General features: G+C 44.6%; 4 protein-coding genes and 1 long non-coding RNA gene across 5 annotated transcripts; all 5 read left to right on the top strand.

Moving 5' to 3' along the window:
* Positions 1-9421: 9421 nt before the first annotated feature.
* LOC132538731 (cytochrome c, somatic-like) lies at positions 9422-9830 on the top strand. The gene has a single exon (XM_060191903.1). The coding sequence runs from the start codon at positions 9438-9440 to the stop codon at positions 9750-9752; it is 315 nt and encodes a 104-aa protein (XP_060047886.1). The 5' UTR covers positions 9422-9437; the 3' UTR covers positions 9753-9830.
* On the top strand, positions 9438-9752 carry LOC103112915 (cytochrome c, somatic-like). The gene has a single exon (XM_060191873.1). The coding sequence runs from the start codon at positions 9438-9440 to the stop codon at positions 9750-9752; it is 315 nt and encodes a 104-aa protein (XP_060047856.1).
* Positions 9831-17295: 7465 nt separating the features above from the next.
* LOC132538730 (uncharacterized) lies at positions 17296-47980 on the top strand. The gene is made up of 2 exons (XR_009550084.1): positions 17296-17507; positions 47232-47980. It is a non-coding gene; the product is annotated as an uncharacterized LOC132538730 (long non-coding RNA).
* A 2297-nt stretch (positions 47981-50277) lies between these two features.
* LOC103112916 (GS homeobox 1) lies at positions 50278-51557 on the top strand. Its single transcript, XM_007522385.2, has 2 exons — positions 50278-50726; positions 51160-51557. Exons 1-2 carry the CDS (start codon positions 50318-50320, stop codon positions 51546-51548), a joined length of 798 nt encoding a protein of 265 aa, XP_007522447.1. The 5' UTR covers positions 50278-50317; the 3' UTR covers positions 51549-51557.
* Positions 50318-51548, top strand: LOC132538665 (GS homeobox 1). Its single transcript, XM_060191872.1, has 2 exons — positions 50318-50726; positions 51160-51548. Exons 1-2 carry the CDS (start codon positions 50318-50320, stop codon positions 51546-51548), a joined length of 798 nt encoding a protein of 265 aa, XP_060047855.1.
* Positions 51558-71173: the final 19616 nt, after the last annotated feature.

Below are 71173 nucleotides of genomic sequence, written 5' to 3'. Positions count from 1 at the left end.
TGTTGAGTGACATAAGTCAGAAACAGAAAGATGAATATGGGATGATCTCATTCACAGGCAGTTGAAAAACAAGGTGGTCTGGGAGGTGGTGCACTGATAAAGCTTTGGACTCTCAAACATGAGGTCCCAAATTTGATCCCCAGCAGCACATGTGCCAGAGTGATGTCTGGTTCTTTCTCTCTCATTCTTTTTCATAAATAAATAAACAAAATCTTTAAAAAAGGTTGATAAACAAGATCATAAGAGAAAACACTGAGCAGAACCTGGACTGGAGTTGGTGTATTGCACCCAAATAAAAGACTCTGGGGGGCGGGGGGAGTGCAGATGCAGTCACATCTGCCATGTTGTCCCCTCAGGCTACTGCTAGTTCCCGTGAGTTGGGACATTCTCGGAGTGCCTGTTCCGCCATGTTGTGCCCTCAGGACATTGTATATTTCCCCGCGATATTTGGAGTGCTTTGGTTACTCCTCCCCTCTTCCATTCTCACAAGAGTTATTATTCTATCCTGGAGTGCTATGGTTACCCCTCCCCCTTCCCATTCTCACGAAAGCTGCTCCTATAAAAGCCCTTCTTCTTCCGCACCTCGTTCTCTTGGCAGTGCTTCACTTTGCTCTTCAGATGCAGGAAAGGTTACTGCGTGAGGTGGCCATTTTCGCTACCTCCACGTGGCCCAACCTGCTTCTCTAGCACCCAACTCTGAGGTGCCAGTGCAAATAAAGATTTGTGTTCCCTCTTCGCTCCGGATCTCCTATCTCTCTTCTCCGCGGCGCAAAACGACATCTGGTGCCCGACGAGTCCCACACTCACACCCAGCCTGAGGTCCAGAAAAGCCACCCAGACACAGGTAAGTGGCAGCCACCTGACTCTGCGGCCCCGCATTTCCCCCACCATGGGATTTTTTCCGTTTTACGAGGAGGTGTCCCAGACATTATATCCTTCTCTCCTGGGACAGGCTCTCCATCTCAGAGATGCTTTAATTTTTGCTACACCGTGTGTTCTCATAATTATATTTGCTACTTACAAGATATGTACAAGGTGTTCTGCCAAAAGGTTAAGTGACCTTGAGGCTGAGATACAAGAGTTAAGAGGTATGTGCTTACAATCTAAATGCCCTAAGTGATTTGCAGTCAGCACCCAAACTTCTGTCCCTGCAGACACGTGTTCAGTTCCTTCTGCAGCTTCCATGACCCCTTCACCTGCTGTCCCTGCAGACACGTGTTCGGTTCCTTCTGCGGCTTCCATAATCCCTTCCCCCGCTGATACCTCATCATTAAGAGACCTTGTGGCTGAGATACAGGAGTTAAAGGATATGATTTCAGCATTTAGAGACCTTAAACCTTTTGCAGTCCACCCCAACAGCTCCGTCCCCATAGATAGGCGCTCAGTTTCCCCTGTAGCCACTACGGCAGCTTCCACTTCTGTAACTCTTTCCCCCGCGTCATCAGACCAAGTCCACACCTTCCTGGTAAATGTGACCCCCAATAAACAAAACCCTCAGGTGTGGCACCCATACTCCTCCAAAGATTTTAGGGAACTCAGATAAGCCGTGAAGGAGGATGGAATTCACACTCCATGGACCAAGTCCATTTTAAGGAGTTTTTACCAGCACCTTAACATCCCCCAGGACTGGAAAGACCTAGCTTGTGCTGCACTCCCAGACCCCCTCTATCTACAATGGAAGGCATGCTTCCATGATGAATGCTCTAGACAATCGCAGGAAAATAGTAATAAACAGGTAGAATGGAATTTTGATGCTTTATTTGGAGCAGGAGCATTTGAATCTGGAACTCAGCAGGCAGAAGCTAAGTTTCCAACTAGTTATTTTGAACAGGTACATATCTGCGCAACACAAGCATGGGAAAGGGTGACCCCAACCAATGTAGATTCTTCAGTTCCCATTAACTCTCTTCACCAAGGCACTGATGAATCATTAGCGAACTTCATCTCAAGGGTGAGGCAAACCTTAGAGAGAAATGTTTATAATCCTGAAATCCTCTCTTTCCTCCTGTGTTCTATTGTCTGGGATGGCATGATACCACAATTCCATCAGGCATGCCTTACTCTTAAACACCTACACCCAGATAATTGGATTTTAGCGACACAGGAACTTACATCAGGCAATTATGGGGCACCTGCTGAGACACAGGTTTATGCAGCTACCCCATGTAATCAAAACGGGGCCTGCTTTCAGTGCGGTTGCCAAGGGCATTGGCGTAACCAATGTCCTGATAAGCTGCGACCACGCCTCCAGTTAGAGCAACCCTGCCTCCAGTCAGGGCAACCCTGCTTCCAGTTAGAGCTACCACACCTCCAGTCAGGGCAATCCCGCCTCCAGTCAGGGCAACCCTGCCTCCAATCAGGACAACCCCGCCTTCAGCCAGGGAGCCAGAAGCCACATACGGTGTGTCCCAGATGCTGTAGAGGGTTTCATTGGAAGAAAGATTGTTGGTCCAAATTTCATAAAGATGGCATGCCCGGGGCCTGAGATTTTGTGGACCACTCCTGTTTTAGAATGCATACACCCCACTATGACAGTAAGGATTGACAATATTCCTTTTAAATTTTTCATTGACATGGGGCAGAAAAGACGATTTTAAGGCAAGCAGAGGTTCCCCAAAATTGGGAACTCCTCCCGGGACCCCATAAACATGGGGTTGGAGGGGTGACCCAATCCTTTCTCACATGAGATTCGCTCATGTGGGAAGACCCAGAAGGTTCTACTGGACACTTCCACCCATTGGTAGCTGATATTAGCACCAACCTATTGGGCAGGGATCTTCTAGAATGTCTTGATGTTAGGATATCCACAGATACCTCTGCAGAGCATAACACCCGCTCCTGCAAGACCAGATCTAACCAGCACCCCCAATACTAACTGCCACTGTTCGTACACAAACTCCCCGCTTAGACTGGCTTTCTAATGAGCCTGTCTGGGTGGAACAGTGGCCTTTACCTAGGGATAAGCTAGAAATTTTAAAAGAGCTCATCCGAGAGCAGTTGTCCTTGGGACACACTCGTCATTCTTGAAGCCCATGGAATACTCCTGTCTTTGTGATTAAAAAGCGCTCAGGAAAATGGTGCCTCCTCCAAGATCTCTGTGTGATTAATAAAACCATGCAGGTCTGGAGCTCTCCCTAAAGGGATTTGCCTCTTGCTTCTGCAATTCCCATGGGAATTCCAATCACAGCTATTGATATACAAGATTGTTTTTTCTCTATCCCCCTGCATCCGCAAGATTGTAAATGTTTTGCCTTCTCTGTTCCTTCTATTAATAACGCCAGCCCTGCTGATAGATTTGAATGGGTGGTGCTGCCTCAAGGCATAGCCAATAGTCCTACAATTTGTCAAGAGGCTGTTAAATCTGCCCTTTTTCCATATATCCATAAGGGCCTTAATGTTTTTCATTACATGGATGATGTATTAATATGGGGAAAATCAGATACAGATCTCTGTGCCCTATGTGATTTTCTCATTCCTGCATTAAAGAAAAGCGGCCTTAATGTAGCTCCTGAGAAGATACCGCTAATTCCTCCAATATCTTTTTTAGGTTCAGAGATTTCTCTAACGCAAATTCGTCCCTTAAAACCTAGTGTTACTTTTCCTTCTAACCTCACTCTTGCTTCTTTACAAAGTTTTCTTGGAAATTTAAATTGGCTTAGGCAGTATCTTTATCTGCCTACAAGCTGCCTCCAACCACTGTTTGACCTGTTAAAAGGAAACAAACAGCCCTCCTCAAAACGTTGGTTAACTCCCGAGGCCTCCTTGGCACTGGAAAGGGTTAACCAGGCCCTCCAGGACATGCACCTTGTTTGATTCTCCCCCTCCTCTCCGGTAAACCTTCTAATCTTTAACTCCACCCCCACAGTAGTAGGGGCATTGTGGCAGACCCATGGGGTTCTTGAGTGGCTTCACACGCCAGTAGGAGGAAGTCCAAGACTCCTCACTGAGATAGACACATTAGCATTCATGGTTCGCCAAGGAAGAAATAGGTCTGTTCAGGTCTTAGGGAAAGAACCGGATTTAATTATTCTGCCCTTTTCTCTCACAGATACAGAGTGGCTCATACGCCATCATTCCCGCTTTGCCATAAGCTTCGTGGGGTTTCCAGGACAAATAGATAACCATTTTCCTTCTAATAAATTGATAGCTTCTTTACCTCTTTTGCCTCTATTAGCACCTAAACTTTTCTCTTGAGATCCCATTCCTTCTGCTCCTACAGTCTTCACTGATGGTGGAATAAAGGGAGCTGCTGCCCTTATATATTACCCAGATAAACAACCCCCTAAACCTCTCTTTACTGAGCTTCCTGAGAATTCCCCTCAGTACAAAGAACTTTATGCTGTTTTCCTTGCATTAAAAGCTGTACCAGAATCCTTCAACCTTTTTTCTGACAGTGTGTATACTGTTAACTTACTTCCATGGCTTGCTCGTTCCTATGTGAAAATTGATGACAACCCACTTTCCCGTCTCTTGATTCAAATCGCCTCTATGCTCTCTTCTCGAACCCAACCACTATATATTCAGCACCTTCATTCCCACAGCCCTCTTCCTGGTTCCCTGTCCGAAGGGAATGCTGCAGCTGACCGCCTTGCCTCCACAGGAGCTCTCCTAGTCTCTGTCTCTGATCCTGCTGATTTCCATTCTCTAACCCAGGTTAATCTTAAAGGCCTTCGAGCTCAATTTCCTGATGTTCCTTTACCACAGTTAAAACATATCCTAGCTACATGCTCTTCCTGTGCAAGTCTCATAAAAACACCTGCTATTCAGACTCTTGGTGTTAACCCCCGAGGCTGAAAAGCTCATGCTATTTGGTAAATTGATGTCACCCATATACCAAACTTTGGCAAACAAAAATATGTGTTTGTCTCAATTGATACCTTTTCTAAATTTATGTGGGCAACAGCTCAGACAGGAGAAAGCTCTAAAAAGCTTATAAGCCATATGCTCTCCTGTTTTGCTGTGATGGGCTTACCTCTTCAACTGAAAACTGACAATAGACCTGCGTTTACCAGCAAACAATTTAAAGATTTTTGTTCCCTCTGGAACATTACTCATACTACAGGCATTCCCTATAATCCACAGGGACAAGGCATTGTCGAGAGGGCCCATCAAACCCTTAAGGCTCAATTAAATAAAGATAAAGGAGGGATGTACCTCCCAATATCCAGCTAGCAAAAGCCTTAACTACGTTAAATCTCTTTAATATTTACAATAACTCGGACTTACCTCCTATTATTCTTCACTGGCAAACACCATCTAATCTCCCATCTATTAAGGTCAAATGGAAAGACCCACTTGATAAAATTTGGAAAGGGCCTGACCCTCTATTGACCATGGGAAGATGTTTTGCATGAATTTTCCCACATAATTACTCTAAACCTGTCTGGGTTCCTGCCTGCCACATCCAACAATACCCTCATGATGGCACTGTTATCCCTGAAGAACAAGAAATACAAGAGGACTAGTGAAGGATACATCCCAGGATCCATAATATGACATGGCAGAACCTACAAAAGTTGGCTCACAGAGCCCTCTCTCCTACCCCTCCCCTGAATGTCTTATGTTATGACTGGCCAGTTGTGTTTTGTGAGTGAGTGTGTTGAATGACCAAAAATTTTTGTATGACTCATCTGCTCAGAGTACTCTAAATGTTAAAACCATTGTCACTAACATGCGTTAACTCTCTAAGTAACCTGAGTCTGTTTATAGTCCAAAGTAAAAATGGTAAAATAAATAAATAAATAAAATTTTAAAAATCAAAATATTTAAACCAATTATAATCATCGAGGTATCAATTATAGTAAACCTCTAACTTGTTACAAGTTTTTTTTTTCACAAGTAAGTGATTACAGCTATCAAGCCTTCATATGAAGAATCATCTGTTCATATGGTAAGGTATTAAACTGTAAGAAGTTCCTCATATCCAACCTATGTGAATTAACAACATTCACATATTCTTGTACACTTAACTGGTGTATCTTGTCTTGCCACCATAGGCCTGCCTTTGTCAGCCAACAATTTAAAGATGTTTCCCTTTATAACATCACCCATGCCACGGACATCCTTTACTACCACCAAAGACAAATGGCTGTTCCCCTAGACATCACATCCACTGACTGCTTCCCTTAGACTTGAGATATGATCCCACCTCTTCATACCAATGGATACATTCCCCCTTCCTTACCTGTCTACCCTTAGTTGTGGGACCCTAGCTTGTTTTACTTCTCCTGCTCACAATAGGTACTATAATTCTTTTTTTTTAAACATTTTAATTTATTGAGAAAGAGAGGAGGAGAGAGAAAGAACCAGATATCTTTCTGGTACACATGCTGCCAGGGATCAAACTTGGGACCTCACGCTTGTGAGTCTAACGCGTTATCCACTGCGACACCTCCCAGACCATGGTCCTGTAATTTTTAATAAGCACATGGCCTTTTTGCAACAACAGATTGATGCCATAAAGATGCAACCTATATAAGCTCACTATCAAAGGCTGGACATGGCAGAATATTGAGTTGCTGTGGAGGATTTGCCCCCCTCCATCAGAACGTCCACCATGAAGAAGGCTGGCTAGCCAGTGATGGGTAAGGGGAAACTAGCAACTAGCACTATCCAGTCAACCTAAGACAGGGCACCTGGTACTACTGGGCAAAAATGACCAGGTATTCCAATGACGGGTAGGTTGATCCCCAACCTAAGACAGGCACAAAACAAAGTCCGCCAAACATCAAAACATGATATAAGACAGGGGAACATGTGGGGAGCCACATGTGCCCTCAAGGTTGCTATTGGCATGGCCATAGAGTTTATGTTAAAAGATAGTTCCTGGGAATCAGGCGGTGGTGCAGCGGGTTTAGCGCAGGTGGCACTAAGTGCAAGAACCGGCTTGAGGATCCCAGTTTGAGCCCCTAGCTCCTCACCTGCAGGGGAATCGCTTCACAGGCAGTAAAGCAGGTCTGCAGGTGTCTCTTTCTCTCCTCTTCTCTGTATTCCCTTCCTCTCTCCATTTCTCTCTGTTCTATCCAACAACCACAACATCAGTAACAACAACAATATAATTACAACAATAAAACAACTAGGGCAACAAAAGGCAAAAAAAAAAATCCCACTTCCCTACACCTTAGAGTCCTTGTTAAAAGATAAGTTCTTTTTCCCCATGAATCACCCAGGACCTTCTAGATAACGGCTGACTACCATGACAAATAATATAAAATAATAATAATAAATGAATAGGAAAGATACATCCCCCAATACTCAGTTGGCTAAGGCACCAAACCCTTCTATAAAGCATTCAAATCAGATGCCCTGCTAACCACGAGAAGCAGATTGTTTGTGTTTCTTCCACAGGAATCCCGGAAAAAACCATCTGGACCCCTGCACACCCTGACATCACCCACTAGATGGCACGACTACAGTGGCACACCCCCCCCCCGAAACCCTAGATGTCACCTGACGCGATCTGAAGAACCTGATTCACAGACTCCAAGGACAGAACCTTTTTACTGCCTGTCTGCCTTTCCTGCTTTTGCTTTGACCTGTCACGTTTTGACGGTTCCAGCTCACTCTCTACAGAAAAGCGGAATTCCAGAGGTTGACCTTCCTCATGCAGCATTTCATCCCCTGCCATTTCTCCCCCTAGTCACCTACTTTGGACTGAGACTTCTATTGGACTTGCTGGTATACCCTTTGGACACTTTAGACAATTTTACACCAGCTTCCTTCCCTTCACGTTGCTGGTTTTTCATAGACTGACCCTGAGTAGTTCATAGACTTTACACACTGTTGGCCTGGCCATTAGATAAAAGGAAAGGGGGAGATGCTGGGAAATTGTGCAGATGCAGTCACATCTGCCATGTTGTGCCTTCAGGCTACTGCTAGTTCCCGTGAGAGTTGGGACATTCTCGGAGTGCCTGTTCCGTCATGTTGTGCCCTCAGGGCATTGTCTATTTCCCCATGATATTTGGAGTGCTTTGGTTACTCCTCCCCCCTTCCATTCTCGTGAGAGTTATTATCCTATCCTGGAGTGCTATGGTTACCCCTCCCCCTTCCCATTCTCACGAAAGCTGCTCCTATAGAAGCCCTTCTTCTTCCGCACCTCGCTCTCTTGGTAGCACTTTACTTTGCTGTTCAGATGCAGGAAAGGTTACTGCGTGAGGCGGCCATTTTCACTACCTCCACGTGGCCCAACCTGCTTCACTAGCACCCAACTCTGAGGTGCCAGTGCAAATAAAGATTTGTGTTCCCTCTTCGCTCTGGACCTCCTATCTCTCTTCTCCACAGCGCAAAACGACAGGAGAGTACAGGTCCTAGAGAACGCTGACAGAGGACCTAGTGGGTTGTACTGTTATGTGGAAAGCTGAGAAATGTTTTGCATGTACAAACTATTGTATTTACTATTGAATGTAAAACATTAATTACCCAGTAAAGGAAAAAACAAATTAAAAAAGAAAGAAAGGGAGCCAGGCACTGGTGCAGCATGTTAAAAGCACATGGTAGAAAGTACATGGACCAGCATCAGGATCTCAGTTCGAGCCCCCAGCTCCCTACCTGCAGGGGAGTCACTTCACAGGTGGTGAAGCAGGTCTGCAGGTGTCAGTCTTTCTCTCCCCTTCTCTGTCTTCTCCTATCTCCATTTCTCTCTTTCCTATCCAACAACAATGACAGCAATAACAACACCAATAATAACAACAACAATAAACAACAAGGGCAAAGGGCAACAAAAGGGAAAAAATTTTTTAAAAAGAAGAAAAAAAGAAACTACCCCTTAGTAATTTAAGATGTTGAACTATGTAAAACTTCAAAGCTGATGTCGTAAATTTGTTCAAATAACTAATTGAGATCATCTTTAAAGAATTAAACAAAAACATGATGACAATGACTCGTTAAAATAAGAATACCAATATAGATCCAGGAAGCAAGTAGAAAACCTAAAGCTGAAATATAAAAAGTGAAATGAGGGAATGAAAGTCTCAATAGGAAACCTGAGATGGCAAAGAAGGGATACAGTGAACTGGAAGATAAAGCAATTTAAAAAAATTTATCCAATATAAAAGACAGAAACAATAAAGAAAAATGAACAAAACCTCAGACACCTGAGGGATATCAACAAGTGTAATAACACTTACCATATTCTAGAAGAAGAGAGAGAAAGAGGTTAAATGTTTTAAAATGTCCTAAATTTTATGAAAAACATTGATCTAACCATCTGAAAAGCTTAATAAAAATTACAGAGCTAGGGCTTGAAGATAGTATAATGGTTATGCAAAGACACTCTCATGCCAGGCTCCGAAGTCCTAAATTCAATCCCCTGCACCACCATAAACCAGAGATGAGCAGTCCTCTAGTTAAAAAAAAAAATTACAACGAGAAAGAGTAAGACCGGTCCGGCTGGTGAAGGGTAGCGTTTGGCTATCACGCAAGGAAAGAGTGATTTAAAAATGGGTGATGTTGAGAAGGGCAAGAAGATTTTTGCCCAGAAATGTGCCCAGTGCCATACCGTGGAAAAGGGAGGCAAACATAAGACCGGACCAAATCTCTACGGTCTCTTTGGACGAAAGACAGGTCAGGCTGCTGGATTCTCTTACACGGATGCCAACAAAAACAAAGGCATCACTTGGGGAGAGGAGACACTCATGGAGTACTTGGAGAATCCCAAGAAGTACATCCCTGGAACAAAAATCATCTTCGCTGGCATCAAGAAGTCAGAAAGAGCAGAGTTGATAGCTTATCTCAAAAAAGTGACTAATGAGTAATAGTTGGCACTGCCTTATTTATTACAGAATAGAAATGTCTCTGACTTGTTTATGTGTACCATATTTAAATTGATCTCATACACCAGAATTCAGATTACTGATGGCAGATAGAATGCTTTACGTCAGACGATCCTTATTTAAATAAGATTGGCTTGTGGTTAAATGAATATGATCAGCGTTTTGGATTTTGATAACTTCAGTTCAGCAACTGCAATCACCCTTTTCTTTGTAAAAATATAATTGGATTTGTGTTCAAATTAAAAAAAAAATTATAATGACACAGAAGCTCTAACCCAAATCCTATAGTAAATTATAATTAGTCTTACTTTTGCACAACTCTAGGATTTCCTGATATCAATAATTTTTTTAATTTGCCTAGGGTATTCCATTACCTTTTTAAAATTTTGTTACTTGTAATAAATAGGAGGCTGCAAAATTACAGGATTAGCTTGCCTTTTTATTAATTTAAGCTCAAATTCTTCATTCCTTGTTTAAATATTTTCTCAATATTTAAGTTGCCTAGGTGATTGAGAAATTTCATCTTCCTAAAAAACTGTTAGGACAAGGGCCAGGCAGTGGTGCACCTGGTTAAGCATAAACACTACAGTGCGTAAGGACCTGGGTTCAAAACCTCTGTTCCCCACTTGCAGGGGGAAAGCTTCACGAATGATGAAGCAGATCTGAAGGTGTCTGTCTCTCCTTTATCCCTCCTTCCCTCTCAATTTATCTATGCTTATAGCCAATAAAAAATAAATAATTGGGAGTCTGGCGGTAGTGCAGCAGGTTAAGTGCACATGGTGCAAAGCGCAGGGACCAGATAAGGATCCCGGTTTGAGCCCCCAGCTCCCCACCTGCAGTGGAATCGCTTCATAGGCGGTGAAGCAGGTCTGCGGGTGTCGGTCTTTCTCTCCCCCTCTCTGTCTTCCCCTCCTCTCTCCATTTCTCTCTGTCCTATCCAACAATGACAACATCAATAACAACAGCAACAATAAAAACAACAAGGGCAACAAAAGGGAAAATAAATAAATATAATAAAGAAAAAAATTAAAAAATAAAAATAATAAATAATTAAATCATTATTTTTAAAAAACTGGGGTTGTATTGTTATATGGAAAACTGGAAAATGTTATGCATGTATAAACTATTGTATTTACTGTCAAATGTAAAATACTAATTCCCCAATAAAGAAATTAAAAACAAAAAAAGAAATAACTGCAGGGAGTCTGGCAGTAGTGCAGTGGGTTAAGTGCACATGGAGTGAAGTGCAAGGATTGGCAGTAAGAATCCCAATTTGAGCCCTGTGTCCCTACCTGCAGGGAGGTCGCTTCACAGGTGGTGAAGCAGGTCTGCAGGTGTCTCTTTCTCTCCCCCCTCTCTGTCTTCCCCTCCTCTCTCCATTTTTCCTCTGTCCTATCCAACAACGACGACATCATCAACAACAAAAATAATGACTACAACAAGGGCAACAAAAGGGAAAATAAATAATAATAATAATAAACTTCAGTAGCATGAAACAGCTTCTCCCAGTACCTACCTGTAGGAGGGAGGGTTTTGAGCTGTGAAACAATGCCACAAGTGTCTGTCTCTCGCCCTCTCTATTCCTTCTTTCTTCTCAATTTCTCTCTGTCTCTGTAAAAAAAGAAAGGAAGGAAGGAAGGAAGAAAGAAAGAAAGAAAGAAAGAAAGAAAGAAAAGAAGAAAAAGGCCCACCAGGGATCAATGGATTTGTTGTGCAGGCAAAAAGCCCCAGCAAAAATCCTGGTGCCAGTAATGTTTTTAAAAGTAAAACTAAAAAATATATTCTTACTTATATTAAATTTATGTTAAGTTTGTTATTTAATTTTGATAGAGATAGATAGAAAGGCAGAGAGAGAGAGAGAGAGATCACAGCACCCAATCTTCCTTCAATGTGGTAGTAGCTGGGCTTGAGCCTGGGTCATGCACATGGCAAAGCAGCTCACTAACCAAGTGAGCTATTTTGCCAGACTATCTTTGATATACTTTTAAAATAACGTTTTCAGGTATTGGGAATAAAGTGTGTGTTTGACCAGTCTTCTTTAGAGTCTAAATGAGAACCCCTCAAACTGCCATGCAGTGAGAAACTCAGCTGTGTAAAACACAGGTGTCCTCTGCTAAAATCTACCATGACGTCAGGTGAACAGTGCCTATCTTTGGGGCTTTCAGGTTACATAGCTCATAAGAAAGGCAGGAAACATGAAAGATACCGAATGAAATTTTGAAGAATTACAGTGTATTGAAACAAAACTAAAACAAATATAATTATTTATCCATTTTATGTTTATATTTGATTAAAATAAAAGTATCAAAGGAGAACATAAAAGACAGTCTTTAGTTTTTTTATAAAGGTGAGGCTGTAAGGATAGATAAAAAATGTGAAAATGTGACACTGACTTGCTTAGAATGCCACTGGAATTTTCTGTGCTTAATTTTCAGCATCGCTGAAATGAGAGTTTCTTCTTGTTATGAAAGTGCAATGAGAAAATGCATTTCAAGGAGCTGCCACAAAAATTGTCGCCAGGGTCCCAAAGGCTCCAATCCTAACCCTGTAAACAGTTTTTAAGGTAACATGAAGAATTAGGTGGGGTAGTGAAATGTCCTTTTCAGCCTGCCAAGTCAATCAAGCAGTGTCTTTCCATCATAATTTGACTTTCCCCTTTGCTTGTGGACTATGAAACACATAACTTTAATTATATGAACTAAAGCATAACACTTAAAAATATTTTTATTTTTTTGTCAGTGAGAGAGAGAGAAGAACCAGAATCTCACTCTAGCACGGAGTGGGGGTATAAACTCAGCATCTCATGCTTGAGAGTCCAACACTTCATCCACTGCTCCTCCTCCTTGGCCCCAAGACTTACTATTTTAAGGCACCATTCAGGAACATAGCTAAATTTTGAATTCAGAATTTATCTATTTTAAAATTTTATTTTCACAAGAATAGTGGAGAATTTTTCTTCTATGGATACCAGAGCCTCACTCAAACATGTCAAAAAAAAACTTAAGTAAAATGCAATAACACTTGTCTAAGAATGCTACAGCTTTGTTCTGAATCTTCGGTGGGATGTGAGATTTGCTCCTTCAATAAGTCCCCAAAGAGAAATAAAGGGCCAGCAGGACTAAAAAGAAAATGCTGAGTTATTGACAGTCATTGTTTAAACTTGTGTTGGGGGAGCTGGGTGGTGGCTCACCTGGTTGAGCGCACATGTTATAATGTGCAAGGACCAGGGTTTGAGCCCCCAGGCCCCACCTGCAGGGGGAAAGCTTTCCGAGTGGTGAAGCAGTGCTGCAGGTGTCTCTCTGGTTCTCTCCCTCTCTATCACCCCCCCTTTTTGATTTCTGGCTGTCTCTATCCAATAAATAAGTTATTTATAATTAATTATAATAAATTATAAATTAATAATAAAATTATTTTAATTAAAAATTTTTTAAAGTCTTGGGCCAAATAGTTAAAATATAAATAAATAAATAAATTAAATAAACATGTTCTGAAAATGATGCCATCTCCAAGTGAAGGATAAACTGGAAATTACGTTTGATAAATGGGTATTAAGGGATATTGGAACTGCTATTCTGGTGCCTTTAAATAATACAATGTAGTTCATAGTAGAGGTGGTTGATTGGGAACCTTTCTCCCCTCTCTCTTTAGGTTCTTAACCTGTTAATAACCCCTATTATCACAATAGATTGAAAAGAGCAGCACCTTTAGAGTCAGACAGAGTTGAGTTCAAATTGCAGCTCTGCCATTTATGAACTAGGGAACCCAGGAAAAGTAATTTAATCCTCACAGGTCAGTTAAATGCTAGCATGATTACTATCTCCGGGCACCATTTTTAAAAACAGATTTCTGAGAATGAAACGACATGTTTTAAATGTGTAACACGTTTAACTTTGATGCGTGCATTCACTGGTGAGGTCCATCACCACAGTCAGGATAGTGAGCACATGTCCACGTCATCCCTAGAAGCTTCTGTGTGTCCTCTGAGTCCCTCCCTCTCCATCCCCACCTCTAAGCAATCACTGCTTTACTTTATTTCTACTAATCAATTCATTTTCTATTTTTTTACAATTGTTTTTTTAATCTTTATTTATTTATTGGATAGACACAGCCAGAAATTGAGAGGGAAGGGGGTGATAGACAGGGAGACAGATAGAGAGACACCTGCAGCACTGCTTCACCACTTGTAAAGCTTTTCCCCTGCAGGTGGGAACCAGGGACTCGAACCTGGGTCCTTGCTCACTGTAACATGTGTACTCAACCAGGTGCCACCACTACCCAGCCCCTAATTCACTGTGTCTAAAGTTGATATGCCATACTTGAAAAAGCAGTCATATATTATGCTCTGGTTTGGGTGGGTTTTTAATTTTTTTAAATATTTATTTATTTATTTTCTCTTTTTGTTGCTCTTGTTTTTTATTGTTGTTATTGTTATTGTTATAGATGTCATTGTTGTTAGATAGGACAGAGAGAAATGGAGAGAGGAGTGGAAGACAGAGAGGGGGAGAGAAAGATAGACACCTGCAGACCTGCTTCACCACCTGTGAAATGACCCCTCAGCAAGGGGGGGGGGGGTTCGAACCAGTATCCTTACACCAGGCGCCTGCGCTTTGCGCCACGTGTGCTTAACCCGCTGCGCTACTGCCCAACTCCCGTTTTTTTGTTTTTTGGTTTTTTTTTGCAGGGGCGGAGGGTGGTGGTGTTATTACTTTCACTCAGCATAGTTACTTCAAAATTCACTCCGAGTTGTTAGGTGAATCGGCAGTGGTTTCCTTTTGCATGCTGAGTTTGCTATTGGTTTTCCACTGTATGAATATACCAGATTGTTCATCTATTTGCCTGTTTGTGGACCTGTGAGTGATTTCCATTTGGGGTGCTTTACTAACAAAGCTGCTAAGAGCACTTAGATATGTGTTTGTATGTTTCTTTTGGTTAAGTATTTGAGAAAGGCGGAATTATTTGGTTTAGTCTTTTAAGAAATCACCAATTTGTCCTCATAGTAACTTTACTGTTTTGTATTTCTACCAGAGTATATGACAGGGTCATAGACGTCTGGGTTTCCTGTCTTGTTGAGTGAGCTTTTGGCACTTTGTTTCTTTCCAGGATTTGGACACTATTCGATTTTTTTGGTTTCTTTTTTCTTTTCTTTCTTTCTTTTTTTTTTTTTTTTTTTTGTCACCAAGGTTATTGCAAGGACTTGGTGCCTGCATGGTGACTCCACCACTCCTAGTGGGCAGCCATGTCTTTCTCTTTTTTCTTTTCTTTCTTTCTTTCTTTCTTGCTTTCTTGCTTTCTTTCCTTCCTTCCTTCTTTCCTTCCTTCCTTCCTTCTTTCCTTCCTTCCCTCCTTCCCTCCTTCCTTCCTGCCTTCCTTTTTTCCTTCCTCCCTTCCTCTCTTTCTTCCTCCCTTCTTTTCTCTCTCTCTTCCTTCCTTCCTTTCCTTAATTTTTTTTGGATGGGGGAGAAATAAGAATTAGGGGGTGAAGAGAGAAGAGACAGAGAGAGAAAAAGAGAGGGAGGCAGAGTGTGTTTGTGTGTGTCCTGGAGCACTGCTCCACTGATTATGAAGGATTCCCCTTGAAGGCGGGCAACAGGGACTTGAACCTGGGTTCTTGTGCATAGTCACATGCATTCTATCAAGTAAGCCCTCACCTATCTCCTTGCACTTTGAGCCCTGTGTGCTTAACCTGTTGTGCTACTGCCTGGTCCCCTATCTGCTTTTTTATACTGGAAATTTCTGTGTGTTCTTTCCCTTATATCAATCTGACAAAGTTTTATCCATTGTATTGATTTTTATTTATTTTTTTTTATTTATTTACTTTCCCTTTTGTTGCCCTTGTTGTTTATTGTTGTTGTTGTTATCATTGTTGTTGGATAGGACAGAGAGAAATGGAGAGAGGAGGGGAAGACAGAGAGGGGCAGAGAAAGACAGACACCTGCAGACCTGCTTCACCACCTGTGAAGCAACTCCCCTGCAGGTGGGGAGCCGGGGGCTTGAACCGGGATCCTTATGCTGATCTTTGTGCTTTGCGCCACCTGCGCTTAACCCACTGAGCTATGCCCGACTCCCCATTGTATTGATTTTAACAACTCCCAAAAGACTCCTCCACAAAACCAATTTGTTGGTTTCGTTGATTTTTTTTTCTCTATTGTGTTTCTGTTGTATATCATGAGTTCCATTCTTATCTACATTACTCCCTTTTTCCCCCTCCGCTTACTTTAGATTTATTTTACTTAAATTTTCTTAAAGTGAAAGTTGAAACTTCTTTTCCACTGTAGATATCTTATGTTATTAATATATTCTGATAAAATCCATTGAACTTGAATTTACCAAAGAGCTCCTACTACAGTTTGAGCAATGTAAGCTTGGGGTGCCAGTTTTTTCTAGCCCACAGCCACTGCCCTGAGCTCACAGCTCTCTCCAGAGGAAAAGCAGACTGGCAGGACAGAAGAGAAGGCAAGTCAGATGCTTCCTTTCATTGCAAAGGTCCTGCCTACCCCAGACTGCATCTGGCTTCAGTCCTCCTAATTCTCAAGCCCAAGGTCATCTAAGATATGATGGAGACAGAGGAAGGTAAGACTGACCCCTCTAGGCTAGAGGAGGGTGGACCGGATGGAGTTTGCCCCAAGGTGAGGGGGCAGCCTTCGGTTATCTGAATGCTTCTGTATAGGCTACTTGCTGGCTGGTTCCTAGAAGACAGGAGGCTTCATGGGTCACGGAATCACTGCAGGGCCTCAGCACTGCCTGCACTCAGAGGAACAAGGCTGCTATCCTAGACATCAGATGGAAAAGCATCCTCAGTAGAGTGGATAAATGTTATCAACACTACTCTTGGGACTCCCATCCTGCCCCCTCTGAGCTAGGAGCAGCTGGACTTGATGAGAAGACTTAACTAAGGACTTGTACCCCCCCCACTCCTTTGATCTTTCCTGCCCACCAAATCGGGGGTTAGGGAGGAGGGAAATGACCATGGGTGAATATAGCTGGATTCCTCAGCTGGATCACTTTAAAACTTTAAACAAGCCATCAGATAGAGCATATACTGTGGCATGTGAGAGGCACTGGGCTCAAACCACTGCCGCTTGGGAGTACCATGCATGTAGGGAACTTCATGGATGATGAAATGATAGTGTCTCTCCCTTTGCTATCTGTCTCTCCCCACCCCAGGATGCCCCCAGCCCCAGAATACCTGTCCCTGCCTTTTTTTGTGAGTTATTAGCTTGGAATGTCTTGCTCCAACCCCTTATATTCAATTTCCGTTTGTCTTTTCTTTGCATGTGTGTTTCCTAAAGACATATAATGGATAGATCCTATCCTTTAATCCATTTAGCTACTTTGGATCTTTTGACAGGTAATTTTAGGCCATTCATATTTAGGGTGATGATTGATATATGTAGTTTACTTATGTCCATTCTGATTTTTGTTTTGAGTTTATTTTAAATTGTTGATTCTTTGCCTATTTGTTTCTGTCCTTTTGTGTGGATACGTTTCTGTGGTGAATTCCTTGCTAACTTTTTAAAAAATATTTATTTATTTATTTTCCCTTTTGTTGCCCTTGCTGTTTTTTTATTGTTGTTGTAGTTATTATTGTTGTTGTAGTTATTGTTGTTGTTGCTATTGATTTTATCATTATTCAATAGGACAGAGAGAAATGGAGAGGGGAGCAGAAGACAGAGGGGGAAGAGGAAGATAGACACCTGCAGACCTGCTTCACCACCTGTGAAGTGACCCCCACTGCAGGTAGGGAGCCAGGGACTCGAACCAGGATCCTTATGCAAGTCCTTGTGCTTTGTGCCACGTGTGCTTAACCCACTGTGCTACCACCTGACCCCCTCATTGCTGACTTTTCTCGTGCTTTCTGTAAATATTTGTTCCCTGTTTTGTCTTGTGGTTAGCATAAGTGTATCTAGAAAAGTTTTTTTTAAGTTGATCTTGATTAAAAAACATTTGATAGAGCTACTTTGTCTTTTAGTTCCCTCCCCTACTTGCTTGTTGTTCTTTGCTATTTTTATTGTGTTCTTATGTATAGTCTGTTGCTGTTCACCTTGCTTAAAACATGTATTCCATTGCTTTCTCCTCTTTTATAGGACTCCATTCAGTATTTCTTGCTAGGTGGGGTTGATTGTGGCAAATTCCTTTAGTTTTAGAATATTTGAGAAAACCTTTATTTCTTCCTCATATTTAGAGGATAATTTTGCAGGATACATAATTTGTGGCTGGAAGTCCCTCTCCTTTAGTACTTTGAATATGTTATTCCACTCTCTACCTCTAGGGTTTATGAAGAAAAGTCTGATGAAAGCCTGATAGCTCTGACTTTGTATGTAGCTTCTTTCCTTTCCCAAGCAGCCTGCAAAAGTTTTCCTTGTCATTGAGTTTTGATAGTTTTACAATACTGTGCCCCTTGGCATTGGTTGTTTTGAATTTATGAACCTGGGTGGTCAGTCTGCCTCTGGAATAAGTATGTTCCGAGGATTGCCTAGGTGAGGGAAATTCTTAGCTAAAATTTCTCTGAAAATTATCTCTGGTCCTTTGATCCTCAGATATTCCTATCACTCTTACATTTGACCTTTTGGTGGAGACTGCAATTTCACTGAGAGTTGCTTCATTCTTTCTGAACCTTTCATCTCCCTCATCTTTGAATGAAAGAGTGGACTTATTATATCTTCTAGATTGAAATTCTTCTGCATGCGTGAGTCTACTTCATAAGCCTTCTACCTGAGTTTGAACAGCACTCAAAGTGTCTTTCACTCCCTGCAGTTCTTTTTGAAGTGTTTCTTTCATGCTTCCTGTTTAATGAATTCTGCTTAACGTTCTTCTTTCAAGCTTTGTAGTTTCTTAGAAAATTCTGCTCTGAGTTCCTCCTTTGTGTGTAATATACTCTTTTTTTTAAGTCTTTATTTTATTTTATTTTATTTATTTATTCCCTTTTGTTGCCCTTGTTGTTTTACTGTTGTAGTTATTATTGTTGTTGTCGTCGTTGTTGGATAGGACAGAGAGAAATGGAGAGAGGAGGGGAAGATAGACAGGAGGAGAGAAAGATAGACACCTGCAGACCTGCTTCACCGCCTGTGAAGCGACTCCCCTGCAGATGGGGAGCCGGGGTTCGAACCGGGATCCTTACGCCGGTCCTTGTGCTTTGCACCACCTGCGCTTAACCTGCTGTGCTACAGCCCGACTCCCTGTCTGTAATATACTCTTTCAGTTCTTGCTTAGATTCTTGGAGAGTCCTCATAATGAGCTTTCTATAGTCTGTCTCTGATAGTCTCTCTGTATCTGGAATTTATTGGAGTTCCTCTGTTTTGTTTCTATCTGTCTGAAGTGGCATACTTTGTTGCTTGTTCCTATGTCTTTGCTTATGCATTTATTGTGCTGGTTATTGTTGGCCAGCAGTTGGTGCTATTGTTGTGATCTCTAGCCTTCTCTTTGTTTATATATTGAGCAGGGTAAGGCTGAGGGCTGGGCTTGAGGGCTTTTTATTTATTTATTTTTTAATCTACTGTTTTGTGTGTGTGTGTGTTTCATGTATATAGTTACTCTAGATAATTTTGGTCTGTAATCACAGCTCAGGGAGTTGCTGCTGGGCTTTAGCTGTGTTTATATAATCAGGACAAACTGCCCTTTAGCAGTTTGGCTATTGTTGCCACCAGCTGCCATAAATTAACTTTAAGTTTGGACAACAGATTGCACTTCATATGGTGGTGGATGATCCCTGCTTTTTTTTTTTTTTTTGTCGTGCCCTTGCCTGAAATTCAGAAGGCTATTACCCCAGAGTCAAGGATTATAATGTAGCAAGTTGTTTTCCTTGTCACAGGCTTGCAGTTGCTAATAGAAGGAAAAATGGGTGGAAAATTTCCATGGTTACCTACAAATCCACACCCCTTCTCATCTCAGCCACACATGCGAGCACCCACCTATGGAGGCAGATGTCTCAGTTGTAGTTGCTTATGAGGTTTGTCATCATAGATGTTTGTTGTTTTGGGGAGGGATCCTTTCTGTTTCCTACTACTACATGGCCATATCTCCGGGAAGTCCTGTTCTTTTAAACGATTTGTTTATCTTTATGAGGGTGGGGGAAGAGAGAGAGAGACCAGAGCACTAGTAAGTCAGCTCTGGCATATAATGGGGCTGGTAACTGAACCTAGGGCCCCTAGACCTTAGGCATGCAAGTCCTGTGCTTTGACATTGAACTATCTCCCCGACCCCCCAGATTGGAATGTTACAAGCATCATTTCATCAGCTAACAAATACTGGGTGGGAATCTGTTCATGCCACAGGGCAAAACAAGAAATGAAAGTGATTATCCCCCCAAGGTGGACAAGGAGGAAGTTCAGTGCTTTGCACAATGTCCCACTGCCAGCAGGTGGCAGAGCTGGGATCCAAAGCCAGGCTTGTAACCACTTACCAACTTCAGAAATCCATGACACAGTGCAGGAGTGGAAATATGCACTCATTATGGACCAGGGAGAGATTCTATAGTCCTGTCCCCAGAGCAGGCTGTTGGGTGAGTCTTAGCAGGCAGGGGATGTTCATGAGTCACATCAAAGCTCACTGAAAGCTACTTGTTGAGTAGTTTTTCAAAACACACCAGAGAGCGTTCACTCGTGATGTTAGCAACAGTCTATGTTTGCTGACGCCTGTTCTTCAAGTTTCTACTAATCTTCAAAACATCATTTTTATATATTTTTAAAAGTTTTTTTATATTTATTTATTTTCCCTTTTGTTGCACTTGTTTTTATTGTTGCTGTTGTTACTGATGTCGTTGTTGTTGGATAGGACAGAGAGAAATGGAGAGAGGAGGGGAAGACAGAGAGGGGGAGAGAAAGAGAGACACCTGCAGACCTGCTTCACCATTTATGAAGCGATTCCCTTGCAGGTGGGGAGCCGGGGGCTCGAACTGGGATACTTACGCTGGTCCCTGTGTTTTGCGCCACGAGCGCTTAACCCTCTGTGCTACCGCCCGACTCCCCATTTTTATATTTTTATGCCAAATAAAGGGACCAGAGCACCAATCTATGGCAATGCAGGAAATACAAGCTAGGCCACTGAGTATGCAAGTCTTACACTTTACCTCTGAGCTGTCTGTCCAGCCCTTTTCTTGGTGCCTCCTGGCTGAGGGTTTCAGGCTCTTGCAAGTCTAGGCTGGGGACACCTGTGCTGGTCCAGCACCAACCCAAACACCCAGCATCCCATGGCAGCTGGCATTGACTTTGCTGCACTCTTGGTGTCTGTTGAGCCCAGAGGGCAAGTGGGAAAAAGTGAGGCCCATCCTACGTAGCTATGAAAAACAATGGACCCACCTTCTCTGACCCATCTTGGATGGAGCTAGAGGGAATTATGTTAAGTGAGCTTAAGTTAGAAAGACAAAAACAAGTATGGGATGATCCCACTCATAAACAGAAATTGAGAAAGAAGAGCAGAAAGGTAAACTCAAAAAGCAGGATTTAACTGAATTTAGGGTATGCCGGGATAGCCTGAGGGTACTTCTTCCCGAGCCGGTGCTCTCTGGGTTGGAGAGAACTCAACTGGAGCTGATCTAGGCTGCTGTGTGGGAGAGGGATCAGGAACGCGTGCTGCACCAACTTCCGCAGGAGATACACTCTGGAACTCTCGGAGCCGGAAAGCAATTTCCAAGTGTCTTTAATCAGAAGAGCAGCTGTTTTTATACTCTCCAAGTAGGGTGGAAACAGGATGTGATATAGAGAGGGTGGAGAGAAAAGTGACTGGTGAAAATCAGAGTGTGACAAGGAGGGGGCGGAACAGGCGAGAATCCTATAACTGAACCACCAATGCCCTGGAGTGCTTTATGTAAAAGTGATTTATGTAAATAGACCAAACCTTTGGATCAGTAAATCCCTATATAGCCATATGGATAAGAAGAAGCCAGGGGGAGATGGCAACTACCCAACATCTCCCCCTTTCTTTTTAACTTTTTGCCATAGTATCAGGAGTGTGGGGCACTTTGTGAGGCAGGGAGACTGATAAGAGGCACACCTTTTTTGGGGTTCTACTGTCCCTCCTTGCTCAACCTCTCCGTGGAGAGAGAGACTAACAGGATTGACACACCCCTCAGGCTCAAGCCCTTCCAAGCTCAACCATATCCTCACAATTCCCCAACATCTTCCTCTTACTTAATGGCCATATATAACTGGGTCAATGTCTGTAAAAGGCTTCATCTCTGTCAGGGGAATAGCAGTGTAGGGGTGAACGGAAACCTGTTGGGAAGAAAGCAGAATGATAGTGTGTAAGTGTCTTCAAAAATAACTAGCACAAGACAAGGAGGGATAAGTAAGAGTAGCAAGAGACAGAGTGAGCCTGATGGGTGGAGGAGTGGGGGCCTGATAAGCCGAGGGGCTAGAGGGGTGATCTGGCATTGCAAAATCCCGAGTCAGCCTGCTACAGTCATTCTTCAAGAAGTCCAGGAGTATAAAAGGAGTGTCCAGCAAGTTCTATAGAAGCATCAGTCCAATGTCAACGGCCAGGAAATAAATGCCACGCGTCTATCTTGATGGAGGAGGACGGCCACCGGAACTTTTCTTCTCTGTAGAGAGTGACCTGGAACCGCCAAAACATGATGGGCGAAACAGAAGCAGGAAGAGCAGACACCGATGATTGAGAGAAAGTCTTGTCCTTCGGAGTCTGTGAATCAGGTTCTCTAGATCGTGTCAGGTCACATCATGGGTTTCGGGGGATGGCTGTAATTGTGGGTGATGTCAGAGGTCAGGGGTCCAAGATGGATTTCTGGGGATTCTATATGAGCAGATGCTTCTTTATGCGAAGGCTTGTCATAGCTGTAGTCAATTACTTATGAAAAAACTTTGTAACAAATTAGAAGTTTACTACAATTGATAACTCAATGATTATAACTGGTTTAGGTATCTTTATAATTTTGTGTAAAGGTCATCTTACGTGACCTCATGTAGCAGTCTTTATATAGCAAAGTTTTCATACCGAGTTTAAGTTACATATATTGATTCTTGACTATTTTTACTAGACTATTTGACTATTGTTACTAGAGTTAACACATTTTAGTGACAATTTTTTTTTTTTTGGTACATTTACAATATCAGATTGATGCCAAATTTGTTGTGGATTAATTTCCACAAGATAGCTTACAGGACATTTTTGGGGGCCCTCCAAAAATGTCCTGTATAGAGAATCTGTATTTTAACTTAGGAGATGAAGAATTGTCACATTGAATATTTAGAGTTTTACCTTAAACACTCAGTTACTTAAATGAATTGATTTTACCTCTTCTCGTAAAAATGTAACTTCGAAGTTACAATTTAACTGTTAAGTTAATGTTTACCAAACTTGAAACACGCATATTAAACATATAGTTTATAACACACAGGAGGAGAAAAACTTGTAAATAAGATATATCATTTCAAATGTGAATTTAGAACTACTGTCATAGTTGAACCATCTTTACTCACACAGTTTAAGACTAAACATTTCATATTGGTATCAAGACTTAAAAAAGAAATCAAAAGGGGGAATGAATAATTTATGGACTGTTTCTGGACGTCTCCAGAAACCATGGCTGCGTCCAGCCGTTTGATATAAAGTCAGTTAACTTTCAGAGTACTCTGAGCACAATGGGTCATACAAAAATTTTGGTCACTCAATTTTTTTTTTTTTTTCACTCACTCACTCACTCACTCACAAAACACAACTGGCCAGTCATAGCATAAGACATTCATTCGGGGGGGGGAAGTTCTGTGAATCAGATTTTTTTTTTTTTTCGATTCTGCCATGCTGTATTATGGATCCTGGGGTGCATCCTGTAGCCAGTCCTCTTGCAGCCAGTCTTCTTGCAGTGTTTCTTGTTCTTCAGGGATATCAGCGCCATCATGTTGGTATTGCCGGACATGGCGGGCAGGAACCCAAACAGGCTTGGAGTAATTTTGTGGAAAAATACATGCGAAACCCCTCCCCATAGTCAACAGGGGGTCAGGTCCTTTCCAAATTTTATCAAGTGGGTCTTTCCATTTGACTTTAATAGCTGGGAGGGTGGGTGGTGTTTGCCAATGAAGAATTATAGGAGGTTGGTTGGAGTTTTTGTAAATATTAAAGAGATTTAATGTAGTTAAGGCTTTTGCCAGCTGGATATTAGGGGGGTACATTTCCCCTTTTTCTTTATTTAATTGAGCCTTAAGAGTTTGATGGGCCCTCTCAACAATGCCTTGTCCCTGTGGATTATACGGAATGCCTGTAGTATGAGTAATGTTCCAGAGGGAACAAAAATCTTTAAATTGTTTGCTGGTAAAAGCAGGTCCATTATCCGTTTTAAGTTGAAGAGGTAAGCCCATTACAACAAAACAGGAAAGCATATGGCTTATAAGCTTTTTTGAGTTTTCTCCAGTCTGAGCTGTAGCCCACATAAACTTAGAGAAGGTATCAATTGAGACGAACACATATTTTTGTTTGCCAAAGTTAGGTATGTGGGTAACATCAATTTGCCAAAGAGCGTTGGCTTTTAAACCTCGAGGATTAACCCCTAGAGTCTGAATAGCAGGTGTTTTGATTAGACCTGCACAGGAGGAACATGTAGCAAGAATACGTTTTAACTGTGGCAGAGGAATATCAGGAAATCGAGCTCGAAGACCTTTAAGATTAACATGGGTTAGGGAATGAAAGTCAGCAGGATTAGAGACAGAGGCTAGGAGAATTCCTGTGGAGGCAAGGCGGTCAGCTGCAGCATTCCCTTCGGACAGGGGACCAGGAAGAGGGCTGTGGGAGCGTAGGTGCTGAACATACAGTGGATGGGTTCGAGAACAGAGCATAGAGGCAATTTGAATTAAAAGAGGAGAAAGTGGGTTGTCATCAATTCTTACATAAGATCGCGCAAGCCATGGAAGTAAGTTAACAGTATACACACTGTCAGAAAAAAGGTTGAAGGATTCTGGTACAGCTTTTAATGCAAGGAAAACAGCATAAAGTTCTTTGTACTGAGGGGAATTATCAGGAAGTTCAGTAAAGAGAGGTTTGGGGTATTGCTGGTCTGGATAATATATAAGGGCAGCAGCTCCCTTTTTTCCACCATCAGTGAACACTGTAGGAGCAGAGGGGATGGGATCTCGAGAGAAAAGTTTAGGTACTAGTAGAGGCAACAGAGGTAAAGAAGCTATCAAATTATTAGAGGGAAAATGATTATCTAATTGTCCTGGAAAACCCATTAAACTTATGGCAAAACGAGAATGGTGGCGTATGAGCCATTCTGTATCAGTGAGAGAAAAGGGAAGAATGATTGAATCTGGTTCCCTTCCTAAGACCTGAACCGATCTGTTTCTTCCTTGGCGAACCATAAATGCTAAGGCATCAATCTCGGTAAGGAGTCTTGGAGCTCCGCCTACTGGCGTATGAAGCCATTCGAGAACGCCATGTTTCTGCCACAATGCCCCCACTACCGTGGGGGTGGAGTTAAAGATTAGAAGATTTACTGGAGAGGAGGGGGAGAATCGAACGAGGTGCATGTCCTGGAGAGCCTGGTTAACTTTTTCCAGAGCCAAGGATGCTTCGGGGGTTAACATACGCTTTGAGGAGGGCTGTTTGTTTCCTTTTAACAGATCGAACAGTGGTTGCAGGCAGCTCGTAGGCAGATAAAGATACTGCCTAAGCCAATTCAAATTTCCAAGAAAACTTTGTAAAGAAGCAAGAGTGAGATTAGAAGGAAAAGTAACGCAAGGTTTTAAAGGACGAATCTGCGTTAGGGAAATCTCTGAGCCTAAGAAAGATATTGGAGGGATTAGCTGTATCTTCTCAGGAGCTACATTAAGTCCACTTCTCTTTAAGGCAGGGATTAGAAAATCACGTAGGGCGGAGAGATCTGTATCTAATTCTCCCCATATTAACACGTCATCCAATAATGAAAAACCTTAAGGCCCTTATGAATATATGGAAAAAGGGCAGATTTAACAACCTCTTGACAAATAGTAGGACTATTAGCCATGCCCTGGGGCAGTACCGCCCATTCAAATCTATCGGCAGGGCTGGCATTATTAATAGAAGGAACAGAGAAAGCAAAACGTTTACAATCTTGTGGGTGTAAGGGAATAGAGAAAAAACAATCCTGTATATCAATAGCTATGATTGGAATTCCTGTGGGAATTGCGGAAGCAACAGGCAAACCCCTTTGGGGGGAGCCCCAAACCTGCATGGTTTTATTAACTGCACGAAGATCTTGGAGGAGGCGCCATTTTCCTGAGCGCTTTTTAATTACAAAGACTGGAGTATTCCATGGGCTCCGAGAATGACGAATGTGTCCCAACGATAACTGCTCTTGGACGAGTTTTTTTAAAATTTCTAGCTTCTCCCTAGGCAAAGGCCACTGTTCCACCCAGACAGGCTCATTAGAAAGCCAATCTAAGCGGGGAGTTCTGTTACGAACAGTGGCAGTTAGTATTGGGGGTGCTGGTTGGGTCTAGCAGTCTCACAGGAGTGAGTGTGGTGTCCTGCAGAGGTGTCTGAGGATATCACTACATCTAAAGATTCCAGCAAGTCTCTTCCCAATAAATTGGTGCTTATATCAGCTATTAAAGGCTGAAAGCGTCCGGTAGTCCCTTCTGGATCTTCCCACACAAGGGAATCTCGTGTGCGGAATGCCTGAGTCAATCCTCCAACACCATGTAAGCGTGGTCCTGGGAGGAGTTCCCAACTCTGGGGAACCTCTGCTTGTCTTAATATTGTCTTATCTGCTCCCGTGTCAATCAAACACTTAAAAGGAATATTACCAATCTTTACTGTCATAGTTGGGTGACCCCTTTCTAAAACAGGGGTGGTCCATAAAATCTCAGGCTCTGAATTCGAGCTGTTCTCTTGCTCCAGCCGGTTATTTCTATGCTGGAAGTTCCCACATACCACGGGTTCCTCCTTCTGCTCACCCTCTGTTATTGTTACTTGGCGTGGTGGGTATAGCGACGGATTGGGTCCCAAGCTGGGCTTCTGTTTGTGGAAGAAGGGCACAGCACCAAGCGGGCGACCTGCTTCCTTCCCTCTTGGGGGCGGGGCTAAGGGAAGCCCCATACCTAGTTTAAATCCCTGTTTACATTTGGCAGAGGCGTGCCGTTCCTATGGAACCTTGACCAACAATCTCTCCTCCAGTGAAATCCTTTCTGGCATCTGGGACAAGGCATTCGTGGTCTCTGATTCCCTGTCTGGAGGCGGGGTTGCCCTGATTGGAGGTGGGGTCGCCCTGACTGGAGGCGGGGTCGCCCTGACTGGAGGCGGGGTCGCGGTCTATTTTCTGGACATTGGTTACGCCAATGCCCTTGGCGACCGCACTGAAAGCAAGCTCCTTTTTGCTTATGTAAGGTAGCTGCATAGGCCTGTAACATAGGTCCTTGAAAAGAGCTTGATCTGAGATCCTGTGTAGCTAGAATCCAAGTATCTGGGTGTTCGTTTTTAAGAGTGATACAGGCCTGTCGAAAATGCGGAAGCATTCCATCCCAGACTATGGATCGCAGAAGGAGAAAACGAGCGTCAGGATTATAAATCTTCCTTTCCAAACTCGACTGGACCCTGGCAATGAATTTAGCGAGGGATTCATCAGGTTCTTGTTGCAGGGAGAGAATGGGGGCTGAGGCTGCTCCCATGGGTGGTGTTAATCGCTCCCATGCTTTTAATGCACACAGGCGTACTTGATCAAAATACCCCGCTGGAAACTTGGCTTCCGCCTGTTGAATCCCTGTTTCTAATTGGCCTGTTCCAAACAATGCATCAAAATTACCCTCTGGCTGATTTTGAATATTTTTCCGCGATTGTTGTAAACATTCATCGCGAAAGAATGCCTCCCATTGCAGGAAGAGGGGGCCTGGGAGTGTAGCACGAGTCACATCTCTCCAATCTTGAGGGGTATTAAGGTTCTGAAGCAGGCCTTGTAAAATGGACCTGGTCCATGGGGCATGAACACCGTCATCTTTGATAGCCTGGCGTAGTTCCTTCAGGTCTGTGGCGGAATATGGATACCAGGCCTGAGGTTTTTGTCTATTGGGGGCAACATTGACCGGAAATGTGTGGACTTCCTCTGATAAGTGTGTAGCGGTAGGAGGAGTCACTGAAGTGGAAGCTTCTGGACAAGTGGCCGAAGAAGTGGTTTTGGAGGCTACAGGAGAATTCGGACATGTGTCTATCAAAACAGGGTGGGGTGAAGAAGCAGCCGTGGAGGCAGCAGGAGGTTCCGGACACGTTTCTGCCAAAATGGGGGTGGCCGAAGAAGTGGCTGTGGAGTCCAAAGGAGAATTCGGACACGTGTCTGCCAAAATAGGGGCCTCAGGGCAAGATGCCAAAATAGGGGCCTCAGGGCAAGATGCAGAGGAATTAGGGTGGGTCAAGATCACAACAGGCCTTTGCTTCTTCTTGTTTTTAAGGTGCTGGTTAAGTTCTATGATTACTTCCTTTATCTCTTGGACCTCAGCCTCTAGTTTCTTAAGCCTTTTGAGAGGTTGCCCTATATATCCCTTAAAAGCTGCTATGATGATCAACAGGATATAAGGTGAAGCCCCGAGAAAAATGTCCCAGATATATAAAAATTGTATACTGGAAAAAGAATGCAGGATTTGGAAAAGATTTTCCATGGTGGAAAGATCTCCGGAAAACAATAAAAAAGAAAAAAAAAATCACAGTGCCTTAACACAATATTGCAGATACCCAAAAGGTGTGTACTTATCTAAGATGTCTTCTTGTAAATCTGCTGCTTACGGGTCCCTGTTCGGGCGCCAGATGCCGGGATAGCCTGAGGGTACTTCTTCCCGAGCCGGTGCTCTCTGGGTTGGAGAGAACTCAACTGGAGCTGATCTAGGCTGCTGTGTGGGAGAGGGATCAGGAACGCGTGCTGCACCAACTTCCGCAGGAGATACACTCTGGAACTCTCGGAGCCGGAAAGCAATTTCCAAGTGTCTTTAATCAGAAGAGCAGCTGTTTTCATACTCTCCAAGTAGGGTGGAAACAGGATGTGATATAGAGAGGGTGGAGAGAAAAGTGACTGGTGAAAATCAGAGTGTGACAAGGAGGGGGCGGAACAGGCGAGAATCCTATAACTGAACCACCAATGCCCTGGAGTGCTTTATGTAAAAGTGATTTATGTAAATAGACCAAACCTTTGGATCAGTAAATCCCTATATAGCCATATGGATAAGAAGAAGCCAGGGGGAGATGGCAACTACCCAACAAGGGTAGGGCACCAAAGTAAAAATCCCTGGGTTGAGGGCGAGGGCAGAAGTTCGGCTTCACTGGGGTAGGGAGTGGGGAGGCTGGGATGGGACACAGTCTTTTGGTGGTAGAAATGGTGTTTATGTACACTCCTATTAATTTGTAGTCATATAAATCACTATTTAATTAATATGAGAAGGGAAAATTGAATGTATCAAACTTTTTTATTGTTGTTGTAGTTATTATTGTTGTTGTTGTTAGATAGGACAGAGAGAAATGGAGCGAGGAGGGGAAGACAGAGAGGGGGAGAGAAAGACACCTGCAGACCTGCTTCACTGCCTGTGAAGCGATGCCTGTGCAGGTGGGGAGCCAGGGGCTCACCTGAATCCTTACTCCAGTGCCAGGATAGCCTGAGGGTACTTCTTCCCGAGCTAGTGCTCTCTGGGTTGGAGAGAACTCAACTGGAGCTGATCTAGGCTGCTGTGTGGGAGAGGGATCAGGAACTCGTGCTGCACCAACTTCCGCAGGAGATACACTCTGGAACTCTCGGAGCCGGAAAGCAATTTCCAAGTGTCTTTAATCAGAAGAGCAGCTGTTTTCATACTCTCCAAGTAGGGTGGAAACAGGATGTGATATAGAGAGGGTGGAGAGAAAAGTGACTGGTGAAAATCAGAGTGTGACAAGGAGGGGGCGGAACAGGCGAGAATCCTATAACTGAACCACCAATGCCCTGGAGTGCTTTATGTAAAAGTGATTTATGTAAATAGACCAAACCTTTGGATCAGTAAATCCCTATATAGCCATATGGATAAGAAGAAGCCAGGGGGAGATGGCAACTACCCAACAAGGGTAGGGCACCAAAGTAAAAATCCCTGGGTTGAGGGCGAGGGCAGAAGTTCGGCTTCACTGGGGTAGGGAGTGGGGAGGCTGGGATGGGACACAGTCTTTTGGTGGTAGAAATGGTGTTTATGTACACTCCTATTAATTTGTAGTCATATAAATCACTATTTAATTAATATGAGAAGGGAAAATTGAATGTATCAAACTTTTTTATTGTTGTTGTAGTTATTATTGTTGTTGTTGTTAGATAGGACAGAGAGAAATGGAGCGAGGAGGGGAAGACAGAGAGGGGGAGAGAAAGACACCTGCAGACCTGCTTCACTGCCTGTGAAGCGATGCCTGTGCAGGTGGGGAGCCAGGGGCTCACCTGAATCCTTACTCCAGTGCCAGGATAGCCTGAGGGTACTTCTTCCCGAGCTAGTGCTCTCTGGGTTGGAGAGAACTCAACTGGAGCTGATCTAGGCTGCTGTGTGGGAGAGGGATCAGGAACTCGTGCTGCACCAACTTCCGCAGGAGATACACTCTGGAACTCTCGGAGCCGGAAAGCAATTTCCAAGTGTCTTTAATCAGAAGAGCAGCTGTTTTTATACTCTCCAAGTAGGGTGGAAACAGGATGTGATATAGAGAGGGTGGAGAGAAAAGTGACTGGTGAAAATCAGAGTGTGACAAAGAAGGGATCAGTGTGTGACAAGGAGGGGGTGGAACAGGAGAGAATCCTATCATAGAACCACCAATGCCCTGGAGTGCTTTATGTAAAAGTGATTTATGTAAATAGACCAAAGCTTTGGATCAGTAAAATCCCTACCTATATAGGCATATGGTTAAGCAGAAGCCAGGGGGAGGTGGCAACTACCCAACACTCCAGTCCTTGCGCTTCGCGGGCCACATGCAATTAACCGGCTGCACTACCACTGGACTCCCTGTCTCAAACTTTTTAATACTCAGACAATAGGCTGAGTCTTTGATGTGTTGACTCTTTTAAAAGCTTAGACCAGGGAGTTGGGCCGTGGCGCAGCGGGTTAAGTGCACATGCCGCAAAGCGCAAGGACCAGCATAAGGATATGGGTTGGAGCCCTGGATCTCCACCTGCAGGGGAGTGGCTTTACAAGAGGTGAAGAAGGTCTGCAGGTATCTGTCTTTCTCTCCCCCTCTCTGTCTTCCCCTCCTCTCTCATTTCTCTCTGTCCTATCCACCAACAATGACATCAATAACAACAATAATAATAACCACAACTCTTTTTCTTCTAGCGTTTGCCGATAACCACAACAATGTTAAACAACAAGGGTAACAAAAGGGAAAATAAATAAATAAAAAGCTTAGGCCAGGGAGAACAGAAGCAGCCGGTGGCACAGCTATATACAAATAATGTCAAAGAACATAAATTATGGTGATATTGTTTGTGATACAGCAAATCCTAACAAAGAGATTTTTCAAAGTTAACCCAATTGCCAAATAATATTATTTATAGCAATAACTATCTATTGCTTTTTAAACCCTAAGATAGCAGGAATCTCCCACTTCCTCTATAGAGCCTATATTTATTTTCCCCAGTCCTGGAACCTCTAGGGTGGGGCTCACTTTCCTGCATGCTTCTCTCAATTTATACCAAATAATATTGCATCTGCTGATCCCAACCTAATCAATGCAATGAGTACCACCATGCTTCACTTTGAAATGTGTCCAGAGATGTCAGGTGTGGGATGTCAACCCTTCAGCCTCATTACTCGGGTGAGATCTTTCCTTTCATAGGATTCTCTAATGCCATTCCAGGTGGTTGACTTTCTAACAAAGTCCCAAAACCTAGATATAGACCAGGACCCATGAGACAGAGCATATGTTCACATGCATCCATAAATTAGGGCAAAATATATACTTGAAAGCAAAACTACAAAATAGTCTCCAGTGATTCACTGTAAAGTTCATAATGAAATAGTGTCTACTTAGACTCAGATACCCTCCTCACCTACTTTCTAGTACACTTTCCTCGCTCACTCCAAAACTAACCTTATCAAAGCAAGGACTGCAAAAGCTGAATAAGGGCAAGAGACTGGCAGCTATCTGCAAAATGGAGACACCCCCACCACCAACTCTTCATCTGCACTATTCCAGCTTTTAGGTTTATGATTAGTCAACAAGTTGTTTGGCTTTATATGTTAACTCTCTTTTCAGCCACCAGGTTCCAGATACTACCATGATGCCAACCAGACTTCCCTGGACAGACAACCCCACCAATGTGTCCTGGAGCCCCACTTCCCCACAGCCCCACTAGGGAAAGAGAGAGGCAGACTGGGAGGATGGATTGACCTGTCAATGCCCATGTTCAGCGGGGAAGTAATTTCAGAAGCCAGACCTCCCACCTTCTGCAACCCATAATGACCCTGGGTCCATACTATCAGAGAGATAAAGAATAGGAAAGCCTATCAGGGGAGTGGAGGGGATAATGAGTTCTGATGGTGGGAGTTGTGTGGAGTTGTACTCCTCTTATCCTATGGTTTTGCCAATGTTTCCTTTTTATAAATAAAAAAGAAAAAAAAAGTAGAAAAAGAAGAAGAAGTGAGGCCCCTCATCTGTATCTCTCCCCTCACTGCCTGCCTAGGCCTGCTCTGGCTTCCAAACCAAGTTTCCACCTTACGTTCCTGGCTGAGCCTAATGGCTTTGTTGGCACTGGAGGCCTGGCCCATCTGTTTGCTTGACTACCACCAGTTGAGTCTTGCCTGAGTGTTCACCGCTACAGGTAGGGATCTTGCTGCAAATTCAATTGACACCCTAAGGCTGCACACTCCACTTATGCAGCCCAGCCTCTTCCTACCTCTCTTTCCAAAGTAAAGAATAAGACAACCCTGAAAGGGGCACCTAGAGACTTGGATACTCACTGGATCCCAAGACTGCAGGACTCACCCCAACCTTAGCTACAAAAAGAAAATGCCAATAAGAAAATAGATGGGTTTAGAATGAAAGGTGAGGGGGCCAGGTGGTGGTGCACCTGGCTGAGCGCACATATTACAATGCACGAGGACCCGGGCTTGAGCCCCCGGTCCCCACCTGCAGGGGGAAGGTTTTGCGAGTGATGAAGCAGGGCTGCAGGTGTCTCTCTCTCTCCCTCTCTATCACCCCCTTCCCTCCTGATTTCTGGCTGCTTTTATCCAGTAAATAAAGATAAAAATAAAATAAAATAAAAGCATGAAAGGTGAGAAGTCCCCAGCCAGTGTTGACAGAGTCCATCCATCTCTGGTCCTAGGTGTCCCCAATTTCTACACTCCCATGCCCCCAAGTTCTTGGCCACTTGGGATTGCCTGGGTGTCCCAAAAGGCTTGAGACAGACACATGGACCTGTATGTCCTGAGAACCCAGAGGTGGGAGCTCTTTTGTATATTTGGGGTGGAGGAGTCTGCCAGGGGACAATCTTCCTGTGACAGAATCCCAGGAATCTCAGACCTCTGCCTCTGGGGTCCCACAGCCCCTCACAGCACAGTAATAGTGATTATCTGTCACTAATAGTGTCTGTACCTCAGCTCAGATATTCTGTTGACTGCAACTTCTCAAACCATTTGTTTGGTACCTCTCTCAAGTGGAAAGGTGAGTCTTTTCAGCTTCACTTTGTAGTTGAGACCACTTGGACTTAGAGGAGGCAAATAATTCGCTCAAGGTTGCACTGCCAAGGCACTGGCACCTGCCGCTGTTTCAGACAGGAAGGACTGCAAGTGCCAGAACTTCTTCTCATGGCAGCTGCTGACCACAGAGGATGGGCTCACAGATGTTGCCCATTAGGCCTAGGCCAGTCCTGCTGACAACGTGGTGACCCACACCACCCAAGAACTAGAAACCAGGTATCCATGGGGTGTGTGGCAAGTGGCCACTGCTGCTGAAGGCTCCCTGCTGTAGTCCCTATGGAGGCTAGAGGCCTGGTGTTCCCCTCTGCTGTAGTCCCAGCACTCCTGTGTTTAACAGCTGGTTTCTCAGCTTCCTCTGGACAGAATTCTGCATTCAGGAGGGACTTCCTCAGGCTCTCATTTACCCTGAGTGTCTGAGGCACCTGTGTGACACCAAGACCTGCTTATAACAATGTTTCCAATAAGCACGGTGATGGTGGCTGATTCCACTGCCCTGAAGAGAGAGCAAAGACAGTCCACATGCAGCCGCTAGCTAGGCCAAATTCTGAGCAGACTCACCAAGAAACACACAAGGGGCCAACTCACCAATTCTGATTGTTTTCTTTCCCTCCGGCTGCCTGCAGCCTCTCCAAGTCTTTTGAAATCTGCCATTCCCAGGCACCCCAACTCTGCTAGGATGAGATAGCGCCATCCTCTGGATATCCCTGCAGGAACAGAGGCACCCTGGGAGATGTTCCCAAGCAATTTGCAATCAATGGTGGGTTGCCACAAGCTACTGTAATTATGCTCATCTGCAAAAGAGAAGACAGGAAGAAAGAACAGAGGTGGGTGCGGGGAAGGCAGACAGGGTGGCATACTAAGGAGGGAAGAAGGCAGACAGTGACGAGCACTCCTGCTCCCATCAGCTCCTGGGCATCTTGATCCCTCTTCATCACAGTGTCCTCACTGAAGGAGAAGGGGACTAGTGTCATCAAACACAGCCAGCCGAGGTGGACACTTGGTGGACCAGTTGAAATGAAGGGAGAAGAGTGCACAGTACTTTCCTGGCCTGGCCCTATGTTTCTCCAAACAACTATGTCTTCCTCCTCACTCATCTCACTTGCCATATTCTCCTTCCAGACCCATCCATGCTGGAGTAGAAGGCAAGACCTCCCTCGTGTTCCCTGCAACAGAGTGGTATTCAGTAGTGTGTCTACACCTTAGTGTCCTAAGTCACTCTTCTCATTAACCCTTAGGTTGTTTCCAAATCATGACTGTTGCCTGTAGCTCTCTGATTAATGTGGGTGTGCATAGGTCTTTTCAGAAGCTTTAACCCTGACACAGCAATAGTCTTAAAAAAAAAAAAAAAAAACATCATTTTCTCACTAAAAAATAAAGGTTAGTCCTATCTAGTAAGAAGGAGATATCTTACAGAGAAAGTACCTGGACCACATGGAAGTGGCTAGGAAACCCAGCTCTTCATGTTCTGAGATGCTAGACTCTTCCTTGTACCCCAGGGAGAAGTAGAGGTGCATGAGGACCCTTCTAGGGTTTTCTAGGGCCTTCCATCTGCAGTCCCAGTAACTCCAACCCTGAACCACTCACCGGCACTGCCCACTCCCCTTATTTGGAAGGCTGACAGAGAGCTATAGCCTCCCATGGTCAGGACTAACCTCAGAGCAGTTAGTGAGGGCTTCTGGCTAGTGTCAGCATTTCCTCTTCTCCAAAATGGTAGCATTGGCCTGAAAATGCTGAGATCAGAGATCACTGGGCCTGGGTTATGGGGATAAGGGAAGGGATGAAGGGCCTGTTGCACTGGTTAGTCATCTGCAGAAAAAACCCAAAACTTGGGTAGAACACCCTCCTCACAGAAGGGAAATCTGATTTCTAGTCTCAATACAAAGTGCTCTTCCTTTAAAAAACTTTTTTTTAATTGCCATCAGGTTTGTTTCTGTGGGTTGGTGACAGCACTATAATCTACTATTCCCAGCAACCATTCCCCTCCCCTTTTTTTTTCCTCCTTTCTATTTTAATTGGTGGGATGGAGAGAAATTGAGAGGGGAAGGAAAGGTATAGGAGGAAAGAGAAAGACAACTGCTGACCTGTCTTATAGCTCATGAAACATCCCCCCTGCAGGTGGGAAGTGGAGGCTCAAACCCTCCTTGAGCATAGTAATGTTTGTGCTCCAGCAGGTGTGCCACCACCTGGCCCCTAAATGCCCTTCATTAGAGCTGAGAACACGCCCTCTCATCCGTTCTCAGGTGCTATTGGGGGAATTCTCCTCTGCCTGCTCTACTGTCATTCCCCCATGGAAATGGACGATTTCCTAAATACCTACTAACTCCTAAAATTAAGTAAAGAGGAACTAGATAACATGAACAGGCCCATCACAGATAATGAAATTGAAAGTTATCAAAAACTTTCCCAAGAATAAAAGTCCTGGACCAGATGGTTTTACAAATGAATTCTACAAAACCTTCAAAGAACAAATACCTCTACTTTTAAAAGTCTTCCAAAAGATTGAAGACACTGGAATACTCCCTTCCAGTTTCTATGAAGCCAACATCACTTTGATACCAAAAGCAGACAGGAACACAACCAAAAAATAAAACTACAGACCAATATCTCTGATAAACATAGATGCTAAAATACTGAACAAAATTCTAGCCAACTGGATACAGCAGTATATTAAAAAGATTGTTCATCATGACCAAGGGATGCAAGGTTGATTTAATATACGTAAATCAATCAACGTGATCCACAACATCAATAAAAGCAAGACCAAAAACCACATGGTCATATCAATACATGCAGAGAAAGCCTTTGACAAAATACAACATCCCTTTATGATAAAAACACTACAAAAAATGGAAATAGATGGAACATTCCTGAAGATAGTGGAGTCTACGAATAGCAAGCCTACAGCCAACATCATACTCAGTGGTGAAAAACTGGAAACATTTCCCTTCAGATCAGGTACTAGACAGTGCTACCCACTATCACCATTACCTATTCAACACAGTGTTGGAAGTTCTTGCCATAGCAATAAGGCAGGAGCAAGGAATTAAAGGCATACAGATTGGAAGAGAAGAAGTCAAACTCTCCCTATTTGCAGATGACATGATACTGTACCTAGAAAAACCTAAGGAATCCAGCAAGAAGCTTTTGGAAACCATCAGGCAATACAGTAAGGTGTCAGGCTACAAAATTAACATTCAAAAGTCAGTGACACTCCTCTTTGCAAACACTAAGTGAGAAGAAGTTGAAATCCAGAAATCAATTCCTTTTACTATAGTATCAAAAACAATCAAATATCTAGGAATAAACCTAACCAAAGAAATGAAAGACTTGTATACTAAAAATTATGAGTCACTACTCAAGGAAATTGAAAAAGACACAAAGAAGTGGAAAGATATTCCATGTTCATGGGTTGGAAGAATTAACATCACCAAAATGAATATACTACCCAGAGCCATCTACAAATTTAATGCTATCCTCATCAAGATCCCAACCACATTTTTTAGGAGAATAGAACAAATGCTACAAATGTTTATCTGGAACCTGAAAAGACCTAGAATTGCCAAAACAACCTTGAGAAGAAAGAACACAACTGGAGGCATCACACTCCCAGATCTCAAATTGTACTATAAGGCCATTGTCATCAAAACTGCTTGGTACTGGACCAGGAATAGACACACTGACCAGTGGGATAGAATTGGGAGCCCAGAAGTAAGCTCCCACACCTATGGACATCTAATCTTTGGCAAAGGTGCCCAGACTATTAAATGGGGAAAGCAGAGTCTCTTCAACAAATGGTGTTGGAAAAAAATGGGTTGAAGCATGAAGAAGAATGAAACTGAACCACTATATTTCACCAAACACAAAAGTAAATTCTAAGTGGATGAAGGACTTGGACGTTAGACCAGAAACTATCAAATACTTAGAGGAAAATATTGGCAGAACTCTTTTCTGCATAAATTTTAAAGGCATCTTCAGTGAAACAAATCCAATTACAAAGAAGACTAAGGCAAGCATAAACCTATGGGACTACATCAAATTAAAAAGCTTCTTCACAGCAAAAGAAACCACTACCCAAACCAAGAGACCCCTCACAGAATGGGAGAAGATCTTTACATGCCATACAACAGACAAGAGGCTAATAACCAAAATACATAAAGAGCTTGCCAAACTCAAGAACAAGAAAACAAATGACCCCATCCAAAAATTGAGGGAGGACATGGACAGAATATTCACCACAGAAGAGATCCAAAAGGCTGAGAAACACATGACAAAATGCTCCAAGTCTTTGATTGTCAGAGAAATGCAGATAAAGACAACAATGAGATACCACTTCACTCCTGTGAGAATGTCATACATCAGAAAAGGTAACAGCAGCAAATGCAGGAGAGGTTGTGGGGTCAAAGGAGCCCTCCTGCATTGCTGGTGGGAATGTCAATTGGTCCAACCTCTGTGGAGAACAGTCTGGAGAACTCTCAGAAGACTAGAAATGGACCTACCCTATGATCCTGCAATTCCTCTGCTGGGGATATATCCTAAGGAACTCAACACACTTATCCAAAAAGATCTGTGTATACCTATGTTCTTAGCAGCACAATTTGTAATAGCCAAAACCTGGAAGCAACCCAGGTGGCCAACAACAGATGAGTGGCTGAGCAAGTTGTGGTATATATACACAATGAAATACTACTCAGCTATTAAAAACGGTGACGTCACCATTTCCCGCCCATCTTGGATGGAGCTTGAAAAATTCATGTTAAGTGAAATAAGTCAGAAACAGAAGGATGAATATGGGATGATCTCACTCTCTGGCAGAAGTTAAAAAACAAGATCAGAAGAGAAAACACAAGTAGAACCTGAACTGGAATTGGCATGTTGCACCAAAGTAAAAGACTCTGGGATGGGGGGGGGGAGAATACAGGTCCAAAAAGGATGACAGAGGACCTAGTGGGAATTGTATTGTTATATGGAAAACTGGGAAATGTCATGCATGCACAAACTATTATATTTACTGTCAAATGTAAAACATTAATTTACCAATAAAGAAATGAAATAAAAAATGTGCTTCATGCTAACATTCAGTCCCAAACAGGAGTCTAGACCAGAGGGAAAGGCAGCTCCAGATCTCTATTGTCTGTGCTTAATGGATGGTCTTTGCAACAAGCGACTACCAATGGAGATAGACATAGTTCGTTTTCATATTTTTGGTGGGTGGCAAAAGAAAGCTTCAGCTTTGGATTTTCTGTCTTTTAAAGAGATAGCACAGTTGGTTCTTAAGAAACAAGTGACCTCAAAATTCATTATAGTCAGTGAGACTAATTAGTGTTCACTTCACCATCCAAAGCATCAGCCTAAAAAACTCCAGAAGAAAAGCAGAAATGATCTGAAGGTGAAAAAGATGACCCAGCTCTGAAAAGCCCTTATGAATTAGATTATAGAAGAAACAAGACAAATCATCCTTCCAAAAATGTTCTTTCAACATACAGACTTGCCATTCTCAGAGAAATTTTGGTCTAAATACTGTCTTGTTCCTTAGTCAAGAAGCTGATTAAAGGATTTAGCAGCTAGTGGAAATAAGTGAAAAATGCTGTGTGGGCTCCTGGGTTGTAATGGGTTGAAAAGAAAATGGGGGGGGGGTGTCTACATAAACTCTGAGTGTCAATGCTTTGGGAGCACTGAGGTGGCTGGGGTGGGGGAGAGGAACAGAGTCAGGCAGGAAGGGACATTCTCCCAGGAGAGGATGGGACTCCTCCATGTAAGCTGGCTCCTGGATTGCCCAGATATCTTGGTAGAGCACTGGACTCCCTGAGGTGTCTGGGAAGGGGATGGCAGGTGGCAAGCCATAACAATTAAATAATGAGGAGAAAAAGTGACCCAGCAAACTGCAACGATGCAGCCTTGAGTGGCAGATTCTGAACCAAACAGACTTACATAATTATGTGATAATTCCCATCATCCCAGGGACTGAATGTTTGTGCTGACCTCCCCACACCCCACCTCCCACCTTGTGCACAATTTATATCTTGAAGCCCTAGTCCCTGGTGCAGATGTGAAGAGTTAGGAGGTCAGGCTTTTGAAAGTAGTGAGGTTATAATGCTGGAGTCCTTGTAGCTGGATTAGTGCCTGATACTAAGTAAGAGATGTAGGAATTTAGCTTGTTCTCTCTCTCTCTCTCTCTCTCTCTCTCTCTCCCTTTGTGACATATGAGAACTCAAAGAGAGGATAAAAGTCAGTCAGCCTGCAACCTGGAAAGGGGTTTTCATCAATAACCCAGTTATGTCAGCACCCAGTCTCAGGCTTCTGACCTCATAACTGAGAAAATTCATCTGTGTTGGTTAAAGTCCCACACTCAGCTCAAGCTGATGGGAGCATCTCTAGTCGAAACTTCCTTCTTAGATGTTCCCCTTATTCCCATTTGGATGATCATGGCCAATTGTGCTGTGCTGTAAACCCCATGGGCTGGCTGACATTCTGACTCCTCCTGCTCTCCCCACCTCCAACTCCCTCTGCCATGGATTTTGTGGCCTAAGGCAGCAATCCACAGGGTGGAGGACCAGGAAGCTCTGACTCCCGTGGAAAGTCAATGTCCTGCCCTCTCTCTGGCCTGCTTCTGCTCTTCCCTGTTTCTAAAGTGTAAATTTCTATGTATAGTGAGTCTGCCCTCCCCTATGAGGGGCAAGAAGGAAGACAAAGAGGCAGACGAAGAAAAGGAAGAAAAGCCTGTGTCTGAATTGATGTAATTCACATTGTTTTATGAAAAGAACAATGCCCCAATGTGTTCAAACCAAAGCTGGAGTTTCTGTTATTTGCAGCTGGGGGAATTCCCAACCATTACAGTGCTACCTTCTAGGGCACTGAGGAGCAGTCCATGATTGACCAGGTTTCTCTGGATCTTTCAAGGGTGAATGCTTAAAGGAAGCAGTCTTTGATCCTTGCAGCCTGTAGCATCTTGAGAAGAACAGAATGAGGAGGGGAGAGACCATGAGCTTATTAGAAAATAAACGAACATGAAGTCACCTTCTTTAGCTAATCTTTTATGAAGCTTGAAGAAGTCATGTTAAGTGAGATAAGCCAGAAAGAGAAGGATGAATTTGGGATAATCTCACTTATGGGCAGAAGTTGAGAAATAAGAACAGAAAAGGGGAAAACACAAAGCAGAACTAGGTTTGGTGTATTGCACCAAAGCACAGGACTCTGGGAGGCTGGGTGGGGCTCTCAGGTCTTGGTGTATAATGGTGGAAGAGGACTTAGGCTGGGAGTGAGAGTGTTTTGCAGAAAATTGAGAAATTTTACCCATGTACCAACAACTGTACTTACTATAAATCATTAATAATCCCCCCATAGAAAGAAAAAAGAGTGAGAAAAAAAAAAAAAGCAATACTCTGTGGACCTCTAAACGTGCCTTCTACATTTTACTATAAGATTCCTGAAACTGGATATGGAATCTGAGTCTCAATGATATCCATGACAATTACTCAATATAAAGACCACATGACCAGAGTTATCTTTTAAAAACCAGACTTGTTTTCCCTTTGATCTTCTGGAGACTAATGGAGATCCCACCACACACACATAATATTCTGGGGAGACTTGTACCTGAAGGAACCTTTTGTACCATCACACCACCAGTGACAGACAGACAGACAGACACACACACACACACACACACACACACACACACACACACACTTGCCTGAACAGACATAGAATGCCAGTAGCCTGCTTTGGTCTGCCTGGATACAAAGGCAAGAGAGGATGGTGTGGACAAAGCTGGATAAATTAGTCCAGCACACCAAACCTTGCTTGCTATCTGGGAAGGAGAGAATGGGCAGGGGTCTGAATGAGTGAGCTTCCTGTCTCTGAGATCACATTCATCACTCTTCTGTGGCCATGCTCATGCCTCCACTATTGGGAAATTCAGACCCAGTGAAAATCCTAGAAAGTTCACCCCCCATCACATTACAGGGGGAAACAATGATCTACAAGGCCATTACTATATGTGAGTACAATTTTTATCTCCCTGTGTCAATGCAGAAAAGTCCAATTTAAATAAATAAATATATATGAGAGGGGGGGAAGGAGAAAGAGAGTGGTGGGGAGGGAAAGGGAGAGGGAGAGAGAGAATGAAACACTGTCAGTTCGGGCATATGAAAGGTAGACAGGATTGAACCTGGGGCCTCTGGGACCTCTGGGGTTTCAGGCATGCATGTCTGATGTACTGCCACTGCTCTATTTCCCTAGCCCTAGAATTCCAAATTTAAATTTATTCTTTGAGAGCTGTTTTTGTAATAGATTATTTTTAAGCTGTTTCAGACTGGGGCAGGGGGATGCTAGTATTTAGTCTGTAATGCTATTTACAGAATCTCAGGCTGAGTGATTTTGTTACACTCTATTTCACTTTATACTTTAAAAAGAATGTTATTCCCCCCCCCCACTTCTGGACCTTGTTAAATGACAGCACATTTTCAATCTATGCATTGATGACTAGGATGAATACATTCTCCTTTACATCAATGTAGTTCATTCTCCAGCCCTGATTTTTAACCCAGCACCATTTCAGAATCAATTTCTATGGAGAGAGAATACCTGGACATTTAAATCCATCAAAAAGAAGTAAATGAGCATTTCAGATACATCTATCAAGAAGAAATGCCCCTCCTTCTCCCCATCATTGTGGGGCTTTGTCAGTCGCCTGTCAGATGAATGTCCGTGTAAGTGTTTATTAATCACTCTTGCACTCACTGATGGGCTTGAACACTTTGCTCTTCTCTGTCTCTGACATGTACAAAGTATGCGGTAGGTTTCTTCCTTCCATCTCTTGAACACACTTACTTTGTTAAAGTTAATTTCCACTCATTTTGGGCTTTGATGGGAAGATTCCTTTATCAATTCAATTCATGTGTGTTGTCTGCAATCAAAGCAATATTGTCTGTTAATGTGAGTGCCGTTCCATGCTTCCTCTCCATTTTAAGCTGATGCCTTTTTTCTGCTGGTCCTGCACTGGAGAATTTGGGAAGGAGGCTGTCCCCCTGGCCCGCAGAAATAGGCTGCCATTGTTGGCTGATCCGGTGGCCATTTTCCCCTTGTAGAATTCCCTGGTGAGAGAAGTAATGAGTTACTTGTTTTGTTTTTTCCTTTCCCCCAGGAATTAACTGAAAAATAAGTCAGTGGGAGAAATACAACAATGGAAGACATGTTATGCCAATTTTATATTCCTATCACTCTCCACAGGGCTGTGTTTTATTCAGAAGTCCAACGCCCTTTATACCAGGTCCTTACAAACAAGTTTCCCATTACTACTCCTCCTACACTACCCTTCCATCCCCATGTACAGACTCAACATATACTTGAGTGTGTCTTCTCATACGGTCCTTCCATCTCCCCTGTTTCATCCATTCATTTGTATCCCACTCACCTAAGCATGACCTATCAACCAGTCAAGCCTCCAAGAGAGGGAACTGGACATGAGACTCCTGGGTTCCACAGACAATGAATTTTACTACTTACTAAATAGCAACAGAGTATTAGTATTTTCTTGTACTGGTTCCTAAAGTCCCAGTTCCCATAGGACTACCTGAAGAGGACCAGGTGACACCAGCACAGACATGGCTTATCTGAAAAGAATTGGGACTCTGAGTTTGGAGAGTCCAAGTCTTCAGTGATGGGAAGTAGACACACCTGCTTTGGGCTCTGGAAGGAGGTGCTAGCTCCTCAGGCCAGCTCACATGACAACAGTTGAGAAACTCTCTTGTGTCAGAGAGAAAATAGAGTGATTCTGGGGTATGTATGTCATGAGCATGCATGCTTTGCCTTTTAATACTTGTAGTAGTGCCTCTTCTGTGGCTAATATGTGTTATTTGGGTAGAAAAGTAAGGAGGAAGAAAATGAATTTCCTCCTAACTAGTTCACCTTTTCCTACCTCACCCTCCTACTCTTCCCTTTATGATTGTTTATGACTGTAAGGCATGGCCCTAGAACCCACTGGTGTACCTGTAGCTTCTCTGTGATGACCGGAATAGAAATATATAATTCCCCACTAGAGGTGAAGTCACAGCTAAAGCTATACTAGAGCAGCTTCCATTAAGAATCAAAGTGTTTTGATAGAAGTCTTCTCTAAGAACCCTTCTCTTCCTCCAAGCCCCTCCTTTCTTCCAAAATGTAATACGGACATAGCTAACATTGTTCACTTGCTCACTGGAGTTCTGGAAAATACTGCTAGCCCAAGTTCATTTCTGAACAAAGCAAGAGCCTGCTGTTGGTGGTGGGGAGGTGGGTGGATGATAGTCACAGAATTCTCAAGATTTTTTAAAGTAGTCTGTTCTGCTCTGTATGATGAGTCTTCTGCTCTTGCCCTTCCAGTAATGTACCTCTGCTTTCCTGAGAATTTTTTGAGTCTGAGTCTTTCAGAAAATTGATTAGGAGAGGGAATATGTCCTGGATTGGCTCTGGTACCAATGGGAAGAGAGAAATGGGTATAGAGAGATGTAAGCAGTTGCAGGAGGGAATTTGGTAGAGGGACAGGTATACCTTATAGCTGTGTGTGTGGAGTAGGCCAAAGGGATGAGGACAAGGGTATGAAAGAGAGAACCAGACAACTGGAGGATCAAGTCATCTTATTGGAAGGAATGGATGAGTGAGTGGTGATAGTAAATACAAAAGGAACTGCCTTGGGTTTATTGTTCATGCTGTCATCTGGCTAATCTCAGAGCTGCAGGTTCCTGTTGAATGACAGACAAGGAGCATTTATTCTGGAAAGTCTCAAAGCCAAGTTTCTTGATGAAAAATCTTGCCTTCGCCCACAAACAATCAATTCTAGTTTTATGACCCAAGTGAAAACAGCAATTAGTTCTAAAGTCTGGTTTTAAAGATCATGTATTTGTTCTTTTTTTTAAAAAAATCTTTTTTAAAAAATATTTTATTTTATTATTGGATAGAAACAGAGAGGAATTGAGAGGGAAGGGGGAGATGGAGATAGAGATAGATAGAGAGAGAGAGAGAGAGAGAGAGAGAGAGACCTGCAGCCCTGCTTCATCACTCATGAAGCTTTTCCCCTGCAGAGGGCGACCAGTGTCTTGAACCTGGATACTTGCACATTGTCATATGCGCACTTAACCAGGTACACCACAGCCCCTCAGGTATTTGCTCTTCAAAGGAAAACTTACCATGTGTTCTTCTTTAGATCTCCATATACTTCCTACTGAGATCATTAGTCAGAAGTTCCACACCCATCTTCATGGTTCCATATTAGTTGTGACTAGACATAGCTGCATGTAATAGAGTTCAAATAATAATAAAATAATGAATATTTAGCTTCTATTCAAATACATAGGTCAGCAGGTTTTATATCTTCAGGGACCCTGATACTTTCATCTTTCTGCTCTTCTATTCCCAGCATGAAGCTTCTATTTTAAAGATTACTCAGTAGTTTAGGATGGATGTTGAGAATGGTCTCTGCTTTGCAAGAAGCCCTCTTCTCTTTAAATGCCACTGTTCCCAGGGATACATGTTTAATCCTGTTTGTTTATTATTTTATTATTATTATTTTTTCTATTTCTCTGCTCTACCCTCTCCCACCATTCATCCATTTGAAGACTAAAGTTACTATTTTTGCATATGTATGTTCCCAATATCCCTCTCCATAGCTAAGCTCTCCAACTTTATTTATTTTTACCAGAGCACTGCTAAGTTCTGGCTTATGGAGGTGCTGGGGACTAAACCTGGGAACTCAGAGCCTCAGGCATGAAAGTTGTTTGCATAACCATTATGCTGTCTACCCAGCCCTCCATCTAACTTTATTATTTTATTTTTATTTTTATTTTTTTATTTCTTTATTGGGGAATTAATGTTTTACATTCAACAATAAATACAATAGTTTGTACATGCATAACATTCCCCAGTTTCCCTCCATCTAACTTTAGAATCACACTTTATCATAGGATATCAGCAGAATGTCCTAAACTTAACAATTAAAATGCAATATATCTAACTAGGACACAATGTCACATTTCCATAAGCAAAATTTAGTTCCTTTTGGTATTTTCTATCACCACTCACTCATCCATTCCTTCCAACAAGATGACTTGATCCTCAAGTTGTCTGGTGCTCTCTTTCATGCCCTTGTCCCCACCCCCTCAGCCTCCTACACACACACACACACACACACACACACACACACACACACACACACACACAAGTATAAGGTATACCTATCCCTCCACCAAATTCCCTCAAATACTTCCTATTTGTGAAACTCCTAACTCTACCCCAGCACAGATGGTCATTACCCATCCCTTGGACTAATAAAATCTTCTCCTTGCTTATCTTAACTTTGTTCCTCTGCAGCCAACTCTGTCGATTCCTGCTTTTATCCTTCTGTGTCCCTCTCAATAGGACCTTCTACTGCTGCCAGCTATGTTTCTCATGTTCAGTTCTGACTCTATAATTAACCTAAGGCTTCTGGTAAGCATGGCCTGGGAGGTGGCACAGTAGATGAAGCACTGGACTCTCAAGCGCGAAGCACTGAGTTCAGTCTCTGGTGTTCCATGTACCAGGGTGGCACTCTGCTCCTCTATTAATAAATAACCAAAAAAATCTCTTTTTTAAATTTCTGTTTAGAATAAAAATAGATTGTTAGCTCTTCCCATCATGTCTTGCCCTCCACTTCCCACTCACAACCATGCCTAGGTACCGCTCTCCTCCACAGTGGGCACTCTTCAGTCCTGGCTCCCAGAAGAGCTCCTTATTTCCTGGCAGATCTAATGATCTCCAGCCCTTCAACTCAACTGAACAACCTGCTCTCTCCCTGAACAGCCTGCTGTCTCCCGGGAGAATTGTCTGAGTCATGACTAGCTTGAGAGGGGGAACACCCTTTCTTTTACAATGAACACTCATACTCCATTACCTTAAGCTGGTAATCATAGATAATTCCAGGGCATCTACCACATCTTCTCTCTTTCAAACCAACTTTTCTCCTATAAGTCATGAAAAGACCTAAATGACAACTCTAGCCTTGAGCATTCAATGCCTGAAGAACTGCCTTCCACAGCACCTTCTTGTCTCTGTGAAGAAAAGCCTCCAAAGGAGTGCTGGGGCCTGGGAACCTGTCATTCATTCAGCAATGATGTCAGCTCCCTTGATGATTCAGACACTGGCATGAGGGGACTGGTTGGGAGAGTCAGATAAGTGCAGCTGGTGACATATTGAGGTGTATTAGGCAGGAAAATGAGGAAGTCCTCTTAGCCACTTCATCTCCTGAGTCAGGTCTCTCCTTTTACACCAAATGTATACTTAGCACCTACTACATGCCTGGAATTTTTCTGAGATGGGATACCGTTATGCACAAGATACATCAACAGGCTATTCTTTGATAAGGCATTATTTGGGGGGACTGACACAGAAAAACAAATGAAGGGGGCCAGCTGATAACCACCTGGTTGAGTGCATGCGGCAAGAATCTAGGTTCAAGTCACTTCCCCCTCCCATATCCCCACTTGCAGGGAGGAGCAAATTTCAGAAGTGAGGAAGCAGTGCTGCAAATCTGTCAGTCTGTCTATCTTCCCTTTCCCTCTTGATTTCTCTGTCTCTATCCAATAAATAAAATGGTTTAAAAAGAAGAAAAACAATTGAGAAAAAGAGAAAGGTAGACTATTTTTGAAGGGAAGAAGAGGGCTAGGGGGCTGGGGGAAGAAGAGTGATACCTCCAAAGAGTGTCTCATGTTTAATTTGGTCTCCCCAAGAAGTGATATTTGGAGGAAAATGAGAAGGAAGTTAAGGAACAAAACACACACACACACACACACACACACACACACATTGTATGCAGGTTTTTGTTTGTTTGCTTGCTGTAAATACCCAGGAACTTCATTTCCAGGAGAAAAATGGCGTGTTCTCTCTACCAACCTGGGAGAAGGAAGTGTGAAAGGAGAAAGCAGACTGGAGAGACAGGCATTACTCCATGATGAGCTGTCACTGATGGACACTTGAAAGCTGGCTTGGGAGACACAGCAGGGCCCACCAGGCGGAGAGGCTCCCCAGCGCCCCTCTCTGGGACTGTCACCGCTGCTTCCTACTCCCACCCCGCCCTAGGGGACGTCAGCTCGTCAGCTCGAGGCTTGTTCCCTCCAGACCTGTCTCGGGAAATAGGGGAGAGGCCTTGGGGTGTTGGGGGAGAACTCCAAGAGCAGCCCCCGAAAATCAAGATGCCCTGAGGGGTGATAGGAATGGAGCTAGGAGCTGGGGGAAGAAGCGCTGTCACGAAGATGCGCTCACACCCCTCACCTGCAACCCCTGAGACCCCTGAGACCCCAAGGCCCTTGCGCCTGCGTGCGCCCTGGCGCCTTCTCTTCCCGCACTGAACTTTGTTAGAAATCGCCGAACTTCCGGGGCGCGCCCCACTGCCTGGGACTGCACAGTAGGGAGCCCCTCTTGGGCCGCAGCCTGCCAGCCTTAACGCGGATTAAATGTGAGTGCTGGCCAGGCCTCCAGAAAACACTCTCGGGGGTGCTATTTTGCCCGGACTCTGGTCTCTTCTATGCCGAGTTGCACAACAAACCATTTAAACATTTTCAGCACAAACCCTCGGTCCTTTGTGAGTTGCACATTAAAAAGTGTTATTCGCTTTGAAGTTTTTGTCTAATGGCTCTAAACTGAAAGAAAATGTTTTCCTATTACTTAATTCAATCATAGCGAAGAGACTTGGTAAAAAGCCCACGGATTTCGCCCCAAAGTGTGACAGAGTTCTCTTTGTGTTTGCTTATCCTCCGCTGTCACACACTTTAATTCGCCTCTCTTTATCTGGCATTCAAAACTTTCTTCAATGACATTCAATAAGGTCCAGAGGCTGGAAGGAAAAAAAAAACTGGTTATTCTCCCCCCCCCAACCCCCCATATTCTTTCCCAGTAGCTTTGGCCTTGCTCGCCTTCAGGGGCTCTTAACCCCTTCTTGCCCAGGGGCGGGCTTTGGCTTCTAGGATGTTCTGCTCAAGCCCTGCCCGGCTCCCCACTCCCAGGCCAGAGTCTCTTCAGCCGGCCTCCTCCACCCAGCGGGGAATCCCTTTCCTACTCTGGGTTCAGTTGCACGGCCCTGACCGGCCCAGATTTCCCAGAGAGCACTAGGGAGGGACACTGGACTGCACTGTCAAGCTCTGGAGGGTTTCCAAGCAACACCCTGGAACCTGGCTCTTAGGGCTGCTAGCATGAGGATGGGGTGGGGAGAGAGGCTGGAAAGCCAACGGCCCCCAGCCCATATACACACTCTAGGCAGACAATCAAGGGAGAACCAAACTTTTAGTGTGCCCTCTGGATAGCTGCCCTCCACCCAGGTTATTGTTCCCACAGCTGCTCTCCCTTTCCCGGATCCCTTTCCCTCTATTTAGTAAAATCTTTGCTTTTTAATTCAGGTATAATCTGCCCCTGTTGCTATTGAGAAGATGTCATCTGTGAGGAGACCCTGGTAATGCTTGGGTAGAGGGCTCATTCCCCCACCTCCCCAACCCGCTCTCACACACACTCTCCAGAGCTTCCTCCTCCATTTCTCACAGATCCATTCACAGCAGTGATTCAGTTCCAATAAAATCGAAACTAAACGTCTGCCAAGGCAAAGTCCGGGCTGTAAATTCGATGTGTTTATGCTAATTTCCCATTGTATGGAAAAAAGCTCCAGAGTGCAGCAGCTTTGAGTCCCTGGGTGATTTAAGAAGCTGAAGCTGTGTACACAGTGCCAGGCTTTTGAAGTTGTTTAACCACTGTGTGACCAGAAAGCAAAGAGGGCTGAGGCTGGAGGAGAGCTTAGGGAAAGGGACGCTAGGTCCCTAGGTGGGTGACAGCACCAGAAGCTGGAGCCACCACTGCCCTTGCTCCATGCCTGTCGGGCGGCCTTCCGGGAGGAGAGAGTTGTCAAGCACACCTGCCAGGGAAGTGAGGCTGCTCCAGTGAGCCAGTGAGCGAAGGCGTCTATACCCACTGGTGTGGAGGAGTTCGACATCTTTGTGATTTAGTTCGTCATTTCCCATCCCCTGCCTGTCCACAGAGGCTCGGTCCTTTGAAGGAAAGGCTGGCCAGAATCTAACAAAGACCAGGTCTTCTAGGCAGCATCCAAGTTCTTATCACTGAGCAAACTTAATGAAAACAGAGATATAGCGGTGCTGCTCCTGCGGATAACGAATGTCTTCCTCCACTTCTCCCAGCGCTATCTCCCCCCACCCCACCCTGGCACGGGAAACCCAGTCTTTTGCTTCCTACACAGGAAGAAGGGAGAGTATTCCACAGGTGGAAATCCGAGACCGGCTGTGGGGCGCACAACGCTGATCTGAATGGTGGAGGCAGAATGATCTCGGGCGTACTGGACGAGAAGAGAGGGAAAGGAGCCAGGCACCTAGTGTCTAGGGAAGATAAGGGTGTTCACTCCTTGGGGATCTGTGGCCATACGCGGGCCGATCGCCTGTGCAAAGCCAAAGAGGAATAAGGAATAAAGAGAAAGAAAAGAATATTAAATCGCGGGGGAATGAGAAAATAAACCCGCAAAAGGGAGAGGAGGGGGCGAGGGCGCCTGTTACGGCGTGGGTGGGGTTGACAAGAATAGAGTACATTATGCAGTTCATTTAGTTAACAAGTGAAATAATGAGGAAGCGTGCAGAGTGAATGCCAAGAGAAAAGGCACAAAAACCCTATTGAGAGGCCCCGGCCGCTCCTGGCGTAGCCCATCACATGGCAATAGTCCTATTTAAGCGGCGCCGCCGGCGCCTTTCAGCACCACTAGCTCTGGCCAGCACCCCGCGCTCTCTGGGCGGCGCCCGAGGCCACCACCGCTGCAGCCTAGGCTTCTGCCCCAGCGGAGCCTCCAGCCCGGAGCGTAAAGGCAGCTGCGAGTGGACAGGGCCAGGGGACGCGCGTGCAGAGCCCCGAGGTCCTCGGGGCGCGGGGAACGAGCTGGCGGCGGGGTGGCCACGCACCGGGGCCATGCCGCGCTCCTTCTTGGTGGATTCCCTAGTGCTGCGGGAGGCGGGCGAGAAGAAGGTGCCGGAAGGCAGCCCCCCGCCACTCTTTCCTTACGCGGTGCCCCCGCCACACGCGCTGCACGGCCTGTCGCCCGGGGCCTGCCACGCGCGCAAGGCCGGGCTGCTGTGCGTATGTCCGCTGTGTGTGACCGCCTCACAGCTGCACGGCCCCCCCGGACCGCCCGCGCTGCCTCTGCTCAAGGCTTCCTTCCCGCCCTTCGGCTCGCAGTATTGCCATGCGCCCCTGGGCCGCCAGCATTCGGCCGTGTCCCCGGGGGTCGCTCACGGCCCCGCCGCCGCAGCAGCAGCAGCGCTTTACCAAACGTCCTACCAGCTGCCCGACCCCCGGCAGTTCCACTGCATCTCCGTGGGTAAGCCGGACCGCCACGGGGGGCCTGGGGGGCCGCACAGGGTGACTCGCGGAGAGCTGACGGGATGAGGAACCCTGGGCACCCTGGGGGAGATGAGGGTGATGTGGGAGCCTTGAGGGGGACTGTAGGTGGCGGGCCTGGACGGGACTCCCGGAGAAGGGTGAGGGCAGAAGGCCCAGATCCTGGAGGGGGCGCCCACGAGAGCGCTAAGACTGGGGAGCCCCCATAAAGGGCAGTGTGATTCTGAGGGGAGTGGAGTTCCGCGGCCTGGCAGAGCGGAGCGGGGGTCTTGGTGCCGAAGGTCCAGGGAAAAGGGTTGGCCAGAGACCAACTTGCCGGGGTTTTAACCTCACTGAGCGGCGGGCAGGCTGGCAGCGCCGGCTAACGGTTCCCCTCTGTGCACCCGCCTCTCCTCTACCCCCCCCCCCTCCAGACAGCGGCTCCAGCCAGCTGCCCAGCAGCAAGAGGATGCGCACCGCCTTCACCAGCACGCAGCTGCTGGAGCTGGAGCGCGAGTTCGCCTCCAACATGTATCTGTCCCGGCTGCGCCGCATCGAGATCGCGACCTACCTGAACCTGTCTGAGAAGCAGGTGAAGATCTGGTTCCAAAACCGCCGGGTGAAGCACAAGAAGGAAGGCAAAGGCAACAGCCATCGCAGTGGCGGCGGCGGCGGCGGTAGCGCGGCGGCCGGCGGGGCCGCACCGCAGGGCTGCAAGTGCGCGACGCTTGCCCCTGCCAAGTGCCAGGAGGATGACGATGAAGTGCCCATGTCCCCGTCCTCGTCCGGCAAGAACGACCGGGATCTCACCGTCACTCCCTAGACTCCCGCCTCCAAACTGCTTCCCCCCCCCCCCGCCTCCAAAACTGCTCCCCCCCGCGTCGCGGAACTGAGCGGTGGTTCCCAGGCACATGCGGCCCCGCTGTGGGCAGTGCGGACTGGGCACCGCTATGCGTGGCTCCCCGCCCTGGGCAGCGCCAGAACTTGGCAACATCTGAAGCTGGGATTCCCGCCCAGAGCCCGCGGCAGTCCAAAGCGAGCCTCTAACTGTGAACCCTGCGGGCAACTAGTCTCCAGGCCAAGCAGCACAGAGAATCCCACAGGCAGTACGGCCTGGCCCCGCACAGCGTCTTGCTGGCGGGTGGCCCTGACCCGCCCTGGACTGGCTCAGACTTTCTCGCTTCCTTTACTTGCCTCTATCCCTAGATGCCCTCCCTACGCTCCCCGTTTATTTGTATTTTTATTTTACTCCTTTTCTGTGGCACATCACACACACACACACATACACACACACACACACACACACACACACACACACACGAACCTGTTTTTTGTTTTTTAAATATCTCTTTTCCTTCTCTCCCCGCACCTCGACTCTTGCAGTTCAGTTGTCAATCTGTCCTTCCACTAGCCTCCCATCCCGCGTATCCCTGTGGGGGAAAGCGATTCACTTTGTTTCAGAGGCGCTGTGTGCCCCTTAGCCCCCCCCAAGCCTGGGCTCTGGTTTCTGGAGACCCCTCTCCCCCAAAAACCCAACCCTGGCCAAGCTGTGTGAATTGTACCATCTCTGTAATACCAGAATATATTTATTTATTTATTTATGTACAAAATTTTAAATAAACTTTTTTTTTCTTAGAAATTCATGTGGCCCGAGACCCCAAGGCCTTTGCTTCAGATTGGACAGGCTGGTCTGGATGAGGGCTTCCTGCTGGGAGGAGGTGGGGCTGTGGGAAGTTCTTCACCAAGCGGCCCGTCAGGGCGGCCCTTCTACACATCCTCCAGCCCGCGGAGACCAAGCCTTCGGAGCCCCTCACTTGCGCTCCAGGGTTTGCTGTCCCACCCGGGTCAGCATCCCAGACGCTCTCCCAGAGCTGAGCACCGAGCGCCAGGGGATGGCGCCTCAGGTCCAGACCCACCCAGCGGCCTTTGGCTCTTGGAATCCCAGCCCACCTGAAGTCTTGCGGGCCAGCCAGTCTCAACCCCCAAGGGCAAAGCCAGGCACCCGAACTTAGCCCTTCGCTGAGCCCCAGCTGACTGCAATTTGTTAGAAACATTTTCCCAGCAGGAAGGTGCGATCTCCTCTCAAGATGACCGCCAAGCTTTGCTTTGAGGCAAACTCCACTAACCGGGGCCCCTCCTCGCAGGGCTGAGGGCGCGATTCCAGAGACGCTGAGCGACCTCACACCGGCCCTGCGTGCCAGAGCGCACAGGTCGCGAGCGGTAGGTGTTCCACCACCACTTAGACACTCTCCCTTCCTCACCCCGGGGCAATTGCGGGAGAGGGGGCGGGGCTGGAGTTGGGTTTTCAGTGGGTCCAGAGCAGGTGAGGCTTTCTGCCCAGGCGGGGCGCACACTGTCGGGGTTATTTCTGTGGTTTGGAAATCCTATACTCGGGCAGAAGAGCCGGGTTCTCAGAACTCCGAGGAGGCCCGCGTCCCACGCCCTAAGTAGCTGGGACACGTCTTTTCTGCTAGAATCTCCTGGCCAACCCCATTCCTCGTAGGGGAGCGCACAGCCCGCACCTCTGCTCACACAACTTGTCTCTGTGGGCGAGGACTGCGAGGCTCCCGACTGCTCCACGCGCGGACCTGTCTCTGAAGCCCTCGCCCTTTCCTTCCTCTCCAGCAGAGTGCGGGGCTCTCCCCTGCAAACCTTGGAATAAAGGAAGTGGCGATCGGCCTCCCCACGGAGAAATCATCACTCATCCGGGAGCCAGACTCCAGGGTCGGGCCAGGGTCTGATGGCAGTGGGTTCCGTCCGCCGCTTAACGCGAGTTGCGAGTTTCGTTGGGAGACAGTCCCACCCCACCCCAAACAGGGGGCCAATCTATATAGGCGAATAAGCCATCCAGCGGGAGAAACCCCCAACTATTCTTATGGTGGGTTATTTCCACACCGTTTTCTGCTCTAGGAGCCAGCACTGCCGCGGAGATGAGGTCTGGCAGCCCTACCCTACCCCACCCCCGGCTAGGGCCAGGGCGGGTAGACTGGGGTGTGGGGGCCTTCTAGGAGTCAGCACTTCCTGGGATGATGAAGGAGTGGCCGGTGCACCCCCTCCCAAAGATTCCCACCGTCAGAAATGCAGTCTCTGAGAAAAAACTACCCCTCGGTTGGGGGACTTGGTTGGAGGGAAGGAAACTGAACTAGAAGAGAAGCGAGGAAATTGGACACGCACCCCGCCTCCAGAGTCCCCCGCACTCCAAATCCAGCTTTTCGGTTCAGCGGCCCAATGTAGTGGGCGTTGAGGTTCCCTGCTGCGCGCTAGGAGTCTGGTCCCCCCCCCCCCGCCCGCCCCCCAGCAGTTGGCTCCCCCAGGCCAGGCCCGGTCCAGTCGCTCCCGGGAGGGTTGCACTGTACTGGGACGAAACCCAGCCTCCTCGGAGCGCCTCCCGCGGTTACTGAAGCGGGAGTGGGCTCGCAGAGCTGGGGGGCCGGAGGAGCAGCCCCGAATAGGAGTTCTCGGCCTCCTGCTTCTACTTGGAGGAACAGCACGGGCTTCTGAGTGCTCAGAGCCCACTCAAACTCCAACCCTTGGGAGTCGCGCTGTGGCGCAGCGGGTTAAGCGCAGGTGGCGCAAAGCGCAAAGACAATGCGGCGGAAGGATACCAGTTCGAGCCCTCGGCTTCCCACCTGCAGAGGAGTCGCTTCACAGGAGGTGAAGCAGGTCTGTAGGTGTCTTTCTCTCCCCCTCTCTGTCTTCCCCTCCTCTCTCCATTTCTCTCTGTCCTATCCAGCAACAAAGACATCAATAATGACTAGAACAATAAAACAGCAAGGGCAACAAAAGGGAATAAATAAATATTAAAAAAAAAAAAAACTCCAACCCTGCAGCCTCTGTCCAACTCCAAAACGAGCTGCCTGGTCTGAGGCAAAGGCGAAGACGAGGGAAGGGAAATGCACCTGCCGGCCACGCAGCCGCAGGGAACACCAACAGCTGGGCTGTTCAGGGTAGAAAGATGCCACTCTTTCAGCCCACTCAGAAGTGAATTCAGATACCAGGAAGAACGTCTAGAAATTACCATTTAAACCACACAGAGATCTCTGCGTTTATTTCACCGCTCGTTCTTTTCTTGATGTAGTTTGGTGACTAGGACTTTGGGCCTTAGATTCTGAGGGCCTGGTTTTTCTTTCCACTCCCACCACTGCTTACTTAGAAGCTAGTTAGGTGACCTTGGGTAAGCCACTGCTCCTTCCTGAATCTGTAGACGCAGAATCTATTAACAGCTCCTCTTCAGAGCTATTGTGCAATATTAAAGGACTGAGTTGACACAAAATACTATGCACACAAAAATAAAACACTATGTATAAGGTCCACCAAGTTTCAACAAATGTCACCTGTTGTGTCTATTGCTATGTGTGTAGCTTGTAGTTGATAGTTGTTTACCGAATCCTGAAAAGCATATGCTCACACAATCAGGCTTAGAGTGAATCTACCAGCATATGTTCGTGTTGGGGGGACACCCACAGGTGCAAACATTTGCAGGACTCCATGGAGTCAGTCATTCCAAGAATGAGCAACAGCTGGATCCCCATTGCCTGGCTCTACCTCAGTGCCAGGAATCTTGAAGTATAAGGTTTCCAACTTCAGTTATGTCAATTGCTCACTCTCCAAACTGCTGACCACTGGGACCAAATCATTCTTCCTTGTGGGCATCTGTCCTTACAGCATTCCAGAGTCCAGCTTACTAGACACAGAAGTGCTCCTCCCACAGTTGTGAAAATGTTCCTGGCCATTATTAAATGTCTCTTCAAGTCAAAATCACATCAGGTTGAGATCCACTGTGCTAGACCCCACACCATCTTCTTTTGTATAAAAAAAATTTGTTTGTTTTATTTTAATGATAGAGAGCATCTCTCAGCTCTGTCTTATAGTGATATGAATGATTAAACCTGGGACTTAGAAGCCTCAGGCATGAAAGTCTTTTTTGCATAACCACTATGCTATCTCCCACACCTGATCCCATACTTCTGCTCTGCTGGGGTCTTCAGCCAGATCTGTGGGTGTCCACAGGCCACCCTTTGGGGGCTATTTCAGGACCGTGAGGTGAGTTCGACACACACACACACACACACACACACACACACACACACAGCTATTATATTTCTCCTAGAGCACAATTCTTGTCTGTTTTGTCAGTGCCTAAAATTATAAAGCAATTTTTTAAAAAATTGTTTCATTTAAAAAATTTTTTTATTTATAAAAAGGAAACATTGACGAAACAATAGGATAAGAGGGGTACAACTCCACATAACTCCCACCATCAGAACTTCGTATCCCATCCCTTCCTCTGATAGCTTTCCTATTCTTTATCTCTCTGGGAGTATGGACCCAGGGTCAATATGGGGAGCAGAAGGTGGAATGTCTGGCTTCTGTAATTGCTTTCCTGCTGAGCATGGGTGTTGACAGGTCAATCCATACTCCCAGCCTGTCTCTCTTTTCTTAGTGGGGTGGGGCTCTGGGGAAGCATGGCTCCAGGACACATTGTTGGGGTTGTCTGTCCAGGGAAGTTTGGTTGGCATCATGGTAGCATCTGGAACCTGGTGGCTGAAAAAAGAGTTAACATATAAAGCCAAACAACTTGTTGACTAATCATGAACCTAAAGGCTGGAATAGTGCAGATGAAGAGTTGGGGGTCACCATTTTGTAAATAGCTAGTAGGCCTATTTTAGTTATATGCCAAAGGGCCCATGACTACACTAGTTTTTTTTTTTTTTTCCCTGAGTCTGACACCTGATATGCAGGTGGACCCAAGTTACTGTCTGGGGAGATGACTTCATGGCTGGAAAAAGGACCAGAAATCTGGATCAGGGAAGAAAGTAGCTCCCAAATATGGGAAAGGTGTATAAATATTGTTGACTGTAAACCCCATTGATTTGAACTGATCTGGGGCCCATATTCATATTTAGCTTAGGAGCCTATGTGACTGCTGTATCCCTGTAGATCTAAGCTCACATTCTGTGGTCATGAGTAGGAATGTTCCAAGCTGCCCCAATTTCAGGACCCATCTTCCTTGGGTGGAGCATAGAGTATGTTGTCCATCTTCTCTTCAGAGAATGGAACATTCTCTACTGTTGTTGATCCACGTTGAGGGCAAGGTCCTATAGGAGCCCACAAAGGGGTCTATTGTGTTGTTCCTGATAGAGATGACTGGTAATATTGGGGAGAGGGATCTATTTGAGGTCTAGGCCCATCATGTCTGTTTGGGAATCTCAGGACTCCCTGACTAGGGGCCCTTGAAATCAATATTTTAAATTGAAGTCTTTCCCTCTTTGTGTATGTGTGTATATGGGGGGTGTTCGTTCATAAGTACCATGAATATAGCACTCACTTTTTCTTGACAGAACAATCTGATAGTATAAAAAAAAAATAGAAGAGCTCTAAGGACTGTGAGACATGGATGGTGTGTGTGTGGGGGGGTTTTAGAGTTCTCATGGACATGAATCAGCTTGCTTGGGGCCATATACCCCCAATCCTGAACTATGAGTAAGGATTTGCTGATTCCCATAAAACAATAATTATATCAAGCCAGGCTTCCCCCAGACTAATAATACTGTGTGTGTGTGTGTGTGTGTGTGTGTGTGTGTGTGTGTATGTGTGTGTTGAGGAAGACTGAATCAAAGAAAAAGATTAATAGAAATGATTTTTAATATTCATTTTTAAAAGTATTTATTTGGGGATCAACCTACTATGCCACTCAAGGAAGTCTGGTTCTGAAATTAGTGCAGCCTACAATGTTCCCAGCTATAGTCATGAACTGCAAGTTTAGACCAACAGAGACTCAGAGGTTAGTTACACAGGCTTCTGTGGTAAATATGAATATATATGAGCCTTAGGTTACATTGATGGGGTTAACAGTATTGGTGATTATATACTTTCCTCATATTTGGGAGCTACTCTCTACCCTAACCCAGTTTTCTAGTCCAATACTCAACTCTGACACCATCTTCCAGACAGTATTTTTAGGGTCACTTCACAGGTGGTGAAGCAGGTCTGCAGGTGTCTTTCTCTCCTTCCCCTTCCCTCTCAATTTCTCTTCTTCTTCTAGCATTTGCCCTTCTTCCGTAGCCAGTCAACAGCGTCAGGTTGAGCCTGATGTAAAGTTTCGAGACCTCCTTTGAATCTGGAGAGGTGGCAGTCGTTGACTATGTGGGTCATAGTCTGTCTGGAGCCGCAGGGGCAGTTCGGGTCGTCTCTGGCTCCCCAGCGATGGAACATAGCGGCACACTGGCCATGGCCTGTTCGATAGCAATTGAGGAGAGCCCAATCATAACGTGCTAGGTCAAAGCCGGGTTGACGCTTGCAGGGGTCTGTGATGAGGTGTTTGTTCTTTACCTCAGCTGACTGCCAACTCTGTTTCCAAGAGTCTGGAACAGAGAAGTTCAGTGTAGGCGTAGGGGACCAGATTGGATGACGAGACGTCAAGCGTTGGACAGGGTGGGCGAAGATATCCACGTATATTGGCAGGTCCGGTCGAGCGTAGACGTGGGAAATGAACTTAGATGATGCCGCATCCTGACGAATATCTGGCGGGGCGATGTTGCTAAGAACTGGCAGCCATGGAACCGGGGTGGAACGGATGGTTCCAGAAATTATCCTCATGGAGGAATATAATTTGGAATAGACCAAGTGGACATGGGGGCTACGGAACCATACTGGGGCACAGTATTCTGCAGTGGAATAGCATAATGCCAGAGATGATGATCGTAGTGTGGAAGCGCTCGCGCCCCATGAGGAGCTGGCCAGTCTTGCAATGATGTTATTCCTCGCGCCCACCTTTGCTGCGGTTTTTATGAGATATTCATGAAATGACAGGGTGCGATCGAGAGTAACGCCAAGATAGACTGGCTGGGCTTCATGCCGGATTCTCGTATTGCCAAGCTGCACATTAAGCTCACGCAAGGCCGAGGCATGGTGTAGATGGAAAACAGATGATACCATTTTTGCAGTGCTAGGGATTAGTCACCATTTTTTACAGTAATCAGATATCAGAGACATGTCTTTCGTGAGTGTTTCCTCGAGAATGTCGAATTTGGATGCCTGAGTTGCACAGCAGATGTCATCGGTGTAGATGAACTTCCTTGAAGAAGTTTCTGGGAGGTCATTGATGTAAATATTGAATAGCGTAGGAGCCAGAACAGAGCCCTGGGGGAGGCCACTTGAGACAAGTCTCCATCTGCTAGACTTGTCACCCAGATGCACCCGGAATCTTCTGTTTTGGAGAAGAAATGATATAGTGTTGGCCACCCATGGAGGCAGGCATCTTGAGATCTTGACTAGGGGACCACGGTGCCAGACCATGTCATAGGCTGCTGTGAGATAACAAAGACAGCACCCGTCTTTAAATTCTTCTGGAATCCATTTTCAATGTAAGTTGAGAGGGCCAGGGCTTGTTCGCAGGTAGATCTTCCTGGGCGGAAACCAGCTTGGGCGGGTGATAGGAATTTCTCTGTAAGATGAGAAATACGTGACAAAGCAGCCTCTCAAGGAGTTTGTAACACACGGAGAGGAGAGAAATTGGTCTATAGCTGGCGGCCAGTGTTGGGTCTTTCTTTGGTTTCAGAACCACTATAATCTTCGCACGACGCCAAACTTTGGGCATAGACTCAGATTCCAAGATGTGGGACAGGAATGAAGCGAGCTACTTCTTTGTCCTATCCAATAAAACAGAAAAACTAGCTACCAGGAGTGATGGATTCATAGTGCATGCACCGAGTCCCAGTGATAACCCTAGAGACAAAGATAAATAAATAAATAACAGAAAAGAATTTTGGTCCATACACCCAGAGGGGTAAAGAATAGGGAAACTTCCAGTGATGGGGATAGGGCACTCTGCATTGGAATTAGCAGTAAAACCTGTGGCCTGAAGCAAGCTAGACTAAGCCCTTGGCCTAAAACACCCACCAGTGGGATTTGAAGAAGAAAATCCTGTGGCCAGAGGCCAAAAGGAGTCATCCCCTAAGTGGTAGAGAGTTGGCCTAACTAAATAAATATATTCTAAATACCAGATAATAAATATGCCATAGGAAAAGACAAAAAAATGGTCTGAGAGTAATTTGTGCAATTCACCTGTTAAAATCCATTGTGCAAAAAGCCACATTAATCAGAACGCTTAGAAACAACCAGATGGGGTTGTTTTAAATATATATATATTCTTTAAATATATATATTTAAATAATATACGCATGTTTGGAGTTTTTTGGGTTTGGTTTTTTTGGAAGCAATTAAGACTAAATGAGGCCACATGTGTGGGCCCTAACACAACAGTACCAATGTCCCTCAATTAAAAGAGAGATGTCAGACATGAGTACACACAGAGAAACAATCTTGTTAAGAAACAAGGAAAGGGCTGGGGAGACAGCATAATGGTTATGCAAAAAGACTCTCATGCCTGAGGCACCAAAGGTCCTAAATTCAATCCCTCATAAGAGCTGAGAAGTACTCTAGTCTTTCTGTGTATCTTTATTTCTTTCATTAAAAATAATAACAATAATAAACAAATGAAAATGTTTTTTAGAAAAGATACTTTCATAAAGAGTAGCAGAGCAATATTTAAAATATGTATATATGGGGAGTAGGGTGGTAGCACAGCAGGTTAAGCGCAGGTGGCACAAAGCATAAGGATGGGCCTAAGGATCCTGGTTCAAGCCCCCGGCTCCCCACCTGCAGGGGAGTCACTTCACAAGTGGTGAAGCAGGTCTGCAGGTGGCTATCTTTCTCATCCCCTCTCTGTCTCCCCTCCTCTCTCCACTTCTCTCTGTCTAATCCAACAATGACAACATCAACTACAATAATAACTACAACAATAAAACAACAAGGACAACAAAAGGGAATAAATAAATATTTAAAAAATATGCTTATATGGAGAAGGTGCTTTGCTTCTGCTACTCAAGGAGGGCTGGCCTCTGAAGAAACTAAGCCTGCCAGCAGCTTGATCTGCAATCTCCAGCCTACACAGATGAACAGCAGCTCTCTTTTGTTTTTAACAACCCAGCCTATGGCGTTTTGTGTGTTAACCCTCAACTGACTGATACATATTCTAGTCTGGACAAGGGCTAAGTAGACTCTTTCACGCTAACATCTGAAGGGAGGATTATAGAGGAAGGGGCACTGAATTGTGGAGGCAAATAACTGAGGTCCAGACCCCATTAGTTTATGAATTAATTCTATAACTGTGACAAAATCATGACCTTCCCAGGTCTCATTTTCCCCTCTCTAAGGTCAGGGGGTATAACTGATGGTAGTGGGTTCTTTTGTTCTTTTCTTTATCTCACCAGTATCATGCTCCCTCTCTCTGAGGAGCATCTAGATATTGTTTTCCCAAGTGTATGTGAAGGTCAGTTCTGACATAAAGCCAACATCCAGTGAGGTAGACACTGGCAGGTAGTGGGAGTTCTCCGTGGGCAGAATCCCACTTTCTAGTACAAAGTTCAATGGAGACATAACCTTTACTGCTACTCCTCTGCTCTAGAAGATCAGGCCTAGACACAGGGCCTGGGCCTAACACTTTTTCCTGAGGGCAACCCCAGAAGCAGCGTAACACAGGGATATATCTAAGATAGAGATTGCTTCCTATGGCCACGAGCAAAGAACCCAACTCCAGTTCAGGTTCTACTTGTGTTTTCTCTTCTCATCTTGTCTTTCAACATCTGCCAGAGAGTGAGATCATACCATATTCATCCTTCTGTTTCTGACTTATTTCACTTAACATGAATTTTTCAAGCTCCATCGAAGATGGGCAGGAAATGGTGAAGTCACCATTTTTAATAGCTAAGTAGTATTTCATTGTGTATATATACCACAACTTGCTCAGCCACTCATCTGTTGTTGGACACCTGGGTTGCTTCCAGGTTTTGGCTATTACAAATTGTGCTGCTAAGAACATAGGTATACACAGATCTTTTTGGATGGGTGTGTCGGGTTCCTTAGGATATATCCCCAGCAGAGGAATTGCAGGGTCATAGGGTAGGTCCATTTCTAGCCTTCTGAGAGTTCTCCAGACTGTTCTCCACAGAGGTTGGACCAATTGACATTCCCACCAGCAATGCAAGAGGGTCCCTTTGTCCACAGCCTCTCCAGCATTTGTTGCTGATACCTTTTCTGATGTATGACATTCTCACAGGAGTGAAGTGGTATCTCCTTGTCTTTATTTGCATTTCTCTGACAATCAAAGACTTGGAGCATTTATTTTTCATGTGTTTCTCAGCCTTTTGGACCTCTTCTGTGATGAATATTCTGTCCATGGCCTCTCCCCATTTTTGGACGGGGTCATTTGTTTTCTTGTTGTTGAGTTTGGCAAGCTCTTTATGCATTTTGGTTATTAGCCTCTTGTCTGTTGTATGGCATGTAAAGATCTTCTCCCATTCTGTGAGGGGTCTCTTGGTTTGGGTAGTGGTTTCTTTTGCTGTGAAGAAGCTTTTTAATTTGATGTAGTCCCATAGGTTTATGCTTGCCTTAGTCTTCTTTGTAATTGGATTTGTTTCACTGAAGATGCCTTTAAAATTTATGCAGAAAAGAGTTCTGCCAATATTTTCCTCTAAGTATCTGATAGTTTGTGGTCTAACATCCAAGTCCTTGATCCACTTGGAATTTACTTTTGTGTTTGGTGAAATATAATGGTTCAGTTTCATTCTTCTTCATGCTTCAACCCATTTTTTTCCAACACCATTTGTTGAAGAGACTCTGCTTTCCCCATTTAATAGTCTGGGCACCTTTGCCAAAGATTAGATGTCCATAGGTGTGGGAGCTTACTTCTGGGCTCCCAATTCTATCCCACTGGTCAGTGTGTCTATTCCTGGTCCAGTACCAAGCAGTTTTGATGACAATGGCCTTATAGTACAATTTGAGATCTGGGAGTGTGATGCCTCCAGTTGTGTTCTTTCTTCTCAAGGTTGTTTTGGCAATTCTAGGTCTTTTCAGGTTCCAGATAAACATTTGTAGCATTTGTTCTATTCTCCTAAAAAATGTGCTTGGGATCTTGATGGGGATAGCATTAAATTTGAAGATGGCTCTGGGTAGTATATTCATTTTGGTGATGTTAATTCTTCCAACCCATGAACATGGAATATCTTTCCACTTCTTTGTGTCTTTTTCAATTTCCTTGAGTAGTGACTCATAATTTTTAGTATACAAGTCTTTCACTTCTTTGGTTAGGTTTATTCCTAGATATTTGATTGTTTTTGTTGCTATAGTAAAAGGAATTGATTTCTGGATTTCAACTTCTTCTCACTTAGTGTTTGCATAGAGGAATGTCACTGACTTTTGAATGTTAATTTTGTAGCCTGACACCTTACTGTATTGCCTGATAGTTTCCAAAAGCTTCTTGCTGGATTCCTTAGGTTTTTCTAGGTACAGTATCATGTCATCTGCAAATAGGGAGAGTTTGACTTCTTCTCTTCCAATCTGTATGCCTTTAATTCCTTGTTCCTGTCTGATTGCTATGGCAAGAACTTCCAACACTGTGTTGAATAGTAATGGTGATAGTGGGTAGCACTGTCTAGTACCTGATCTGAAGGGAAATGTTTCCAGTTTTTCACCATTGAGTATGATGTTGGCTGTAGGTGTGCTATACGTAGACTCCACTATCTTCAGGAATTTTCCATCTATTCCAATTTTTTGTAGTGTTTTGATTATAAAGGGATGTTGTATTTTGTCAAAGGCTTTCTCTGCATGTATTGATATGACCATGTGGTTTTTGGTCTTGCTTTTATTGACATGGTGTGTCAGATTGATTGATTTATATATATTAAACCAATCTTGCATCCCTGGGGTAAACCCCACTTGGTCATGATGAACAAATATTTTGATAGCTTGTGTCTTCATTTTCACTGAATACTCTCAAAACATTTTGATTTCTTCCTTTATTTCCTCTTAGATCCAGTAGTTGTTAAGTAGTGTACTGTTGAGCCTCCACATTTTGGGACTATTACTAATCTTTTGTTGATTCTGAAGTGTTAGTTTAATTTTACTGTGGTCTGAGAAGATGCTTGGGATGATTTTAATGCTCTGGAGTTTGCTGATGCTGTCTTTGTGGCCTAACATATGGTTTATCCTTGAGAATGACTCATGTGGACTTGAGTAAAATGTGTATTCCAGTTTCATGGGATGAATGACTCTGAAAGTACCCAATAGTTCTGGTTTATCTTTCTCCTCATTTAGCTCCCTCATGTCTTTATTGATTTTCTTCATGACTGATCTGTCAAGTTGAGAGAGTGGGGTGTTGAAGTCCCCTACTATGATTGTGTTGCTGTTAATATATTGCTGTAACTCTTTCAGTAGATGTTTGATGTATTTAGATGGCTTCTCATTGGGTGCATAGATGTTAATAATTATGAAGTCCTCCTGATTGACTGATCCTGTGAGCACTAAGTAGTGTCCTTCCCTATCTTTTAAAATTTTATTTATTACAAAGTCTATCGTGTCAGATATGGGAATAGCTATTTCTTCCCTTTTTGTGGGCCATTGGCTTGTATGATAGTTTTCCAGCCTTTCACTTTGAGTCTGTGATTGTGTTGTTGAGTTAGGTGAGTTTCCTGTAGACAGCAAATTGTTGGGGTGTGTTTTCTGATCTATCTTCCTAATTTGTGCCTTTTAATAGGTGAATTCAGGCCACTGACATTTATTGATATCAAAGACTGAAGATATTTTAACACCATTCTTGTAGATTTTTACAGTGTTCTTGTAGATGGCATATTTATGGTGGTCTGACTGTTTCTAGGAGAACTTTCAGAACTTCTTTCAGGGCAGGCTGGATGATAGTTGATTCTTTCAACTGTTGCTTGTCTGAGAAGGTTTTTATGCTTCCATCTAGTCTGAATGACAGTCTAGCAGGATACAGTAGTCTTAGTTGATAGCCTTTCTCATTGAGCACTCAATAGATATCTTGCCATTCTCTTTTGTCCTGTAGTGTTTGTGTGGAGATGTCTGCTGCCAATCTTATGAGTTTTCCTCTGTAGGTGACTCTTTGTTTTTCACTTGCAGCCTTCAGGATCCTTTCTTTATCCTTATTCCTTTCCATTCGAAATATGATGTGTCTTGGTGTCTTTATGTCTGGGTTAATTCTGTTTGGGACTCTCTGGGCTTCTTGCACCTTTATGTCTTTGATGTTGTCTAAACTAGAGAAGTTCTCAGGTATTATGTCCTGAAGAATGTTTCCTTCCCTTCCCCCTCTTTCTTCTTCTGGTAAGCCAATAATGCGTACATTATTTCTTCTGAAGTCATCCCATAGGTCTCTGTTGTTGTTTTCAGTATCTCTTAATCTCTTTTTGAGATCTCTTACTTCTTTTTTAGTTGTCTCTAATTTGTCCTCAATCTTGCTAATTCTGTCTTCAGCCTCATTGATTCTATTCTCTCTCCCCTCTACTGTTTTCTGGAGTTCATCTATTTTGTTACCCTGTTCTGATACTGTTTTAGCTTGTTCAACTAGTTGTGTTCTTAGCTCAGCTATTTCAGCTTTCAGTTCTCTAATAACCTTGAGATTATTAGTGTTTTCTTTCAGAGTCTCATTTGTTGTTTCTGCATTTCTTTTTTCTCTTTCTTTCCTTTTCTTTTATTTTTAATTAATTTGTTTATTTTAAAAAGGAGACATTAACAAAACCATAGAATAGGAGAGGTATAACTCCACACAATTCCCACCACCAGATATCCATATCCCATCCCCTCCCCTGATAGCTTTCCTATTCTTTATCCCTCTGGGAGTATGACAAGGTCATTGTAGGTTGCAGAAGGTGGAAGGTCTGGCTTCTGTAATTACTTCCCTGATGAACATGGGCGTTGGCAGGTCGGTCCATACTCCCAGTCTGCCTCTCTCTTTCTCTAGTAAGGTGGGGCTCTGGGGAAACAGAGCTCCAGGACACATTGGTGGGGTCATCTGCCCAGGGAAGTCTGGTTGGCATCATGCTGGCATCTGGAACCTGGTGGCTGAAAAGAGAGTTAGCATACAAAGCCAAACAAATTGTTAAACAGTTATGGACCTAAAGGCTGGAATAGTGCAGATGAAGTGTTGGGAGGTACTCACTGCAGACTATTGTGTACTTTTGCTTTCAGGTATATATTTCACCCTTGTTTGTGGATATGTGTGAACATATGCTGTATCTCAGGGGACCTGGTCCATATCTAGGTTTTGGGACTTTGCTAGGAATTGAACCACCTAGAATGGAATTAGAGAATACTATGAAAGGAAAGGTCTCACCCAAGTAATGAAGCTGAAGGGTTATCATTCCACACCTGAAGTCTCTAGACACAGTCTGAAGTGAAGCATGCTGAGGTGGCACTTGTTGCGTTGATTAGGTTGGGATCAGCAGATGCAATATTATTTGATATGAATTGAGAGACGCATGCAGGAAAGTGCACCCCACCCTAAGGTTCCAGGACTAGAGGAAATATAGGCTCTATAGTGGAAATGTGAGTTTCCTGCTGTCTTAGGGTTCAAGAAGACAATAGATAGTTATTGTTATCATCACATTATTTGGTAATTGGGTTAACTTTAAAAAGTCCCTTTGTTAGGATTTGTTGTATAAGTTTCTGCATTTCTGATAACAATTCTTTCAAACTCTTAACTCACTCCTCATTATTATGATGTTGCCCTCATTATTTTGTGCTTCAACCTTTGGGGGTCTTTTAGCTTGACTCTTGTCCTGGTTCATTTCTCCAATATTTCTTCTTGGTTTAACCATTTTATATAGTATGTTATGAGGTCCCTCTCTCAGTACTTTTCAAATTACTGATCACTCTTGCCTGGATTGACTTGTGTCTATGTAAGATAATTAAAGGGTTCACAATTGTGGAAATTGACAGTTGTTTCAATATTATTTTAATCCCTGAGTTGGAGTTTAAAAGGCTTAAGAGGCTTAAAAGCTTCTTTTGTTCTTTTTCTTCCCTGTAGGCTATGGGAGCTTGAGGGCTACTAAACTATAAGTAGGCTTCTTAGCTTAATCACTGACTCCTGACCAAGAGATAAAGCAGAGTGTGGCAGAGATAATCCAGTGGTTATACAAAGAGACTCTCACAGCCCCACTGATAGACCACCAAGGTATAGATCTTCTCCTGGTTTTCTTCATTAGTTCTCTGTCCCCTGGTGTCAGCACCTGGCCTTCCCCTATGCTGCTCCAGATTCTGAGGGCAGTAGCAATGGAGACTCACAGTTGCATTTGATGAGTATTAGGGGAGTCCTCTTCTCCCTTCAGCTGTCTCTTTTTTTGTTGAAACAGAATGGAGGTGGAGTCTCAACTAGTAAACTGCCAGACTGCTACCAGCCACTTAATCTCTCCCTAGGATCTTCTCTGTCCAGGATCCACATGTGTTTGCACTCACTGGTGATTTGGTGGGTTCTTGAAGTCATTCTAGTCCTGTCTTGTTGTGGTCCCAGGTGTTCTCCTTTGGTATTCTGGTAATTTGGCGGGTTCCTGAAGTCGTTCTAGTACTGTCTTATTGCAGTCTTAGGTGGTCTCCTTTGGTATTCCTAGTTGACCTGGGAGAGAAGAGGAGAGAAACCATACAACATCTTCCAGATCTAATTTAAATAAAACATTTTGTTGAGGTCAGAAAACTATAGGAAGTACCCGGAGGAACACAGACATGTTCCCCAGGAAAATGGGATTGGTAGCAGTTGTGGGTGTGACTTAGAAAGGAGGTAAAGGCAGGGTTTGGATGTTTACATAAACTAGTCCTCTGGGCATTGTCACATTCTCTCTGTCTCTCTCTGCCCAGTTGGGCCTGCCAACATGTGAGTAAATGGCTCTCTCATTCCTTTTCTCTTTCTCTCTTGGCCCGAGTGTACTCTGACGTAGGTATTCTCAATTTTTCTTTAAGATTCCTGAATATCATGATTTCACCTCAATTTTTTTTTTTTTAATTTAAGAAAGGATTAATTAACAAAACCATAGGGTAGGAGGGGTACAATTCCACACAATTCCCACCACCCAATCTCCATATCCCACCCCCTCCCCAGTAGCTTTCCCATTCTCTATCCCTCTGGGAGTATGGACCCAGGGTCATTGAGGGTTGCAGAAGGTAGAAGGTCTGGCTTCTGTAATTGCTTCCTCGCTGAACATGGGCGTTGACTGGTCGGTCCATACTCCCAGTCTGCCTCTCTCTTTCCCTAGTAGGGTGGGTCTCTGGGGAAGCTGAGCTCCAGGACACATTGGTGGGGTCTTCAATCCAGGGAAGCCTGGCCGGCATCCTGATGACACCTGGAACCTGGTGGCTGAAAAGAGAGTTAACATACAAAGCCAAACAAATTGTTGAGCAATCATGGACCCAAAGCTTGGAATAGTGGAGAGGAAGTGTTAGGGGGGTACTCACTGCAAACTCTAGTGTACTTCTGCTTTCTTACTTTGGTGCCATACTCCAAACTCAGTCAATTTCTGCTTTGCGTTTCTACTTCTTTTTTTTTTTACATGCATAACATTCCCCAGATTCCCATTTAACAATACAACCCCCACTATTTCATTCATCATTTTTCATGGACCTGTATTCTCCCCACCCACCTACCCACCCCAGAGTCTTTTTCACCTCAATTCTTCGTTGAGTTTATGCATGAGGAATCTTTAATCATGTGGGGTATGATCTCGGCCCAAATTTCCCCCAATACAATTTGACTGTGAAGGACTCTAACATTGACTTGGAGTGTAAGTGTGTGTGGGGTTTGGAGTGGAGGTGGAGAGACTGGGGAGGCAGGGGTTCCTTCTTCTACCACTGAACATTCTCAAATCCCACTTCCCTTCTCCTGAAAGCTGGCGGAATTACAGATTAACACCATTTTTTCCTCACTGCATTCTTGAAATTAGAAAATCACATGTACCTATGTGTGTTTTCGTCACCAGTGCCATTATGACCAATGTCTTTATATGGTGTCATCTTGTGAGGCACAAAACAAAGAATGTTCAGAATGTTCCAAGTCCCTCTATGCTCATAAAATGTTCCAAGGCTCCTGTGCTCCTACTTCAGTCTCACATGTGGGGGAGCACTCAGTGTTTTTATAACAACCACTATTCTCTCTCTCTGTGCATCTATCATTTCTCTTCATAAGCCTGGACCAACATGCCCAGCATAGCATGACACCCAGCAGGAGAATGGGAATCCCACTTCCCTCAAGTATCTTTTAACTAAAATGTTAATTTGAGCACATACCAGTTACTGCAACTCCACTTCAGTCCAAGGGGGAGTAGGGAGGGGTTTCAAACTCTAAAAGGGTTTCCACATTCTTTCACCAACTTAAGGCATTTTGGGGATACGGTCCGTATGAAAGATGCTTCAGAAAATGAAGTTGTCATGCATTGTATGTGTAAATAAACCCTTCAGGCCCCTGGCAGCATCTGAGCTTAGGAGGACTGGAAAAGCATTCTGGGTATTGGCATGCAAATGAGCATGTCACCAGCAGCCTGAGGGTCCCTGGTGGTGGTAAACAAGCTGATTGTCATGGGAAGTGTAGTCAATGTGCCCCTTGAGGATGGGACTGTACATTGATGCAGGAGCAAGCCTGTGCAAGGCCCAGGCCCTCCCTGGACGAGCTCAAGCCCGGGCTGGGCCACCTTCTGCAGGCTGCTCCAGCTGCTTCCTTTAGTACAGAAACAGAGCCTTGGGCCACCTGGCCACTGTCACTCCAACCCTGGGTGCCTGGGTCTCTCCAACCAGGGGCTGCCAGTGTGCCTGGCTTCCTGCTCTTCTTCCTGTCTGGAGCAAAAGGAAGAACATAGGAGGACAGAACACTCAAATGGATTTATTGTCTTTATCTGTTTGTTTTTGAGATTTACTTGTTTATGGGACTAGGCAATGGTGCACCTGGTAGAGTGTACACATTACCATCCACAGGGACCCAGGTTCAAGCCTCTTGTCTCCAAAGCTTCACAAGTGGTGAAGCAAGACTGCAAGTATCTGTCTATCTCCCCTCCTTCCCCCTCAATTTCTCTCTGTCTCTATATGAAAGAAAGAGAGGGAAAAAAGAAAGAGAGAGAGGGAGAGAAAGAAATAGAGAAAGAAAGAAAGAAAGAAAGAAAGAAAGAAAGAAAGAAAGAAAGAAAGAGAGATTAGCTGGCTGCCAAGAGTGGTGGAGTCCACATATAAGCACCAATCTCCAATGATGACCCTACTGGCAATATTAAATGAATGAATAAATAAATATTTTACTTATTTATTAACCTAAAAAAGAGAAGGAGAGAGAGAAAGAGAGAGAAAAAAAGAACAAAGCATCATATGCAATACTGGAGATTTAACTCTGAACCTCACACTTTAAATTCCCACACCACCTTATTCACTGCTCCATCTCACAGGCTACTGGTTGGTTTTGTTTGTTGAGAGAGAGAGAGAGAGAGAGATAGAGAGACCTGAGAGTACTTAGACAGGGGGTAGTGCTGAGGGGTGGACCTGGGGCCTCAGGTAGGTGAGTCCTGTATTCCTGAACTCTAAGGATGTTTTCATCACACCTGAAGCTGCCTGCCCCCAGGACAGGAACTAAACTTGAAGCAGACATGATTTTTCAGCCAAAGAGGGGCTCTGCAGGGCTGGCTGGAGGCTTCAAGGAGGTCTGCTCTGCCTGACATGACAGCCTTCCTGTACCTCCCCAGGGAACAGGGATAGATGCAGAGAGCTGGTGAGGGTTGAGTTAGGAGACAGTAATGTATTACCTGGCTATATTGTCATTGTCATCGTCATTGTCAGTTATTGTCTCCCCTGCCTCCTTCCTCTTCTTTCTTTTCCTCCTGTTTTAGAAATTGGTCATAGAACTAAGAATGTTGCACATAGCCATATAGAAATCTCACTGAGACCCACATTTGACTTGCCTGATAAATATGTCTCTGCTATAGTTGAGGCTCAGATTGTGACACACTCTGTAGCCCATTTCTGTGGGCAGGATTGTGGACCCCACACACACACACACACACACACACACACACACACACACACACACACTGAAGTCCTATCCCATTCCCCACCCCCACCCCCAGCATACAGAAAGCTACTAGGTTTGGAGATGGGACTTTTAGAGAGGTAACCAATCAACCTGGAAGCTGGTGCGGTGGATGGAGCTTTGGACTCTCAACATGAAGTCTGAGTTCCATCCCCAGTGTTGCATGTGCCAGAGTGATACTCTAGTTCTCTCTCCTCTCTCTTTCTGAAATAAATAAATAAATAAATAAATAGTCCTTTTGGCAGGGAGGGGCAGTTGCCACTGGGGTTTTACTGATCCAGAATGCCTTTTTCAGATAGAGACAGACACAAAGAGGCAGAGAGAGAGAAAGAGAGAGAGGGAGAGACCACAGCACTGAAACTTCCTTCCATGCAGTAGGGGTTAATCCTGGGTCATATATATGGCAAAGCAGCATGTTATACAAGTCATAAATCTTTTTTTCCCTTTTTAAAAAACTTTTTAAAATATTTAATTTATTTATTAGATAGAGACAGAAACAGATTGAGAGGGGAGGGGAAGACAGAGAGAGAGAGACAGAGAGAGAC

This window comes from Erinaceus europaeus, chromosome 5, assembly GCF_950295315.1.
Source record: "Erinaceus europaeus chromosome 5, mEriEur2.1, whole genome shotgun sequence".
NCBI classification, from domain to species: domain Eukaryota; kingdom Metazoa; phylum Chordata; class Mammalia; order Eulipotyphla; family Erinaceidae; genus Erinaceus; species Erinaceus europaeus.
This window is presented reverse-complemented; position numbering and strand designations above follow the sequence as displayed.

Excerpts from the sequence above, each read along its gene's own strand:
- LOC132538665 (XM_060191872.1), top strand. The coding sequence starts at position 50,318 with ATGCCGCGCTCCTTCTTGGTGGATTCCCTAGTGCTGCGGGAGGCGGGC. Across the intron at positions 50,727-51,159 it reads GTTCCACTGCATCTCCGTGG|ACAGCGGCTCCAGCCAGCTG; the intron begins GTAAGCCGGACC and ends CCCCCCCTCCAG.
- LOC103112915 (XM_060191873.1), top strand. The coding sequence starts at position 9,438 with ATGGGTGATGTTGAGAAGGGCAAGAAGATTTTTGCCCAGAAATGTGCC.
- LOC103112916 (XM_007522385.2), top strand. The coding sequence starts at position 50,318 with ATGCCGCGCTCCTTCTTGGTGGATTCCCTAGTGCTGCGGGAGGCGGGC. Across the intron at positions 50,727-51,159 it reads GTTCCACTGCATCTCCGTGG|ACAGCGGCTCCAGCCAGCTG; the intron begins GTAAGCCGGACC and ends CCCCCCCTCCAG.
- LOC132538731 (XM_060191903.1), top strand. The coding sequence starts at position 9,438 with ATGGGTGATGTTGAGAAGGGCAAGAAGATTTTTGCCCAGAAATGTGCC.